The sequence below is a fragment of the Pristiophorus japonicus genome, chromosome 8 (assembly GCF_044704955.1).
Source record: "Pristiophorus japonicus isolate sPriJap1 chromosome 8, sPriJap1.hap1, whole genome shotgun sequence".
Taxonomy (NCBI): Eukaryota; Metazoa; Chordata; class Chondrichthyes; family Pristiophoridae; genus Pristiophorus; species Pristiophorus japonicus.
The window spans coordinates 5,826,029-5,898,117 of record NC_091984.1 but is presented as its reverse complement, the minus strand read 5'-3'; the positions used below and the strand labels follow the sequence as shown (position 1 = coordinate 5,898,117).

At 47.9% G+C, this 72,089-nt stretch overlaps 1 protein-coding gene across 1 annotated transcript; it reads right to left on the bottom strand.

Annotated features, from left to right (window-relative positions):
- Positions 1-33,253: 33,253 nt before the first annotated feature.
- LOC139268004 (netrin-G1-like) lies at positions 33,254-70,217 on the bottom strand. The gene is made up of 7 exons (XM_070885969.1): positions 69,975-70,217; positions 46,154-46,797; positions 41,911-42,087; positions 40,889-40,908; positions 37,511-37,678; positions 35,741-35,875; positions 33,254-34,402 (listed from the first exon to the last, which is right to left on the bottom strand). The coding sequence occupies exons 1-7, from the start codon at positions 70,215-70,217 to the stop codon at positions 34,173-34,175; spliced, it is 1,617 nt and encodes a 538-aa protein (XP_070742070.1). The 3' UTR covers positions 33,254-34,172.
- Positions 70,218-72,089: the final 1,872 nt, after the last annotated feature.

Here is a 72,089-nt window from a genome sequence, read left to right as displayed (position 1 = left end):
GCGCCTGTTCATGACGGTATTGGTCGGAGTGACCATCGCACAGTCCTTGTGGAGACGAAGTCACGTCTTCACACTGAGGACACCCTCCATCATGTTGTGTGGCACTCCCACCGTGCTAAATGGGATATATTCAGAACAGATCGAGCAGCTCAAACATGGGCACCCATGAGGCGCTGTGGGCCATCAGCAGCAGCAAAATGGTATTCCACCACAATCTGTAACCTCATGGCCTGGCATATCCCTCACACTACCATTAACATCATGTCAGGGGACCAATCCTGGTTCAATGAGGAGTGCAGAAGAACAGGCCAGGAGCAGCACCACGTGTATCTAATAATGAGGTGTCAACCTGGGGAAGATGCAACACAGGACTACATGCATGGTAAACAACGGAAGCAGCATGCTAACGACAGAGCTAAGCAACCCACAATCAGTGGATAGGATCAAAACTCTGCAGTCCTGCCACATCCAGTTGTGAATGGTGGTGGACAATTAAACAACTAACGGGAGGAGGAGGCTCAATGAATATCCTCATCCTCAATGATGGCGGAGCCCAGCATGTGAACACAAAAACCATCTTTAGCCTGAAAGGCCGAGGTCCCCACCATTGCACATGCCCCTCGAACGGTGCAACACTCCCTCAGTACTGGCCTTCCAAAAGTGCACTGCTCCCTCAGTACTGTCCCTCCAACAGTGCAGCACTCCTTCAGTACTGCCCCATCCAACAGTGCAGCGCTTCCTCAATACTGCCACTTCGACAGTGCAGCACTCCCTCAGTACTGGCCCTCCGACAGTGCGGCACTCCGTCAGTACTGCCCCTCTGACTGTGTAGGACTCCCTCGGTACTGCCCCTCCAACACTACATCACACCCTCAGTACTGCCCCTCCGACAGTGCAGCACTCCCTCAGTACTGCCCCTCTGACAGTGCAGCACTACATCAGTACTGCCCCTCCGACAGTGCAGCACTCCCTCAGTACTGCCCCTCCAACAGTGCAGCACTCCCTCAGTACTGCCCCTCCAACACTGCAGCACTCCCTCAGTACTGCCCCTCCGACAGTGCAGCACGCCCTCAGTACTGCCCCTCCGAGAGTGCAGCACGCCCTCAGTACTGCTCCTCTGACAGTGCAGCGCTGGGAGTGTCAGCCTGGAATTTGTGCTCAAGTCTTTGGAGTGGAACTTGAACCCTCAACCTTCTGACCCAAAGGTGAGAGTGTGACCCACTGAGCCACGGCTGACACTGAGGATTGAATCTTTCCCTGATGAAACATTATTATCTCAAACTTAGTGTGTCAGTGGGAACCAGCAGGAGTGAATCTAACCATGTGGATCATGGACAGACAAAATCCCAGTTTATATGTAATTGGGAATGAAGTTAATTGCAGCAACTTCCTCGCCTCCTGCTCCCAAAGCTTGTTGTATTTGCAGAATTTAATACTTGTATTAATCAGACTATTTTATGCTGGCTGCACCAATGAACTGATCAAATTAATGTCCCGCCGCTCACTGTAAAAAGAGCTGTTAACATTTGTACATTATTCTAATGCTGGGGTTCCCCGGGGGTTCGTGCGGGCAGTCTGTGGTTTCCAGGAGCCCGTTTGTCACCCCACCCCCCACCGAGAGCTCTTTCTCTGCCCCTCCCCGGGGTGTGACCTCCCTTCCCCCCCATGGGCTCTTTCTATGCCAGTGCCCTGATTGTGACCCCTGCAGGCTCTTTCTCTGCTGATAGAGAATTCAAACAGGCTGCATACAGCAGTCTGTGAGAAAGCACAGACCCCCAGTCAGAACTGCTACATGAGTGGGAGCATGTTGCATTAAGTCATCAATCAACTTGACATTTTAGGACGTTTGGTAGCGTGCCAATTAAAGGTTAACAGAATAGCAATTGAGCTAATAAGGTCAAAGAAGGCGAGTTCTTTTCTGTAAACTGATCAGGTATAAGAACAGCCATTTTGGCCATGTGTTCTCAGTAAGACAAAGGAACTGGCAATCAGCCAGAAGCTTGTTGCTGCTGCCAGAATAAAAGTTATGTTAAAACTACAACCGGAGTTCGCATTTCATTGAAAATTAAGAGATCTTACAATTTTGGCGTTGCGAACAGAATCGCTGAGGGAAGAAGCTGAATTTTGGACATCGGACCTACATACTGAGGTAAGGACTCCTCTTTATAAAAGTCCTCAGTCCAAAGTCTAAATTCGCCTCTCCTTCTACGCGATTCCGAAATTCTCCGGTTTGCAAACCCTCCGATTGGTAGTCGGCTTGAGTTCCCATAGATGCCTAACTTCGGCGGTGTGTTAGTTATTTAATCACCGACCCACTGATCGGCTGGAAAGCCTATGACTCGAGACCCCAGTAAAGAAATCAGTATTATGGCAGCAGGAGATAAGAGCAAAGAATTGCCTACAACTGTTAAAGGTGGGCAGGCACTACCTGATGTTTCGATAGATGAAATCCTCAAACAGTTGAAAGAATACATAGAGCAACAATTCAACTTATCTAAAACCTGTATTAAGATCGAACAAAAGTACGGAACCGCCAAAGGACAATGGTCCTTGGACGAGATCAAAAGGGTCTGGGGAAAAACGACCCGTATGAAAAATAAAGAATGAATCAAATGGTCCCTAGCCGTTATGGGACAGATCCGACAGCGGAATAAAATTATAACGTGTTTCCAATATGATAGGGACCCTGACCAGTACAAAGGACTATTGCAAGCTGTTTGTGCACAGCTGCGACAGAAAAAAACTTGAACTTGAAAGTGGAAGTGGAAGTTAAAGATCTTAAAGGTGAAATTAAAGAATGGAAAAAATCATTAGGTCAAAAGACAGTAACAGGAAAAGGAAAATGTATCGGTCAATTCCCAGGGTACCCATGTTTGGATAAATTAAAAGCGCAAAAACCCAAGGACACGACCGAGGAATAGATACAGATTCTGAGTCCTCTGACAATACAGGGTCGGAGGATGAAGAATTAGGGGTGCGCTTTGCCCCGTTTAAAAAAAGACGAGTTGCAGTCAAATCAGAAGAGACTGCAGATGAGGGCGGAACCAAAGAAACGAGGAAAAGGGTGTATGCAGAATACATAGTTCATGATCCGGCAGACCCAGAGAAAATTGATAAATGGTCCAAGGAGTTGCCCAATCCAAAGAAAGGGGGAGTGAAAACATGGGACCAATTGGACCACTTAACAAATATATATCAACTTCATCCCTGGGACGGAGTGCAAATTTTGACCATAATGGTGCCAAAAACACAAGGAAGAAAATTGTACAACAAGGTAGAAGAAGCTTTGGGGCAGGATGAGCAAGAATTAAACGCAGGATGGGAGGCGATTAAACACTGGCTGCAAGCCTTCAGTCCAACGAAGACAGACTGGGGAAAAATTGCAGCCTGCCAACAGAAAGGAACAGAGGAGGTCCAGGAGTATGACAAGCGGTTTAAATGCACGTGGCTAGAACATTCGGGTATGAATAATACGGATGAGGAAATGGATGAACAGTGTTTGGACCCCTGAAGGCAGCTTTCGTGGCAGGTCTAAAGCCAGAACTGTCCAAAATGCTTAAGGTAATGTTACCGGACTGGGAAGGTAGAGGAACTACCTTTGCAGCATTGGTGGTTCGATGTAACCAATTAGATCGGGATATGGGAGCTAAAGTCCAAGCCCTGCAGGCTGTGGGATGGAAATCCCAGGATTCCGATAAACAGTGATTCGGAAAATTACCCGGAAAATGTCATTATTGTGGGAAAGAAGGTCACTGGGCCAAGACGTGCAGGGCAAAACAGCAAGGTCGCGGCCGGGGAAGAGGACGCAGGCAGGGATACAATTCAGCCAACAAACCAGGCTTGTCACAAGATAATGACCTCATAGCAGCATTTAAGTGACTGACAATACAACAACAGAAGAAGTTACTTGGGATAGCAAAAAACGATTAGAGTCCAAACTGGCCCCCCTCCTCGCGCTATTACAAAAAAGGGGAGATGGGCTATATATAACTGTGAGGGTGGGCGATAAGGATGTGGACTGTCTTTTAGACACAGGGGCGGAATTAACATGCTTACCCCTTCATGCCGTTGGATGGTAGGGCACGGAGTTGAGGGCCATAAAATGGAAATTAAAAGGACAACACCGGTACTTATAGGGCTGGGTCCACATAAACTAACTACGCCGGTCTGGATAGGCCCAGTAGATCAACCCCTTTTGGGAATAGACGTTCTAATCCAAGTAGATTCATCGTTGCATTTTGAGGATGGTCGGGTGACATGGTCAATTTGAACTTTGAAGAAAGAAGAATTGAAGGAACACCCGATATGGGCTAAAGATAAGAACGATTGTGGCCTACTCCAGATGGAGCCTGCGTCATTTACCGGGACCAAGCCTCCATGCACTAAACAGTATCCCATCAGTCCAACTGCCATCGCGGGAATCTTACCGGTTATTCAGCAATTGGAGAAACAAGGGGTCCTTATTAAAACGCATAGCTCCTCCAATAGCCCCGTGTGGCCGGTACAGAAATCTAATGAGACTTGGTGTTTGACTGTCGATTGTAGGAAAGCTAACCAGTGTATTGATCAAAAAGCTCCTTTGGTCGCAGATCCCTCCACCCTTTTTCATGCCCTCAAACCGGAACATAAATATTTCTCGGTTATAGATATGGCCAACGGATTTTGTTTGGTGCCGGAGGTTTGACAGTGGTTTGCTTTCACGGTCCAAGGACAACAGTATACTTGGAACCGGTTACCGCAGGGTTTCCACAACAGCCCTACGGTATTCCACATGGCTTTACAAAGCCATTTGCGAGAATTATCTCCCCTGACATCCACAGTCATCCAATATGTAGACAATATCCTGCTAGCTTCAAATACGGAAGAACAGCATGAACAAGCTTTGCTGGACCACCTTTAGCTGAAAGGACATAAAGCCAGCATCGACAAAGCACAAGTATCCCAAGAAGAGGTTGTATACCTGCGATAAAAGATTTCACAAGGAAAGAGAGAACTTACCCAGGATAGAACTGCAGCCATTCGGGCTGCTAAAAAACCCACCACTATTCAGGAACTAAGGATTGTGTAACTTTAACGGAAATTGGATTGACTCCTTCACACAGCTTGCTCAGCCATTGAATGATATTTTAAAGGGGAAACGTGCCTCTAAAGAAGCCAACACCCTCACTAAGGAACAGCAAGAGGCCTTCCTGAGTTTGAAAAAGGCTTTGTGTTCGGCACCGGCTCTGGGAATCCCCAACAGTGGTAAGCCATTTACCCTGTTTGTCCATGAGAAAGAAGGATATATGACAGCTATACTGACACAAGAACATGGGGATCGGCAAAGACCTATTGGCTATTATTCGGCAAAACTGGATGCGGTAGCCCTCAGATGGGGAAGTTGCCTAAGGGCCATGGAAGCTACATGTCGAGCGGTAATGACCACTGTGGGTCTAGTCCCCCACCAAAAACTGATTGTCAAGTGTCCAAACACCGTACATGCTTTGCTGTCTATGAATAGAATGTCTCAGGTGACGGCAGCTAGATGGACCCGCTGGACAGCAGTTTTGGAAGCTCCTAATCTCCATATCGTCCGGGCCAGCCCGGTTAATCCTGCAACTATGCTCACGATGTCAGAATCGAGGGAGCAAGAGGGGGGAGAATGTGAAGAGCATGACTGCGTGGAGATTTTAAAAGCAACAGAAGAATCATCCTTAGCAGCAGAGGAGCCTCTACACAACCCAGACCTCATCCTGTTTCCTCCTTTGTTGACAATGGTACCAGAAAAGCAGGATGGGCAGTTACAACCTTATATGAGGTAGTGGCAAAAGGATGATTACCCTCAGGAACATCAGCACAACAGACTGAGTTACGGGCCCTGTTAGAAGCATGTCGAATAGCAGAAGGACAGACAGCTAATGTCTACACAGATTCGCGTTATGCTTTTGGAGTTGCTCACAACTTTGGTCTGTTATGGCGGAAAAGAGGATTCCTCACTGCTGCTGGTACACCTATCCGAAATGGAAAAGAAGTCCGAGACTTACTAGAGGCCATACAATTAACTCAGGAAGTGTCCATCCTGAAGTGTAAGGCTCATACCAAGGAAAATACCACGGAAGCACAGGGAAATGCCCTAGCCGACCAGGCAGCTAAAGATGCCGCCTTACAGGGCGCTCCCCCAGAAGAACGAACACAGATGTGCAGATTGAAAGCACTCAGGACTCTGACACGAGACCTTCAAACAATGCAAGGCGAGTGCTCCCGAGAGGAAAAATGGACATGGATTGAGGCAGGAATTAAGCTATGTGAAGATGGTGTCTGGAGACAAAGAGTTACCGACAAGCCAGTCGCGCCATAAGCGCTTATGCCTTTTTTAGCCCAACAGATCCACTCGTGGGGACACTTGGTCTCACAACAGATGACGGCACAGTTCCAGAAAAGCTGGTGGGGTCGGGGATTTAAAAAACATGCCCAGCTGGTAACAGACCGCTGTGTGGTCTGCCAGAAAAATAATTCTGGACCCATCACGGTAATGCCCCAACTGAGGCCCCCTGCCCCTGTCGGACCATTCCAGCATCTGCAGGTTGATTATATATCTCTTCCTTCATGCCAAGGATACACTAACATTCTTGTCATCGTCGACAGATTCTCTAGATGGGTAGAAGCTGTCCCAACTAAAAGAGCCAAAGCCAATCACACTGCAAAGGTCTTGTGTAAGGATTACATTCCCCGATGGGGAGTCCCGAGTAGCATTGACTCAGATCAGGGAACACACTTCACAGGTGCTGTCTGCCAAGAAGTCTGTAGGTTACTGAACATTACGTGGGATTTACACTGTCCTTATCATCCACAATCATCAGGACAAGTAGAGCGAACGAATCGAACTCTGAAACAACAGCTTGCCAAATATCACCAAGAAAGAACACCATGGCCCCAGGAACTGCCAATAGTGCTATGTAGTATTAGGGCAACCCTGAACAGAATTACAGGTCTGAGCCCATTTGAAATTATAACAGGAAGACCCATGTCGCTGCCAGGAACTATCGATTTACAGAAAGCTGATGTTCACTTAAAGAGTGACACTTTGTTATCATACTGTCAGAACCTAACCAATACTATTAGTTCTGTTTCCCGACAGGTATCGGCAGCTTGGGGTAATCCACCTGAAGGAGGACATGACATCATCCCGGGAGTCTGGGTGTATGTGAAAAAGTTGCATAAAGAACCTTTGGGTGCCAAGTGGGAGGGATCTTACCAAGTGTTATTGATCACCCAGGCAGCTGTTAAAGTCCAAGGAAAGAAAGCCTGGATCCACGCCTCACACGTTAAACAAGCACCCGTAACTGAAGCTGAAATCTAATAAGGACAATTACTTTTTGCCAAAATGTATAAATTTACTGTATTACTCACTGTAGGTATTCTAGGCATTTGCCTACTTCTTACTAGCTGACCCTTTGCACAAAAGGGAAATAGTAGGGTAGCCATGGAATTACATGTAAATACAATTTTATACATGTCATACATTTATGCCAAACAAGGTAACATTTCTAGTTGTTGGGTTTGTGCGCATATTCCTATTCACTCAAAGGGAGGGATTCCCTTGAGCCCAGTTCCCTTGAATATCTCGGAAATGGCTGAGTGGATAATTAATCAAAACAAAACAGGCAATGCGTTTCAGGATATGGAAAACTGGGCACGTAAATGGATGTCAGCAGATTACAATCTGACTACCTTTGAATGTGGGTATCAACCGTGCTACAATAATTCCAAACGGCCCCCATTTTTTGTTATCACTAATACAACGGGAATAGGAAGACCGGGGGAATCGGTCTGTCTGATTAGAAACATCAAAGGAGGCCAAAATATGGGGTATAGTAACTGCTCCCGGAATTATAATATAATCAAGCCACGGAACCGTCCAAACTGGGCCGATGTGGGAGTTTTTAACGCAGCAGGGATTCTGAATAAAACAGATGAAAAAGCCTGGACAGGCCCCGGAGTGTTGCTGACAAAGAAACAGCTAACCTTCATTGCCTATAATGGCACCTATTGGGTGTGTGGCCACAAGGCCTACCCTTGGCTGCGCCAGAATTGGACAGGATCCTGCTATTTAGCCTACATTGTGCCATATACGTATCATATAAAGTCACTGTCAGAACATTTACACCATCCTAAGAGAGCTATCACAGAAACAGAGAGGTTCTTTGCCATTCTGATCCCCAGGTATGGGACCGCCAGACTGCCAAGGGAATCTATTAACATGGCATCCGTTGTGGAACGGGTAGCCAATGATACCTCAGAGGCCCTAGTTAAAATTAATGCAGAAATGGTAGCAATCCGCACAGTAGTCCTACAGAATAGACTGGCCCTTGACTACATCCTGGCTGAAAAGTGAGGTACTTGCGCCCTACTCGGAACTGAGTGTTGCACATATATCCCAGATAGCTCCGAAGAAATTACCCACTTAACAGAGCATATCCAAAAGGAGGTAGAAAAACTTAAGCAACCCCCATCATTCACTTTGTAGAGCGGAGCCACTGAATGGCTAGGTTCAATGGGAACTTCATTGGTGGAAGGTTTAATTCTATTCGTTGTAATTATTTTACTTTTATATTGTTTGTTTATGTTGATTAAATGTTGTTGTGACCAGGCGGCTGTAGCTGCTGTCCCGCAGGTGAGACACCTTGCAGGTCCCAGCAGACTGTCTGTACATGGCACAGGGGTATGTTATGCATAAGGGAAGTTTGTTTACTTGTTGAATTAAGATATTGATTTGGATTAAATTGGAATAAGGTTAATCAACCTACTAAAATCAGACTTCAATTGTGGCCACGATGGAATTTGGGTTGGTGTAAATTTGTGTGGAAGCTACTAGTCCGGACATGTGGCGAAACACACCAGCAAATTTTAGAAGGAACCTCTATGAACATGTATGAAATTATTTTGTAGAATGTTTAACCAGTGATAGCTGATGTTTTATGATTCAGTTTGTGAAAGAATAAAAGGGGGGATTGATTGAGAATTCAAACAGGCTGCATATAGCAGTCTGTGAGAAAGCACAGACCCTCAGTCAGAGCTGCTACATGAGTGGGAGCATGTTGCATTAAGTCATCAATCAACTTGACATTTTAGGACCTTTGGTAGCGAGCCAATTAAAGGTTAACAGAATAGCAATTGAGCCAATAAGGTCAAAGAAGGCGCGTTCTTTTCTGTAAACTGATCAGGTATAAGAACAGCCATTTTTGCCATTTGTTCTCAGTAAGACAAAGGAACTGGTAATCAGCCAGAAGCTTGTTGCTGCTGCCAGAATAAAAGTTATGTTAAAACTACAACCGGAGTTCGCATTTCATTGAAAATTAAAAGATCTAACATCTGCCCCTCTCCGGGATGTGCCAGCCCCCCCCCCCCCCCCCACACACACCATCAGCTCTTTCTATGCCAGTGCCCAGGGTGTGACCACCTCCACTCATGGGCTCTTTTCTCTGCCCCTCCCCGTGGTGTGACCGCCCCCTTCCCGCGGGATCTTTCTCTGCCCCACCCCAGGGTGTGACACCCCCCATCCCATGAGCTCTTTCTCTGCCCGTCCCCGGAGTGTGAACCCCCCGCCGCAACGGGCTCTTTCTCTGCCCGTCCCTGGGGTGTGACCCCCCCGTGGGCTCTTTCTCTGCCTCTCCCTGAGGTGTGATTCCCCCATTCCCCCATTCCCCTGGGCACTTTCTCTGTCCCTCCCTGGAGTGTGATTTCCCCCCCCCCGCAGCCCCCGCGGGCACATTGCAAGCTCGGGCCGCACTGCTCTCTGGGAGATTGAGTCACCTGACCCTGTGACCCCGGACAGGAAGGGGAGGGGCCATCATTAGGGCGGCCATGTTGGTGCACTGCGGTCACTTGCCGTGAGGTCACTGATGTTCTAAATTGGTTGTTGCATTTACACAAATAACAATTTGAAAAATAATGCTGCTTCAAGAAATATTTCAACATTCAACAAATTTCTATCCCCTGAGCACCATTTATATCAATGCAAGTTCTGTCTTCCTTTAATGGATGTTGCAGTTTGTGCCTAAGGCCCTTCCCCAGATGATGCAGCAGCTGTGTCAGAGGCCTGGGACTGAGTTACAAGCCCATGCTCCCATCCAGTCAGTGTTGGCCAGTGAGAGGGAGGGAAAGGGAAGTGGGAATGGTTGGAACAATGAAGGAGGAAGAAGGGAGAAGTTTACAAATAAACATCGACAATGATAAAAAGGTCAGTGGAAAGTGAACACCCAGAAACCCAAATAATTCCCACAGACTCTCCCTGTCCCAGGGCTGAGATTTATATTCCAGCTGGCTTCCGTCAGAAATAAGGATGTAATCGTTGAATTATTGATCTTTCTGACCTGTTTATTTCAACTTGTTTTAACTCTCACTGGACATCCTGTCAGCAGAGGCAGTAAATATTTCGTTGGGGAGTGTGATGGTGTCATTGTTTGCTCAGGGTTCTGTCTGACAATCGATGAAAAACAGGTTCGCAGAAATCTCAAAGAGCTTTTTAAAGGAAATTTCAACTTTAGATGTGAGCCATGGCTCAGTGGGCAGCACTCTCGCCTCTGGGTCAGAAGGTCAAGTTCCAGTCCAGAGACTTGAGCACAAAAATCTCGGCTGACACTCCCAATGCATTACTGAGGGAGCGCTGCACTGTTGGAGGGGTAGTACTGAGGGAGTGATATCACTGTTGGAGGGGCAGTACTGAGAGAGTGCTGCACTGTCAGAGGGGCAGTACTGAGAGAGTGCTGCACTGTCAGAGGGACAGTACTGATGGGGTGCTGGACGGTTGGAGTGCCAGTACTGCGGGAGCGCTGCATTGCAGGGAGGCAGTACTGAGGGGGTGCTAGATGGACAGAGGGATAATACTGAGGGAGTGCTGCACTGTGGGAGGGGCAGTACTGAGGGAGTGCTGCACTGTCGGAGCGGCAGTACTGAGGGAGCGCTGCACTGTCGGAGCAGCAGTACTGAGGGAGTGCTGCACTGATGGAGGAGCAGTACTGAAGGAGCACTGCACTGTCAGATGGGCAGTACTGAGGGAACATCGCACTGTCGAAGGGGCAGTACTGAGGGTGTGCTGCACTGTCAGAGGGGCACTGCTGAGGAAATGCTGCACTGTCAGAGGGGCAGTACTGAGGTAGAGATGCACTGTCGGAGGGTCAGTACTGAGGGAACACTGCAATGTTGGGACGACAATAGTGAAGGAGCGCTGCACTTTCGGAGTGGCAGTACTGAGGGAGCGCTGCACTATCAGAGGGACAGTACTGAGGGAGTGCTGCACTGTCAGAGGGTCCGTGCTGCATTGTTGCAGGTTCTGTCTTTTGAATGAGACTTTAAACCGGGGCCCCGTCTGCCCTTCCAGCTTCACTTAAAAGATCCCACGGCCAGTATTATGAAGAAGAGCAGAGAAGTTCTTCCCGGTGTCCCAACCAATATTTATCCATCAACCCATAGCTAAACAAATGATACGGTCATTTTCACATTGCTCTTTGTGGGAGCTTGCTGTACACAAATTGACTGCTGTGTTTCCTACATTACAACAGTGACTGCACTTCATTGGCTGTGAAGCACTTTGGGATGTTCTGAGGTGGTGAAAGGCGCTATAGAAATGCAACGTCTTTCTATTGCAGCCAATTTGTGCCCTCGATACGGGCTGAATCGTTAAATGTCACAGTCTGGGTTTGGCCGGTCTGTTCTCCATCACTGTCTGGGTTTGGCCGGTCCGTGCTCCATCACTGTCTGGGTTTGGCCAGTCCGTTCTCCATCACTGTCTGGATTTGGCCGGTCCGTGCTCCATCACTGTCTGGGTTTGGCCGGTCCGTTCTCCATCACTCTCTGGGTTTGGCCGGTCCGTGCTCCATCACTGTCTGGATTTGGCCGGTCCGTGCTCCATCACTCTCTGGGTTTGGCCGGTCCGTTCTCCGTCACTGTCTGGATTTGGCCGGTCCGTTCTCCGTCACTGTCTGGATTTGGCCGGTCCGTGCTCCATCACTGTCTGGGTTTGGCCGGTCCGTGCTCCATCACTGTCTGGGTTTGGCCGGTCCGTGCTCCATCACTGTCTGGGTTTGGCCGGTCCGTTCTCCATCACTGTCTGGATTTGGCCGGTCCATTCTCCATCACTGTCTGGGTTTGGCTGGTCTGTGCTCCCTTGACAGAAAGGGCTGGTTCCATCACTAGAGGCTCCTTCACTAACCCACAAATCATCACTTGACGGATCACATTGACGCGCTGCCCGGAATTTAGTGGTTGAAATCTGACAGGTGAACAAAAGCTGGGTCATAGAGGGAGGTTTTAAGGAGCGCGTTAAAGGTGGAGGGAGGTCGAGAGACGGAGAGGTTTAGGGAAGGAGTTCCAGAGCGGGGGGCCCAGGCAGCTGAAGGCACGGCCACCAATGGTGGGGTGATTAAAATCAAGAGTTTGGCGGAGATTACAGAGACAGGGAAGGACGAGGCCATGGAGGGATTTGAAGACGATGCTTTACTCCGTATCTAACATTTACTCCACCTGGACTTACACTCCTCACTTTGATAAATAAACCTTTAAATGTGTTTAGTAAGCTTCATCTTTCCCTGAACCGCAGAGAGTGTATTTATTGTGTGTACGGAGCTTTGAAACGTTTCTGAGAGATGTGAGCAGGTTGTGTTTAAATACTCGTGGTTCTGAAACCTGGAAACCCATTGAGATAGAGGATAGCAATCCATCTTTCTGAGACTGAGCCCAGATTGATGGTGAAGGTGAGTTACTGATAACGCAGAAAACAAATTGATTGACAGATTCCTGAACTCAGATTGAGCTGGGCTGAAATGAACAGTCGCCGTCTCCAAATGATTCATTACCGGGTATTTTACCCTGTGTTTAAAGATCAGAACAATTTATCTTTTACGGTCAATGGGATTGTAACGAGTGTATAATAATTCAGCCCGTCTCCAAACCGCAGATTGCTAAACTGCGCCAGCAATGTGAGATCTCCTGATCTCTGAATCCCTTCAGTGAAACTGTTCGCTCATTTCCAGATATCCGCCCATCACTTCCAATCATTGCTCAACACACTGGAGACTCTGAACAAGTGATTCCAGAGATCTCTCCGCGGTATTTACTGAAATGACCATTGAGTGCTTAAATCTCAGTGCCAGGTCGATGAATCATTGAGAGATATGTTGAAAGGAGTTCCAGATCTTTCCCGAGGATTATCCTTTGTGCTGAACTGATCTGACTGTGAATCAGAGCCAGTGATGTGTGCGTGGGTCTCAGGGGCGATGGCGATGGGGAGATATTGATGCAGTACAGCAGGGGACATAGTTAATGTTACACCCCGTACCCCCGATTCCCCAGCCCACCCGCCCTGGGCTCGGGTCCCTAACCCTCCAGGATCAGCTGGAGTCTCCAACAATGAAAGATTCATCAGGACGTCCCATAGCACTTCACAGACAATGAAATATTCTGAAAGTGTAGTCATTGTTGTAATGTAGGAAACCCAGCAGGCAATTGGCGCACAGCAAGGACTAAAAAAAATGAGGTAAATGACCAAATAATCTGGTTTAATGATGGTGGTTGAGGAATAAATATTGGCACCAGGGCAAACGGGGAATTGGTTTAACGTCTCACCTAAAAGACGGCAACTCTGACAGTGCAGCACTCCCTCAGTATTGCCCCTCCGACAGTGCGGCGATCCCTCAGTACTGCCCCTCCGACACTGCAGCACTGGCACAGTACTGCACGGCGAGTGTCCTGCTTGGATCATTTGCTTAGGTTTCTGGAGTGAAACATAAAAATAAGAAATAGGACCAGCAGTTGATCATTCAACCTCTCAGGCCTCCTCGTCCATTCAGTAAGACCATGGCTGATCTTCTACCTCAACTCCACTTTCCTGCAGAACCGCATATCCCATGATCCCCTTAATATTCAAAAATCTATCGATCTCAGTCTTGAATGTACTCAACGACTCAGCCTCCACATCCCTCTGGAGTAGAAAATTCCAAAGATTCACCATCCTCTGAGTGAAGATATTTCTCTTCATCTCCGTTCTAAATGGCCAACCCCTTATTCTGAGACTGTGACCCCTGGTTCGAGACTCTAATACCAAAACCCAGCCCTTAATTCTGTAGTTAATCTCCAGAATATTCACCCCATCCTCCCCATGTACAAAGGCTCCAGCTTATTCATTGTTATTGCCCGAATATCACTGCCATCAATCAGTTGGGGTCAAACTGTAAAGTTGTGAGAAAAGTTTGTGAATAATGTGACCTGTGTTGGGGAGTTGGGTCTCTCACATTCAGCACCAGCGCCATAATCTCACCAAGCAACTCACCAAGACTTCTTCGGTAACACTTTCCAAACCCGCCACCTCCACCACCTAGAAGGATAAGGCCAGCAGGTGCCTGGGAACACCATCACCTCCAAGTTCCCATCCAAGTCATACACCACCCTGATTTGGAAATATATCATGGTTCCTTCAACATCGCTGGCTCAGAATCCAGGAACTCTCGAACAGCACTGTGGGAGCACCTTCACCACACGGACTGCAGCGGTTCAAGAAGGAGGCTCACCCTCACCTTCTCAGGGCAACTGGCGATAGACAATAAATGAATGAAATAAAAACTCGTCTCAAACCCCTTAATCCAGTTCCTAATTTCAGGAATTTTAAATTTTCAATTCTAACAATCCCGAGCGGGACTTGGTGAATGTGATGAAGTTTGTTACAGGTGTCAACTGTGAAAAATCTGTCATCTACATTCAGAGAAAGCGAAACAGGAGATTATTGTCAGACATAGAATCATAGAATGGTTACAGCACAGAAGACGGCCATTCAACCCATCGAACACGTGCTGAATCTCAGCTAGTCCCACTGTCTTGCCCTTTCCTGTAGCCCTGAAATTTTATTTCCTTCAGACACTTATCCAACCTCCTATTGAAAGATAAAATTGAGTCTTAACCACTTATTCCAGATCTTAACCAATCGCTGCGAAAACAAGTTTTTTCTTATGTCGCCTCTGGTTTTTCTGCCAATCACCTTAAATCTGTGTCCTCTGGTTCTTGACTCATCTGCCAATGGGAACAGTTTCTCTCTATCTAACCTGTCCAGACCCCTCATGATTTTGAACACCTCTATCAAATCTCCTCTCAATCTTCTCTGCTCCAAGGAGAACAACCCCAGCTTGTCCAGTCTATCAACATAACTGAAATCCCTCATTCTTGGAATCAATCTCGTAAATCTTTTCTGCACCCTCTCGAAGGCCTTCACATCCTTCCGATAGTGTGGTGCCTAGAATTGGAGACAATACTCCTGTTGGGGCCGAACCTGTGTTTTATACAGGTTCATCATCATTTCCACACTTTTGTACTCTTATACCTCTATTTATGAAGCCCAGGATCCCGTAAGACTTTTTACCGGCTTTCTCAACCTGCCCTGCTACCTTCAACGATTTATGCACACATATCTCCAGGTCTCACTGTTTGTGCACCCCATTTCATTGGATATATTCAAAAGGGATTTAGATATGGCCCTTACGGCTAAAGGGATCAAGGGGTATGGAGAGAAAGCAGGAAAAGGTTAATGAGGTGAATGATCAGCCATGATCTTATTGAACGGTGGTGCAGGCTCGAAGGTCCGAATGGTCTACTCCTGCACCTATTTTCTATGTTTCTATTTAGGATTGTACCATTTCATTCATATGTCCTCTCCTCAGTTTTTCGACCAAAATGTATCACTTCAAACTTTGCCACATTAAATTTCATCTGCCACGTATCCACCCATTTCACCAGCCTGTCTATGTCCTCTTGAAGTCTATCACTATCCTTCACACTGTTCAATATACTTCCAAGTTTTGTGCCAGCTGCAAATTTTGAAAAATGCAGAGATCTGTGCTGGAGGAAATTACAGAGATAGAGAGGGGCGAGGCCATGGAAGGATTTGAACAAAAGGATGAGAATTTTAAATTCAAGGCATTGCCGGACCAGGAGGCAATGTAGGTCAGCGAGCACAGGGGTGATGGGTGAACGGGACTGGACCAATGTAGGTCAGTGAGCACAGGGGTGATGGGTGAACGGGACTGGGCCAATGTAGGTCAGCGGGCAAAGAGATGATGGGTGAAGGGGACTTGCTGTGAGTTGTGACACAAAAGCTGTTGATGCAAAGCCACACAACAGAGCGAGCTCTTCAAATCCCACTCCAGGGACTTGACCACAAAAATCTAGGCTGACACTCCAGTGCAGTGCTGAGGGTGGGCTGCACTGTTGAAGATGCCATCTTTTGGATGACACGTTAAACCGAAGCCCCATCTGCCCTCACAGGTGGACGTAAAAGATCCCCTGGCAGTAATTCGAAGAAGAGCAGGGGAGTTCTCCATGGTTTCCTGGCCAATATTTATTCCTCCATCAGCATAGCACAAACAAATGTTCTTGTGATTATCACACTGCTGTTTGTGGGAGCTTGCTGTGTGCAAATTGGCTGCCGTGTTTCCCACATTCCAACAGTGACTACACTTCAAAAGCACTTCATTGGTTGCAAAGCACTTTGAGACATCTGGTGGTCGTGAAAGATGCAATATAAATATAAGTCTTACTTTAAGTCTTTCTTTCAAAACCATAAACAAAAGGGAAATAATTTTCCCAGACACTGGGTTCCAGTTCCAGTCCGTGTGGAATGGCTCAAATATAAAGAGAAAATGATTGTCTGTAATCAGCAACAAGCAAGTTTTAAATCTGCCGATAAATCTTCAAACAACCTGTTGAGCAAGTGCGGAGCATTAAATTGAGATAAAAGGGCCCAGCGGAGCCATTCTGAACCCGGCGAGTGACTTTTCACAATGTAATATCTGAAATGTAAGATAAAGAGGCTTTGACGGTAATTCCTTGAAACCAGGAAATATTCTGCAGGAGTTCCCGAGTGGTCAGGAAGAGATTCTCTGGAACAAGAAATAAATGATGACTAATGTCCCTGTCTAGAGCAGCATCGACTGAAATATTGTCAGGACATAATCTCTCTTCTATTTTATTGTAAAAGCTTTGACCCCTCTATGTAAAATAAACTCCGAGCAAAGTGAATCATTTCTCAACCGTGGTCATTCAAGGTCCAAGTTCAGAGTTCAACTGCACTTTCACCATATTTTATGCTTTTGGTTTTGGATGGTTTTCAAGACCAATATGTCGAGGAACCAACTAGGGGGGAGGCCATCTTAGACTGGGTGTTGTGTAATGAGAGAGGATTAATTAGCAATCTCATTGTGCGAGGCCCCTTGGGGAAGAGTGACCATAATATGGTGGAATTCTGCATTAGGATGGAGAATGAAACAGTTAATTCAGAGACCATGGTCCAGAACTTAAAGAAGGGTAACTTTGAAGGTATGAGGCATGAATTGGCTAAGATAGATTGGCTAATGATACTTAAGGGGTTGACTGTGGATGGGCAATGGCAGACATTTAGAGAACGCATGGATGAATTACAACAATTGTACATTCCTGTCTGGCGTAAAAATAAAAAAGGGAAGGTGGCTCAACCGTGGCTATCTAGGGAAATCAGGGATAGTATTAAAGCCAAGGAAGTGGCATACAAATTGGCCAGAAATAGCAGCGAACCTGGGGACTGGGAGAAATTTAGAACTCAGCAGAAGAGGACAAAGGGTTTGATTAGGGTAGGGAAAATGGAGTACGAGAAGAAGCTTGCAGGGAACATTAAGGCGGATTGCAAAAGTTTCTATAGGTATGTAAAGAGAAAGAGGTTAGTAAAGACAAACGTAGGTCCCCTGCAGTCAGAATCAGGGGAAGTCATAACGGGGAACAAAGAAATGGCAGACCAATTGAACAAGTACTTTGGTTCAGTATTCACTAAGGAGGACACAAACAACCTTCCGGATATAAAAGTGGTCAGAGGGTCTATTAAGGAGGAGGAACTGAGGGAAATCTTTATTAGTCGGGAAATTGTGTTGGGGAAATTGATGGGATTGAAGGCCGATAAATCCCCAGGGCCTGATGGACTGCATCCCAGAGTACTTAAGGAGGTGGCCTTGGAAATAGCGGATGCATTGACAGTCATTTTCCAACATTCCATTGACTCTGGATCAGTTCCTATCGAGTGGAGGGTAGCCAATGTAACCCCACTTTTTAAAAAAGGAGGGAGAGAGAAAGCAGGGAATTATAGACCGGTCAGCCTGACCTCAGTAGTGGGTAAAATGATGGAATCAATTATTAAGGATGTCATAGCAGCGCATTTGGAAAATGGTGACATGATAGGTCCAAGTCAGCATGGATTTGTAAAAGGGAGATCATGCTTGACAAATCTTCTGGAATTTTTTGAGGATGTTTCCAATAAAGTGGACAAAGGAGTACCAGTTGATGTGGTATATTTGGACTTTCAGAAGGCTTTCGACAAGGTCCCACACAGGAGATTAATGTGCAAAGTTAAAGCACATGGGATTGGGGGTAGTGTGCTGACGTGGATTGAGAACTGGTTGTCAGACAGGAAGCAAAGAGTAGGAGTAAATGGGTACTTTTCGGAATGGCAGGCAGTGACTAGTGGGGTACCGCAGGGTTCTGTGCTGGGGCCCCAGCTGTTTACATTATACATTAATGATTTAGACGAAGGGATTAAATGTAGTATCTCCAAATTTGCGGATGACACTAAGTTGGGTGGCAGTGTGAGCTGCGAGGAGGATGCTATGAGGCTACAGAGTGACTTGGATAGGTTAGGTGAGTGGGCAAATGCGTGGCAGATGAAGTATAATGTGGATAAATGTGAGGTTATCCACTTTGGTGGTAAAAACAGAGAGACAGACTATTATCTGAATGGTGACAGATTAGGAAAAGGGAAGGTGCAACGAGACCTGGGTGTCATGGTACATCAGTCATTGAAGGTTGGCATGCAGGTACAGCAGGCGGTTAAGAAAGCAAATGGCATGTTGGCCTTCATAGCGAGGGGATTTGAGTACAGGGGCAGGGAGGTGTTGCTACAGTTGTACAGGGCCTTGGTGAGGCCACACCTGGAGTATTGTGTACAGTTTTGGTCTCCTAACTTGAGGAAGGACATACTTGCTGTTGAGGGAGTGCAGCGAAGATTCACCAGACTGATTCCCGGGATGGTGGGACTGACCTATCAAGAAAGACTGAATCAACTGGGCTTGTATTCACTGGAGTTCAGAAGAGTGAGAGGGGACCTCATAGAAACGTTTAAAATTCTGACGGGTTTGGACAGGTTGGATGCAGGAAGAATGTTCCCAATGTTGGGGAAGTCCAGAACCAGGGGTCACAGTCTAAGGATAAGGGGTAAGCCATTTAGGACCGAGATAAGGAGAAACTTCTTCACCCAGAGAGTGGTGAACCTGTGGAATTCTCTACCACGGGAAGTAGTTGAGGCCAATTCACTAAATATATTCAAAAGGGAGTTAGATGAAGTCCTTACTACTCGGGGGATCAAGGGGTATGGCGTGAAAGCAGGAAGTGGGTACTGAAGTTTCATGTTCAGCCATGAACTCGTTGAATGGCGGTGCAGGCTAGAAGGGCTGAATGGCCTGCTCCTGCACCTATTTTCTATGTTTCTATGTTTCTATGCTTCACATACAATTAGAATGACTCCTTTTCTTGCTCCTATTGTCAGGTGTCAGCTGTGGCTCAGTGGGCAACAAACTCGCCTCTGGGTCAGAAGATCATAGGTTCAAGTCCCACTCCAGAGACTCGAGCACAGAATCTGGGCTCATACTCGGAGCACAATACTGAGGCAGTGCTGCACTGTTGGAGCGGCAGTACTGAGGGAGTGCTGCACTGTCAGAGGGACAGTGCTGAAGGCTTATGGGAGATGGAAAATGCATCTGTAACCTGTCTGAAGAAACTTCGGGGGATGGGACATGCCACACGACAAGCAGTTTGGAATTCAAATCGGAAGAGGCATGTTGAAGTACATCAGAGTTGGCCAATCAACGAAAGGGTCAAGTTATCTCTGGCCAAACACAACTGGACACGCGGCTATCATGCAGGCCCAGGTTGTTGTGAACTATAAAAATTGCAAGACAAAGGAATTGCCTTTCTCTAAGAATCGGATGTCATGAGCGAACATTTGGTAAGCCAGCAAGAAGAACCATTTGAGGGGTATGGTTAGGTCGAATTCATCATTCAATGGGCTATATATAAGCCAATAGGCATTAACCTTGTGAAGGGGTGTACATAGTTATTGCAAAAAGTTGGATTTGGTTTATTTGTATGTAAATTGTCTAACTAAGAGCATAAAAGTTTCTACAGGTACATAAAAAAGGAAAGGGTGGATAAAGTAAATGTTGGTCCCCTAGAAGATGAGACTGGGGAATTAATAATAGAGAACAGAGAAATGGCAGAGACGTTGAACAAATATTTTCTATCAGTCTTCAAGGTAGAAGACACTAAAAACATCCCAATAGTGGATAATCAAGGGGCTATAGGGAGGGAGGAACTTAATACAATCACTATCACGAATGAAGTAGTACTCGGTAAAATAATGGGACCAAAGGCGGACAGGTCCCCTGGACCTGATGGCTTACATCCTAGGGCCTTAAAAGAAGTGGCTGCAAAGATAGTGGGTGCAATGTTTTTAATCAACCAACATTCCCTGGATTCTGGGGCGGTCCCAGTGGATTGGAAAATCACAAATGTAACGCCCCGGTTTAAAAAAGGAGGCAGACAAAAAGCAAGAAACAATAAACCAGTTAGCCTAACATCTGTCATTGGGAAAATGTTCGAGTCCATTATTAAGGAAACAGTAGCGGCACATCTGGAAAAGCAGGAATCAATCAAGCAGAGTCAGCATGATTTTACGAAAGGGAAATCATGTTTGACAAATTTGCTGGAGTTCTTTGAGGAAGTAACAAGCAGGGTGGATAAGGGGGAACCAGTGTATGTGGTGTATTTGGATTTCCAGAAGGCATTCAATAAGGTTCCACATAAAAGGTTACTGCACAAGATGTACAGAATATAAGAGTAGGGAGGTTATGCTTAAATTGTACAATACTCTGATTAGACCACAGCTGGAGTACTGTGTGCAGTTCTGGTCGTCGTATTATAGGAAGGACGCGATTGCATGAGAGAGTGCAGAGGAGATTTACTAGGATGCTGCCTGGAATGGAGAATCTTAGCTATGAGGACAGATTGGATAGGCTGGGTTTGTTCTCATTGGAACAGAGGAGGCTGAGAGGAGACCTCATTGAGGTGTGCAAAATTTTGAGGGGCCTGGATATACTGGATAGCAAGGGCCTATTTCCCTTGGTTAGGGGTCAATTACGAAGGGGCATAGTTTTAAGGTGGTTGATGGAAGGTTCAGAGGGGAGTTGAGGGGAGGCTTCTTCAAACAGAGGGTTGTGGGGGTCTAGGACTCACTGCCTGGAAGGGTGGTAGAGGCAGAAACTTTCCGCACATTTAAAAGGTGCTTGGATGAGCAGTTGAAGTGCCGTAACCTGCAGGGTTATGGACCTAGAGCTGGTAAATGGTATTAGACTGGAGAACCTCTTGTTGGCTGGTGCAGATGTGATGGTAAGTACTGTAGGGAATCGAATACAGCCAGGGTAATCTCCTGGACTAGTTTCGATCGCCTGGATGGGTCGGAGAGGAATTCTCCCAGATTTTTTCCCCAATTGGCCTGGGTTTTTTATCTGGTGTATTGCCACTCACAGGAGATCACATGGCTGTGGTTGTGGGTGGGGGAAGTGTAGACTGTCGCGGTGTAAGGGGTGTTGAAGTTGTGTGGGGCGGACTGGTTGGGCCGGATGCCCTTTATCTTTCCACCATTTTCATTGTTCATAGCTTTATATGTAACCTTCAGGGCTGCTGACCGAGGGCCGTGTGGCTCTTTGTCGGCTGGCGCGGACATGATTTCTATGTTTCTAAGTTAAAAGTTCACAGAGTTGGGGTAATATATTAGCATGGATAGAGGATTGGCTAACTAACACAAAACAGAGCCGGGATAAATGGGTCATTTTCCGGTTGGCAAACAGTGACTAGTGGGGTGCCGCAGGGATCGGTGTTGCTTCCTCAACTATTTACAATCTATATCAATGACTTGGATGAGGGGACTGAGTGTAATGTAGGCAAGTTTGCTGATGATATAAATATGGGTGGGAAAGCAAATTGTGATGAGGAAACAACAAATGGCCCGCTGTACTGGAGTACTTTACAATTTTTCTCGATTTAAATTATTTTCTGCCAAAGTGGTTTACCTCACATTTGCAAAGGGATATAGACAGGCTAAGTGAGTGGCCAAAAATTTGGCAGATGGAGTATAATGTGGGAAAATGTGAGGTAAACCACTTTGGCAGAAAATAATTTAAATCGAGAAAAATTGTAAAGTACTCCAGTACAGCGGGCCATTGGGGTCCTTTTGCATGAAACACAAAAAGTTAGTGTGCAGATACAGCAGCTAATCAGGAAGGCAAATGGAATGTTGGCCTTTATTGCAAGGTGGATAGAGTATAAAAGCAGAGAAGTCCTGCTACAACTGTACAGGGTATTGGTGAGGCCACACCTAGAGTACGGAATACAGTTTTGGTCTCAATATATAACGAAGGGTATACTTGCATTGGAGGTTGTTCGGAGAAGATTCACTCGGTTGATTCCGGAGATAAGGAGGTTGACTTATGAAGGTAGGTTGAGTAGTTTGGGCCTATACACATCGGCGTTCAGAAGAATGAGAGGTGATCTTATCAAAACATATAAGATAATGAGGGCACTCGACAAGGTGAATGCAGAGAGGATATTTACACTCATTGGGGGAACTAAAACTAGGGGACACAGTCTCAGAATAAGGGGCTGCCCATGTAAAACTGAGATGAGGAGGAATTTCTTCTCTCAGAGGGTTGTAAATCTATGGAATTCTCTGCCCCAGAGAACTGTGGAGGCTGGGTCATTCAATATATTTATGCTGGCGATAGATAGATTTTTGAGCGTTAAGGGAATAAAAGGTTATGAGAAGGGGGCAGGGAAGTGGAGCTGAGTCCATGATCAGATCAGCCATGGTCTTCTTAAATGACAAAGCAGGTTCGAGGGGCCAAATGGCCTACTGTTGCTTCTATTTCTTAAGTTCTTATGTATAGAAGATTCAGAAACTAGGAAAATAACTGGCCATAAAAAGGGGAATTATTTGTTTAATAAACCCCGATATGGAACAAGAGGTGGAGGAAAGCGAGGAATCGGAAGACAGGACCCAGAACGGGAATGTAAGGCCTCCAGCTGAGGTGCCTGCGCATCCAGCGCCGAGGAACTCCATGTGGGAACAAAGGTTTGTGCCGCCTGAACAGGACGGCCAAACAGCGGCATTGCAAAAAGATTATGTGGCCCCCGATAACACGGCCCAGCTAAAAGATGTGGTTCAAGATTTACCGAAGCTGGAGATAAGGGGCGATCCTGAGCAGACGTTGGAGGATATTAAAATGGTGCAGAGAAAGGTTGAAAGGTTGTGAAACAGAATGGGCAGAAGGATCATGCAGAATCCAAAAAGAACTTCAAAGGGTTTGAGGATAATTTAGTGATACAATGAAGCATTGTGTTTGCTATATTTCATGATCCGAGAACGTGCAATGCCGATTGTTTAAAAGACGGGGAAAAAAGCAGATTTTTGGGGAGTGGAAGAATTTTTGTTTGTTTGAAAGTCTGTCTTTAAAAGAAAGTTTGTTATGTTTGTTTTAGCTCCACCCATTTTTATCCCTGTGGAAAAAGTAACGTATGGAATGTAGAGAAGTCCCTTTGTTCTACAAGAGATAAGGTTCGAAGTTAGTTGCTATGGTGATTGCTTAAAAAAAAAGCAGAATATAGTTTTAAAAAGTGAGATGTTGAGTGGAAACGCAGGCCATGGCAATTGTAAGCATATAGCAGAGAAAAGTTCTAAAAACTGCAGGGGGCAACAGATTTGGTTGCAGATACGGATTGCGATTTTCTGAATGTAAACAGAATGGGATTCAGTAGGAAGCATCAGAAATTGAAAATTGGTTTAAGGAAAAATGGATAAATAGTTATGACTAAACTCAAAGGAGGAAAGGGAAGATCTTATCTCTTTTCTACTGCTAGTGTTTTTCTTTGATGTTTCAATGTGAATATTAAAGTTTTAGAAAAGCATGCGCACTGTTTGTTTGTGTGGCCGTGGCTCCTCTCTTTTTGTCCAAGTGGCATTGGTTAGTTTAAGGTTGGAGTTATTGAGGTTAATTATCCTATTAAAAACAAGGCTTTTATTATGGCCATGGTGAAATTCTGGTTGCTGTAAATTATGTGAAAAGCTTTTAGTTCCGGACATGAGGCAATCACATCAATAACTGATAGTTTTTTTTAAATTCTGACCAATGTTTGACTAGGAAGGAAACGATCAATGTTACTGAATGTTTATAGGAACGGTCTTAGCAAATGTTAAAAGCACAGAGATGTGCAAAAGCAAATTACTGTTAACATTGTTTGACGAATACATTCAAGAATTAGTTTAATTTCAGGAGATTCATTGTTCTAATAAAAATTTGCATGCATCAGTAAAATATAAAATATAAAATGCAACTTACTCTTGCTGCAGCCCCCAAACGATTCCAGCGTTTACTGCACCGGTCAGCCCCCCTCGCCTCATGGGATACAGATGAAACCATGGCTGCAATCTTCACCCAAATTTTTCGGTAGACACGGGGTGGCGGTTTCCCATGCAGACCCTGTGTCAAATTGGCCCACCTTGCATGCACCTCATTGGCAAGGGCCTCGTTCGCCTCATCACTGAAGGGTTGAGCCCTTTTCCTCTCTGATTCAGTCTCCAAAGTAATTTTCAGAATGGATATACAAGTATACAATTATTTAGATAGAACTATTTAGATTTAACTTTGATTTTTCAAATGGAATCGCTGCAAATATATTGAGTCTAACTTTCCTGCTTCCTCCTCTCTCAATCACCTCTCTCTCTCTCTCTCTCTCTCTACCCCTCCCTCTGCCTTCTGAGCATGTGTGATGACCCGTGACCTTCCGAAATGCAGTAAAACCAGTCGGCAGGAAAAACAAAGTCTCCCACATGCGCTGAAGGCTGCTGCTCGGGAAGCTTTTGTCTTCCTCGTTCGGTGGGCGAAGGCAACATCGCCGAAAAATCCGATCGCCCATTCCACATCGCCGGCCTAAGGCCGAGTGGAAAATCGCCAAAAAAAATGGGGCATATACCGGCGATCAGTAAGGCTGGGAAGTCCTACATCGCTGGAACAAGGCCCATTTTTGGGGGCAATGGCCACCTAGTGGAAAGTCTAGCCCTTTTTTTAAAAACTTGATAAGCTGCAAGATGTGTGACTGAAGTTGACATTGATTGATTGAAGTCTGTTTTTGTCAGCTTTTGAAGAAGGAAGTTAACTCTTTTCACAAGCAGCTGTGAACTCTGTTTTAATTCAGTATGCGATTGAAATTTTAAAGATATTGGAAATTTTCTTAATTTCAGAGAATATTTGCCCCATTGAGTAGAAGGAATTTTATGATCATGGTACAAATTAAATCCTTCGGGCTAGATTTTACACTTTAGTGCAGATTGCCCAAAATGGGCATTATTTCCGGCATGGGTGGTAAAAATGGGTTTTCAGATCGCCGGCTTGTCGCCATTCTCAAAGCCCCTAGTCTCCTTTTTGAAATTGGGCGTTACCGTGAGCGATATGAAATGGGCGGTAGCATTAAATCTCTCTGACCTTCTGCCGTAAAGCATCACCATCCTTAACAATGGCATGGCAATGCTCGATTCCCGCGGTCAAAGGTCATCATGACATGCGCAGAAGAGGAGAGAGAGAGAGAGAGGGAGAGGGAGCTGAGAGGAACTGAAGGCGTGTGTGGGTGTGGTGTGACTACTTTGGGAGGAGGAAGGGAGAGTTTAGAGTTTTAGAGCAAATAGGGGAAGAAAAATTAGCTGTTACCAGCCAGATATTTGCTCGAATTTGCCCTATAATGGAGGGAGAGGAGGAGGCATCACAGCATGCTGTAGAGACTGATGCTGGTGAGAGCACTGAGGTGGGAGAGGAGCACATTGGAGGGTGCAAAAGAGCGAGGCGGTTCCCGGACGATACAAATGTCTTCCTCCTGCAGGATGTCGTGACACGCTGGAGTGATTTTACCCAGGGAGCACGTGGGAAGCCCACCCAAAAGGCCTACCAGAAGATATGGACCGAGATAGCCGAGGTGGTCTCGTCGGCGACCAACGGAGTGCGTGAGGGTAACCAATGCCGTAAACAATGGAACGACCTTGTGGGATCTGCAAGAGTAAGTATTACATTTATTTTCATGTACTTATGTATTTATATAATTTGATTTGTAACAGTCATGAGAGATTATCAACAGATGTGAGGTCTTTCACTTTTACCGGGAATGTTGTATTCAAAGTCTGCGGTCAAGGTGAATGTCTTTTGATAAAGAATGATCATTATCATAATAATCATGATTACTTCTGTTGGTTATGTGTTGTGACAGTACCTAGCAATGATATCACGCAATGATCTCATGCCATGTCATCCTGTCACCTTTTACAGAAGAAGCTATCGATGATGAGGTCCATGCAGAGTCGAACGGGTGGGGGGCCACCAGTCCCAAGTGACATCACAGAGATGGAGGAGCAGGTACTCACTCTTATGGGAAAGCACACCCAGACAACCACGGACGCATCTGCAGACCCTGAAGTGAAGTGATGTGAGTAAAGTTTACACCATTGCATGATGTAAAGCCAATAGATGCCACATCCACTCAAATCCAAACAATCATATAGGATAGATGATTTCTAAAATTATCCTAGAAATAATGCTGGCCAAATGAAAATCATTGCAATGCACCATGTGTTGATAGTCATGAAATGTGATGTCTGCGATGATTTTGAGGGCGGTGGTGCTTTTGTCATGCATATGATGTGTGTAGCGCTGGAATCACCTTGTGACTCTAGCACCCCTTCTCCTCTAATAATCTCATTTGTGTTTTGCAGCTCAGCCAGCAGCACTAGACCACCAAGCCTGGAAGGTGAGGGTGTGGGGCCGGACTCACCGGACGATCCTACATCTGGTGCTGAGGAGCTCAAATTCTCGCCCATCAGTCCGCTGTGTCTGTTCTCTATGGATGAGAGCGTGGACTTCGAGGAACCTGCATCGTCATGCTCCAGAAGCCATTCCACCCCAAGGCCATCTAGAGCTCCTCGGGTCATTCCTGCCTCCACTCTTGTGATACCAGTCCCAAGCACCTTGCCACAGGGCACCCCATTTGTCCCCAGGACAGCGCCGACCCCGCGGAGGTATCGTGGACGCAGCAGGTCTCATCCACGAGCATGGCATGAGAGCGGATTGATCATACAGTTGTCCAGGAGGACTGTAGACATTGGTGACCAGCTCCTCGATGCATTGGGGGGCATGTCCCGACAGCTGGCCACCATGACTGAGTACGTTCTGCAGATGGCGGAGGCCCTGGAGGTGATAGCCAGGAACACTGCTGGCATAGGCCTCCTAGTGGTCCCGGAGCGCGGCATTCCACCCCTAGATTCCGCACCATCACTGTGAATGACAGATGAGAGACAGGACCAGATCCTGTTTCTGGATCAGAGAATGTTCTCCCCGAGGCATCCCCCGCTCCCATACCCATGCAACCACCGCCTCTGCCTTTATCCCCAGCAATGAGGCACCACCTGAGGACCTCTTCGGCCAGGCGGCGTGCAGCGAGGAGGGGTAGAGGTGGGGAGAAGAAGGGGCGGGCGGAAGGAAAGTGAGGTGCATGTCCGCAGGTGATGGCTGTGTTATATCTCCATCTGGGTGTATGCAATTTCTTGTAATGTAAGGGGAGAGAGGACCACCCTCCTGCTTTACATTTGTATTCTGTGTTGCTCGACATGTTGACTATTTGATTGATGTCAATGGTGGAAAAAGTGAGGTGTGGGGTGTTTTTGCCCATGATACTTATGATTTTAGACCAATGTTGGTATAAAAAATGTTTTATTGAACATAACCTTGTTGCGCATTTTTTCAGATAACTGAACCGTTACACACTGGTGATTCCTTAATATGAAAGGGTTAAATAAAACTTAACTTCAATCAACATAAACTTAAACTGGCACCAAGGTGATGGCCACCTTTGATGGTGGTGAGCTGCACACACACAGCAATGTTCCTTCAGGACAATCGTTCAGATATCAGCTTCTCACGTCAGAGTCTTGCAGCTATGTAGCACCACGGGCCCTTTCCTGCAGTCTGCAGGGAGTTGTGGGCGTGGTTGCATAGACAGCCTGATTGTCTGGCCCTTGGTCAATGTCCAGGCACTCGTTGTCCTTTTCCTCTCTCTCCTGAGGTGGAGCATCAGTTCCTTCTGGCAATTCTTGTCCCCTCCTGATAGCCAGGTTGTGCAGCATGGAGCACATGACCACACATTTAGCTACTTGCTCAGTGTTGCATTGTAGCTCCCCTCCTGAGTGGTCCTGACATCTGAAGCGCTGCTTAAGCACAGTTATTGTTTTCTGGACCACAATGCATGTGTCTCTGTGGCTCTGGTTGTATCGCTTCTCGGCCTCGGTGTGGGTGTCACACAGCGGGGTCATCAGCCAGGTGGCTAATGTGAGCCTCATCGAAGCTGCCCGGGTATTTGACATTCACTGCCATTATGATCTGGCTGTGGTCGACAACCAGTTGGACCTTCAGGGAGTGAAATCCTTTTCTGTTATGAAAAAGGTCTGGGTCCTGAGAAGGTGGCCGCATGGCGATGTGAGTGCACTGTATTGCTCCCTGCACCCAGGGGAACTTAGCAATTCAGTAAAATGCTCCAGCCCTGTCAGTCTGAGCCTCTGTGGTCATGGAGAAGCTGATAAAGTCCATCCTTTGTGCATACAGAGCCTCCGTGACCTGCCTAATGCAGCGATGGGTGGCATGGTGAGACAGAGAGGAAATCTCGACGGCGGAGGCCCAAAAGGAACCAGACACCGAGAAAGACAGTGCCGCAGTAACCTTGACCTGACCGACACTGATGTCCTGATGGCAGGCTGCATATGTGGCCCGATGAGCTCACACATTTAATTTATCACCACCTTGTGGAAGCGCAGTCTCCGAAGGCAGGTGTGCTCGGACACGTCGAAGTAAGATCTCTTTTCCCTGTAAGCACGGGGTGTGTATGGTCTGGACCGCCTCCTCATTCTTGCACGTCTTAAATTGGGCAAATAATGAAGTGCATCACACATTGAGTCATTTGCCCTCTGCAGGATCTGTGTATTAATCGATGCAGGCTGAGCAATGGCTGGCCCCATTGCAATGAAAGTATGATAGCGATTGATCACAAGCAATAATTTCCTCACTAAAACACTGGGACACTGGCACACTGAGACACTGAGACACTGAAAGCCCCAATTGTTCAGTCTGAAAATATGTCTGTTGAGATGGTCACTTCACCCGAGAAGAACTCCAGAGTCAATCCAAATTTCCCCGAAGTTGAAGCCATCTTTTGAATGAAGCAACCTGCGATTTAAAAAATGGCGCCCACACCACTGTGATTCGTTCAGAAAAGTTCCACTTTTTTTTAAAGCAGTGTTTTGGCGAGCGATATTGTGGGCGAAATGTGTGCGAGGTGGTGAAAGTGACGCTAGGCGATCTCCTGGGTGTTAGTTTTGGCAAATGTGATCTTTACGACAAAAAAATGTAGGCGGTCGATATTATTGAATCTCGGTGTTAATTACGTGCAGAAAGTAATGCTGGGCGATATTATAGGCGTAGATTTCACACATTCTGATGATTCCGCCCAAAAAAAGTGGGCAGGCTGTATTATTTTTTTCCTGGCGTTACGCAGATGGGGAAAGTAACGCTTGCCGATAAATGTCCGAAAAATGTCCGTCAGTTTCCATTTTGTGGCTAAATGGGCAGTATCTGGGCGTTATACATCATTTCAGCAGTAAAATGGATGTTAAGTGCGCATTGTGCATGCCAAAAAAGTGAAAAATCCAGCCCCATGGCTCTTAAGCAGAGTCACAATGGATTCCCTGTTTCTTTGGTTTTAAGTAGGTGACCATCGGGGGGATAGGGTGGAATTGGCAATGTTGTTTAAAGGGGTTAGTGGATTGCGCCTGAGGGATATCGGGAGGGCACACCACCTTAACCGACTACACCCAGCCCCGAGTAAACCTCAGGAGTGGGAGGTGGGATTCCAGGAAATGGAACAAAATGATGCAGCGTGGGAATGTTTGAACCCCTGTACATGGGACTATATATTATCATTGATGAAGCTAGTCCCGTAGTATATGTAGTCCGGTTATCCAAGAGAATTAAATAGTTTTAAATCAGCCATTGTGTTGTAAAATCTCAGTTTTCTTAAGTGTTGGGGGCCACAATTGCCTCTTTCCTTAAGGCCTGTAATCCCCGAAAATCAGCGGCCATGCTGCGGAGTGAAGTGGCCGCTGACTTTTCATGGAACGGCCGCTGATAGCCCAATTGCCCTCCCGAGGTTTCCCGGTGGTGCTCCCATTCCCCCCCTTACCGCTCTGCTGCTGCCGATCGGTGTTAAGCACGTCATCACGGGTTTGGCTGGGCCACCAAAAGGCAAGCCTGGCCCGGCCCGGCCGGAGCCCTCCCTGGTGGCCCAGTGGGCCGAAGTTTTAAAAGCGCGGAGCCTTTCCCCTTTAAGTGAAGGGGAAAGTCGCGGTGATGCAGCGCGTGATGATGTCATTGCGGCAGCCACTCCCCCCACAACTTCCACCCCTCAGTTGCTGTCACTGCCATGTTTCTGTCCCTCAGGTGTTGTCACCGCCCCCATTATAACCGACTTCCAGATCAAAACAAAAAAATCCAAGGGGTCGAATGTCACGCAAGAGGCAACCTGACCGCAGCTGGAGTAAAAAAACATGGAAACGGGGTTTCGGGTGCGGGGAAATTCCTACCCCCTGGTGTTTGAAACCCGTACAGTACTGAGGGAATGCTGCACTGTCCTGTTTATCCTCTCAGGTAGATGCAAAATTCATTTACAGCCAATTAAATACATTTGAATTGTAGTCACTGTTGTAATGTAGGAAATGCGGCAGCCAATTACACGCACAGGAAGCTCCCACAGCCATGGTTGCCACCCTAGTGCTGTCCTTCCCCATTCCTGTCCGGGGTCAGATGGCTCAATTTCACAGAGTGCAGCAATCCCAAGCTGTCAATAGGGCCTTTTCTCTGCCGCACGGTATTATGGGAAGGCTGGGCTGCCATCGCCGCCTCCATTGAACGGGCTCCTGGACCCTTCAAACACGGCAGCCGAAACCCCCGAGGAAAACCTCCATCTCCTGCTGGCCGCTGTACCTCCTCTTCCAGCTGAACCCCTGTCCTCATCCCCTCGCCCCCTGAACTCCTTCCTCTCAGCTCGTCCCCTGCACACTCTCCTCTTCTCCTCCCTTTCCCCCTCCCTCCCTCCCCTTCTCCCCTCCCGTACCCCCTCTCCCTATTCCCCGCCTCCCACCCCCTCAATTCCCCCTCCATAGATCACCTCCCCCCTCCCTCCCCACCCAACCCCCCCTTCCCCCTTCACCCCTCACCCAACCCCTCCACCCCTGTCCCTCCAACACACAGCTCAGACCGGTGAGTCTGACCCACGACACTTGCTGCAGGAGCATTTATGCTTGTTCAGTGTAAAGGGATGAGTCCTTTGCTGGATCTTAGGACACTTGCCTCAGGTGAAAACTCCGATTCTTTGATGCAGCAAATTGCAGTTACAGAGAAATCTGTGCCCAGGAAAATCAGACCCAGAAAATGGTCTCATTGTTCCCATCTCTGGGAGTTCCACAGTGACAGATATATTCACCAACACAAACCGCGATTCATACACAAACTACATCGCAACTTGTGGGATTGCAAGAAAATAACTTCCATCTTATACAAAAGAATCAATAAACGCACTGACGATCCGATCGCTGCTCAGGATTATTTCCACATGGGACTGATGCAACCCCCGTGGATAGGCCAGGATCGGAGCCGGATTTCAGAAGGAGGAACTCGGGGGAAGCGATTACACAAAAACCCAGCGACCAGGATCACTGCAACGCTCACTGAAGCCCAGGCTGTAGGCCGCTCGAAGTCCCCTTCACATCACGATACACCGAGAGCGAGGCCTGGTCCCCACTCAATAACCCTCGCAGGGAGGGAGAGGGAGTGAAGTAGGGAGTGACGGTGAGATGGAGGGAGAGGGAGGGAGGGACAGTACGTGGGAGAGGGAGGGAGAGATGGAAGAGGGAGAGGGAGTGAGTGAGTAATGGAGGAAGGGAGGGAAGGGGAGAGGGAGGGAAGGGGAGAGGGAGGGAAGGGGAGAGGGAGGGAAGGGGAGAGGGAGGGAAGGGGAGAGGGAGGGAAGGGGAGAGGGAGGGAAGGGGAGAGGGAGGGAAGGGGAGAGGGAGGGAAGGGGAGAGGGAGGGAAGGGGAGAGGGAAGGAAGGGGAGAGGGAAGGAAGGGGAGAGGGAAGGAAGGGGAGAGGGAAGGAAGGGGAGAGGGAAGGAAGGGGAGAGGGAAGGAAGGGGAGAGGGAAGGAAGGGGAGAGGGAAGGAAGGGGAGAGGGAAGGAAGGGGAGAGGGAAGGAAGGGGAGAGGGAAGGAAGGGGAGAGGGAAGGAAGGGGAGAGGGAAGGAAGGGGAGAGGGAAGGAAGGGGAGAGGGAAGGAAGGGGAGAGGGAAGGAAGGGGAGAGGGAAGGAAGGGGAGAGGGAAGGAAGGGGAGAGGGAAGGAAGGGGAGAGGGAGGGAGTGAGTGAATGGCAAAGGGAGGGATGGAGGGAGGGAGAGGTTGGGAGTTGGAGGGAGTGAGTGAGGGAGGGAGGGATGGAGTGAGGGAGAGGGATGGAGGAACAGAATGAGTGAGTGAGAGGGAGGAATGTAGAGGAAGGGAGGGTGAAGGATTGAGTAAGACACGGAGAGAAGGAGGGAGGGAGAAGGGGATGAAGGAGGGAGGGAGAAGGGGATGAAGGAGGGAGAGAGGGAGGGAGAGCGAGAGTGACAAAGGGAGGGAGGGAGCGAGATAGAGAGAGACAGAGGGAGGGAGAAGTAGGAGTTGAAGGGAGTGAATGAGGAAGGGATGGAGTGAGGGAGAGGGAAGGAGGGACAGAATGAGTGAGCGAGAGGGAGATGGAGGGGGAGGGAGGCTGAAGGATGGAGTAAGCCACGGAGAGTGGGAGGGAGGAAGGGAGAGAGAGAGAGAGGGAGGGAGGGGGAGAGAAAGAGAGAGAGAGAGAGAGGAAGAGAGAGAGAGAGGAAGAGAGAGAGGAAGAGAGAGAGAGGGAGGGAGGAAGAGGGAGGGAGGAAGAGAGATGGAGGAAGAGAGAGGGAGGAAGGGAGGGAAGGGTTGAGTGGGATGGAGTGACGGAAAGAGGGAGAGAGAGATATAGAGAGGGGAGGGGGGGAGAGGGAGAGAGAGAGGGGTAGAGGGATGGTGGGAAGGGAGAGGAAGCGAGGGTATGAGGGAGGGTGTGAGGGAGGGAAGGAGTAAGGAAAGGTGGCAGGGAGTGAGAGAGAGGGACAGAGAGTGACAGGAAGGAAGTAAGAGAGGGAAGGAGGGAGGGAGAGCGGGAGAGATGAACACAGAGTGAGGGAGAGAGGGACGGAGAGAGAGAGGGATGGAGAGGGGGAGAGTGAGTGAGGGAGGGAGGGAGTGGATGGAATGAGAGTGATGGAGTGTAACATGCGAGTGAGGGAGGGAGTGAGGGAACACTGCACTGTCGAAGGTGCCGCCTTTTGGATGAGATGTTAATCCGAGGCCCCATCTGCTCTCTCAGGTGGATGTAAAAGATCCCATTTCACTATTCGAAGAAGAGCAGGGGAGTTCTCCCCGGTGTCCTGGCCAATATTTATCCCTCAACCAACATCACTAGAACAGATTGTCTGGCCATTATCACATCGCTGTTTGTTGAAAAAGTCCTCCATTGTCTGTGAGGCGCTTTGGGCCGTCCTGAGGTGGTGACAGGCGCTGTAGAAATGCAAGTCCTTTCTTTCTGTCTTTGTCCCAAAGCTGGACATGGGCCGAGCGGCTGGCGATTACAGAATGAATATTAGCAGCTGCCTCGGCCCCGCGGGGAGTGCGAGAGTCCAGTCCCCACTGACTGCCCATTCCTTCCGGGCTCTCAGATCCAGTCGGGCTGGGTGGGCTCCGGCCTCGGTTCCAGTTTGCCTTTCCCGGGGGGTGGGGGAGGGGAGCGTGTTTTACCGGCGATGCAGTAAACGTTGGATTCTCCTGCACTCTTCTCAGCTTCCCGTGAGAGACCATGGCGCTGGAGGCCGGTCAGAGCGGCGGGCGGCCGTTAGCGGCGGTTAGCAGCACAGTCAGCGACAGCAGCACCTGGTGTAAGGTGGGGTCCCGCGGGGATTGGGAGACACACCCTCCCACTCCCTCCCCACACTGGCCTTTCTCACACAGGAGCCCGGTGTAGGGAGCGGGGCACACACACCTCCCATTGTCCTCACACACTCCTCCGTTCTCACACCGCGTCAGCAAGTTATCGCACACGCCCGCTGCAAGAGGCCAGAGAAAAGAAAGGTCAGCTCATTGAAAATCTCCCCAGGTTACAGATTGTTCCAACCGTCGCCGCTCCCAGGATCACACTGTCACAGCAACATTTTATTAGAGAAACATCCAGAAACCGAGAATATAACAAAGAATAGTCAGCCCGGGTTCCAAAAGGGAAAACGGAGAGGTGAGAAAAGAAGTGAAGAAACAATTAGGAAAGAGGAAGTAGAGAATTCAATGATCACGGAATATCAAAAGCAACAGTAAAGTATTCAACAGACACATAAATAACAATGAGGGAATGAGGATCGGGAGAGGGCCACTGAGGGACACACACGATAAACTCACAGGTAATGACAGCAAAATGGCAGAAATATTCAATAATTACTTTGCCTCAGCATTTACCAGCGACACCAACATGGTGGACATGACATTAGAAGAAGAGATCAAAAAGTTATAAAGAGATTTAAGATAGAAAGGGTGGGATAATTGATAAACTGATCAAACTTAGAGACGGTAAAACCCCAGGTCCAGATGGATTGGATCTACGCATTTTAAAAAGGAGTTGTGGAAGAGATAGCAGAGGCACTGTTGCATATATATAAAGATTCATTAGAAAAGGGAATAGTGCCAGAGGACTGGTGGAGAGTTAATGTGATTCCTATATTTAAAAAGGAGATAGAACCTATAGAACAATTAGCTTAACGTCGGTGCTAGGAAAGATAATGGAATCTTTACTCAAAGATGTAACAGAAAATCATCGAGACACTGAAAATATAATAAAGAGTAGTCAGCACGGATTCTAAAAGGGAAGGTCATGCTTGAACAAACTTATTCAATTCTATGAAGAAGTACCATAAAAGGATCGATAAAGGTAATGTAGTAAATACAATATATTTGGAATTTTGTTTACGCAGCGTGTTGTTGTGGCCTGAAATTCGTTGCCTGAAAGGGCAGGGGGAGCAGATTCAATAGTAACTTTCAAAAGGGAATTGGATAAATACCCGAAAGGAAAAAATTATCAGAGCTATGGGGAAAGAGCGGGGAGTGGGACTAATCGGATAGATCTTTCACAAAGCCAGCACAGACACGATGGGCCGAATGGCCTCCTCCTGTGCTGTGTGATTCTATGAAATGCCCCTCACTGTACTCCAGACCTCCCTTTGCGAGGAACAGTGCCACTAATTGTGCGGCAGGTGATGGGAGAGTCCAGGAGGGTTCACTCACTAAAAGCCTCTGTGTTTCGCCCCACGGTATCTCTGCTATCGGATACTCTGCTGACCCTGACACACAGAAGCCGGGGCCGAGTGAGGGGAGGGGCTGGTGCTGGAATGGTTACTTACCTCGACAGCCTCTGTGCCAATAATATCCGGGCAGGCACTTGTCACACTTGGGCCCTGTCGCCCCCTCCTTACACTCACAATATCCCGTGTCATTACAGCGATGGTGGAGCGAGCCATCAGAGTGACACTCACAGTCTGCAGAAACAAGACAAGACACACACTGCACATGGCTGTTCCCAATAAAACACAGCGACACAACCTCAGCGACAGGAATGAGTGCGAGCCGGGACAAGGGAGGCTCGGACTGTGGGGGTGGAACAAGTCTCCAACACTTTACAAACAGCTTCAATCCTCCACATACTGACTGCACACGGCCTGTGTTCCACTCCCTGGGGCGATTGCAAAGAATTTACACAGGTTAACAAGGCCAGATAAAGCAAACCCAGCACTGGTTCATCACTACACGATAGAATTCACAAGCACAGAAGTGATGTTGAACTTGTATCGGACCTTGGTTAGACTGCACTTGGAGCACTGTGCACAGTTCTGGTCTCCATATTATAAGAAAGATATCGCGGCACTGGAGAAGGTGCAAAAAAAGATTTACAAGGATGATACCAGAACTGAGAGGTTATACCTGTCAGGAAAGGCTGAACAGGCTGGGGCTCTTTTCTCTGGGAAAGTGATATTGAGGGGTTACCAAATACAGGTCTTTAAGATCATGAAAGGTTTTGATTGGGTAGACATAGAGGAGATGTTTCCACTTGTGTGGGAGAGACCAGAACTAGGGACCATAAATATAAGATAGTCATTAATAAATCCAATAGGGAATTCAGGACAAACTTCTTTACCCAGAGAGTGGTGAGAATGTGGAACTCGCTACCACAGGGAGTGGTTGAGGCGAATAGCAGAGATACATTTAAGGGGAAGCTGGATAAACACATGAGGGAGAAAGGAACAGAAGGATATAGTGATCGGGTGAGATGAAGAGGGGTGGGAGGAGGCTCGAATGGAGCATAAACACCACATGGACCTGTTGGTCTGAATGGCCCGTTTCTGTGCTGTACATTCTGTGTAATTGTGTGTGTGCAGAATGGGAGGAGATGAGGAAATGGAGAGAGAGGATTGTTGGTGGACAGTGGGGGGGGGGGGGGGGCGGAGGGGCAACATTGAGCAGAGGCGAGCGACGCTGCTACGATGCAGGATGGTCGTTTACCGAGAGTACAAACAACATACACATTCCTGAAAAACACTGGAAACAGGGAGGCAATGATTAAATCGTCAAAACACAGCTCTTCGATTTACCTCAACAAAGAAAGGGCCAGGCCTCATCGCTAGTGAAATGCTGGACCAGGCCTCATCGCTGGGGGAAGCCTGGACTAGGCCTCATCGCTGGGGAAAGGTTGGACCATGCCTCATCGCTAAGGAAAGATTGGGTCGGGATCTAGTCACTGGGGAAAGGTTGGGTCAGGGTCTAGTCACTGGGGAAAGGTTGGGTCGGGGCCCAGTCACTGGGGAAAGGTTGGGTCAGGGTCTAGTCACTGGGGAAAGGTTGGGTCAGGGCCCAGTCACTGGGGAAAGGTTGGGTCGGGGCCCAGTCACTGGGGAAAGGTTGGGTCAGGGTCTAGTCACTGGGGAAAGGTTGGGTCAGGGTCTACACTGGGGAAAGGTTGGGTCGGGGCCTAGTCGCTGGGGAAAGGGGAGCTGATTTCTGACACCCCTTTGCTCAGCCCTATTGAAGGAATTTTCTTTGTTTGTTTATCTTGTCTTGGACTGAAAGCAGAAGGGGGAAGGAAGGAGGTGAGAGCAGAGATTGTACCAGGAACTGACCTAGACAAACGTTGTGGTGGTCCAGCTGTGCTGAAGGGTTTCGGTGGTAGCCCAACCGGCATAACTGGCAGTGCCGGCCTCGAGTGTTGTGCTGACAGCTCACGCAAATAGCGGTGGTGAGCAGCTCGAGGTAACTGCACCGGTTCGAGTGGCCGAAGCATTCGCAGGCTGGCAAGGGAAAGACAGAGAGTGTAGACGGGATGTAGTCGGGATACAGACGGGACACAGATTGCGAGAGGGTCACATGCTGCAACAATGAGAGGTTGGGAGAAAATGGTTGGAATGGGAGGGAGGGAGGGCACACTGAGGCGTTTAGCAGTGAGGGGAGAACAGCAGACTCCAAGCTAGTTGCGGTTTGCATTCAATCAGGCAAACGGCAATGGATGGTCCCAATCCTGGGTTTGTAGAGTCCTGTGCCAGGGTTTATACTGTACTGCCAAGTTAGGGGTCTTTCAATTGTGGCTCAGTGGGCAGCAGTCTCGCCTCGGAGCCAGAAGGTCGTGGGTTCAAATCCCAGTCCACAGACTCGAGCCCATAATCCAGACCGGCACTCACAGTGCAATACTGAGGGAGTGCTGCATTATCAGAGATACAGTAATGAGGGAGCGCTGCACTTTCAGAGGGGCAGTACTGAGGGGGTGCTGCACTGTCGGTGGGGCAGTACTGAGGGAGTGCTGCACTGTCGGAGGGGCAGTACTGAGGGGGTGCTGCACTGTCAGAGCGGCAGTACTGAGGGACCATTATATAAATGCAATCCTTGCTTTCTCTTCCTATGCTGAGCCAGTCGCTTTGTTTGAGAGCTCCTACCTTGCTCTGGGTTCACGACCTCTGGTGATGAGATTCATGGCCGTATGTGATCGAGCTTTGGGTGAGCTGCATGTGTCGGGGGAAATCAGCAATTATTGATCCCAGCTGGAGAACAACGCGCGGGTTGAACCGAACATCTGTAATGTGCACATACACATCGAGAGGAGACCGTCCGGGACTGCAAGATGGGCCGAGAGTCAAGCAAACAGACATTTCCATCTCCGCCTCACCACCATTCAGACAGAAACTGACACCGAAACACAGGAGGAGATAATGGGACAGGTGACCAAAAGCTTGGTCAATTAGGTAGGTTCTAAGGAGTGTCTTAAAGAAGGAAAGAGAGGTAGAGAGGATTTAGGGAGGGAATTCCAGAGCTTAGGGCTTGACAGCTGAAGGCACGGCCGGCAATGCTGCAGCGATGGGAGTGAGAGATGCTCAAGGGCCAGAATCGGAGGAACACAGAGATCTTGGAGGGTGTAGGGCAGGAGGAAATTACAAAGTTAGGGTGGATTGTAGGGCTTGAGGAGATACAGGGATAGGGAGGGGTGTAGGGCGGGAGGAGGTTACAGAGATAGGGAGGGGTGTAGGTTACAGAGATAGCGAGGGTTGTAGGGTTGTAGGGGGAGGTGGTTACAGAGATAGTGAGGGGTGTAGAGTGGGATGGGATTACAGCACCAGGGAAGGGTGTAGGGTGGGAGGGGGTTACAGAGATAGGGAGGGGTTCAGGTTGGGAGGGGATTGCAGATATAGGGAGGGCTGAGACCACAAAGGGATTTTAACGCGAGGATGGGAATTATAAATTGGAGACGTTGCTGGACCAGGAGCCAATGTCAGCTCAATCAATCGCTTCTCTGGTTCTGCTCACTGACCAGGCCATCGCTCAAAGTGGATCGGTCGCTAATTAGCGGGAATCTGGTCCGCGGAGCGAGGGTTTAATGGGGTGAGGATGGTGACAGGTTATTGTGGAATTTTGGTACATTCGAGTAGGTTGAGGGTGTGAAAGGCAAACTGTGTAATGCAGGATGTGACTGAACCGCCCTGTTATTATTCAGCATGACTGAATCCAGCAACAAGACGCTCAATAATTCAGTGCAACATGAAAATTCATCGCCAGGCATTAGAACTTGTTTATCTTCAGTTCAGTTTGTGTCGGTGGGAAAGGTTTTGAGTGTCTGTTTCTTCCTGTAGGTTCTGGCTGTACCTGGGCAGGAAAGGGGTAGGATTGGGGTCAAAGTGTAACGTTTCATAGAAGCCCAGGGTGCCCCAGACCCCCAATCACAGTCACTTTGGGGAGTTATGGTTACTCCCGGTCAGTATGGGAAGTTATGGTCACTCCCGGTCAGTGTGAGGAGTTATGGTCACTCCTGGTCAGTGTGGGGAGTTATGGTCACTCCTGGTCAGTGTGGGGAGTTATGGTCGCTCCTGGTCAGTATGGGGAGTTATGGTCAGCCCCAGTCAGTATGGAGAGTTATGGTCACTCCCAGTCAGTATGGGTAGTTATAGTCACTCCCAGTCAGTATGGGGAGTTTTGGTCACTCTGGGTGTTGGTTTGGGAGTTCAAGGTGGCGGATGGTCTGGAATGACACGGACAGCATGCGAAGGATTAAATAAACGGGAACAAGTTAATGCAAAATCCAGGAACAAAGGGGAACAGATTGATGCCGAGACACTTAACCAGCTCCCATTCCTGTATCTGGAATAATGGGATTACAACAGGTCCCCATTGATCTCGGCCTCAGCAACCAATCGGCTTTCTACAAATCTTCCCTCCACTTCGCACTGAACGTTCTCACTGAGACAGAGTTAAGAAGCATTTTCCTCTCAGCTAAGATGTGCGTCGTATATATTACATCTTCCCTGCTTCATATCTGCTGTCCCGCTCGAGGAGATTATACTTTACTCCATAGATACATGGACACACAGCCTCCTGATCCCAGCCCTGCTCACACCCACACCTGTTCACACTCAGCCCCCGAACACACTCAGCCCCCATTCACACTCAGCCCCCATTCACACTCACTCCCTGTTCACACCTACACTTGTCCCTCGGTCAGTGGGCGATGAGGGAGGTTTGAGGGGAGCGGTTTGTCCCCGATACAGAAAAGGGGTCTTGGTCAGCAGGTCACAGGTCAGAGAGCGCAGAACTACTTACGGCCACTCGTGACGGTGTCAGGGAGGCCTGGAGAAGGAAACGGAAACAATGAGAGTTAGAGAGACGTCTGATTAACAATATTTATCGATAAACACACTACTACAACCCGTTACATGGAGTGTTCATGAGATCGATGTCACTCAAACTCACGAACAAAGAACACATTGGGGATTGTGTGCTGCATTCTCTGAGCGCTCACACCAGCCCTATGTGAGACCAGGTAGAGTTGCTGAAGTGCTCCCATAAGGTGAGCGTGAGGTTAATGCGTGGGTGCACTCCAACTATGGTGTGTAAGTAAGCAGGGTTAATACATAAGGACGTCATCACAGAGACCCCTCTCCCACTGCCCAGTCATGTCACTATCTGGATATTGATCTCGGGATATTCCACACACAGCAATGGCCACAGATGTCCCTCACAACCTTCACTTCCTGATCTGCTTCAGATATTGATTACACAGAGGCTTATTCTCCTCTCACCCTCCCCAGCTGTTCCCCAGATGTTCATCCAGCCATTAACATTCCATTCTCACATCAGTCTACACCTCAGTACTGGCTCTGTATCTGTAGGTGTGTCCAGAGTGAGCTTCCATCAAATTGAACCCCTGCGGCTATTCTAACCTCACCCTCTACATAATGCCAGTGATTCCCCCTCGCTCACTGACCCCGACATTACATTGATAGAGGGCTTCAAAATCAGGAAGGGTTTCGATAGAGTAAATAATGAGAACCTGTTTCCAGTGGCACTCTTTCTCACTTTCCTTATTTCTCTTTTTGTCTCCCACTTTCTTTTTCATTTCCTTTGTTAGCTCTCTTTTTCCCTCTCTTCTCTCCCCCCCACCAGAGGTCACAGATTGAAGGTGATTGGCAAAAGGACCAGAGGGGAGGTGAGGAGAGTTTATTTACGCAGCGAGTTGTTGTGATCTGGAATGCACTGCCTGAAAGGGCGGTGGGAGCAGATTCAATAGTAACTTTCAAAAGGCTGTGTGGAAAGAGCAGGAAGTGGGACTAATTGCATAATTCTTTGTTCTTTCTTTCCTTCTCTATATCTCTTCCATTCTCTCATTCTTAATTTCTTTCTCTCTTCTCTTACACTCTTTCTCACTTTCTTTATTTCTGTTTTTGTCTCCCACTTTCTTTTTCATTTCCTTTGTTAGCTCTCTTTTTCCCTCTCCCCCACCTCTCTCCCACTCTCTCCCTCCCTCCCTCTCTCACTCCCTCTCCTTCACTCCCACTCAGTGTGGAGCTGTGGCACACACTTTATTTCTGTCCCTGGCTCTGTCCAATCTCCAACTGTGAGCCCCTGTTCCCACATTAACACAGTCACAGACACCCATGGGGCTGTATTTTGGAGTCGATGTGTTGTCGGGAGTTGGGTTGAGAATGAAATGTGAAGGGAATCTAGCGCCGGCACTGGGCCGGGCCGGAGCAGCTCTGGTTACTCACAGACATTGGCCGTCCCTTTGGGGATTGGGAGGTACGAGCCCGCTCTCCACACTCGGCCTTGAAAGCCTTTCTTGCATCTCCCGCAGTCCGGCCCCGTCGTGTTGTGCTCGCACTCGCAACTCAGCTTCCCCTTCTCCCAGATACAGTTGTTGGCGTGAAGATTGCACTTACACCTGGCAAAAAACAAGGGCAAGCTGGTTTCAAATAAGCTGAGCAGCTGGGTTAGACTGGGGACTGCCCGCTCCGGGAGTCCGCTCTCCCTTTCCCAGCTTCGCTCTGCAAACACCAACATTTTTCTCCCAATTATTGCATTTCAAACCAGGCGGCAGGACAGTTTCTGGGTGTGTTTCCGCTGATTGATGATCAGATTCTGGGCAGCAACAAGAACAAGTTAGGAGAGAGTTTCTGATCAGCTCTAGCGTTCCAGGCCCCTCAAAGAAAGGGTTTGCATTTATGTAGCGCCTCTCAAAACCCTCAGCATCTCCCAGCAAAATAGATCATTGGCTGTAAAGTACCTTGTGACGTCCTGAGGGCGTGAAAGGTGCTATAGAAATGGAAGTACATTCTTAACAACAAAAACAACCAATTATAACAACAACCTGCATTTATATAGCACCTTTAACATAGTAAAATGTCCCAAGGTGCTTCACAGGAACATAAATCAGACAAAAAGTGACACCCGGACACATAAGGAGTTATTAGGGCAGGTGACCAAAAGCTTGGTCAACAAGGTAGGTTTTGAGGCATGTCTTAAAGGAGGAGAGAGAGGCGGAGAGGTTTAGGGAGGGAATTCTGGAGTTTGGGACTCAGGCAGCTGAAGGCACGGCCGCCAAAGGTGGGGCGATGGAAATCAGGGACGTGCAAGAGGCCAGAATTGGATGAGTGCGGCGATCTTGGAGTGGTGTAGGGCTGGAGAAAGTTACAGAGATAGGGAGGGGGAGGCCATGGAGAGATTTGAAGATAAGGACGAGAATTTTAAAATCCGCGTTTGCGGACCAGGAGCCAATGTTGGTCAGCAACAACAACAAATGACAACTACAACAACTTGCCTTTAGAGGGCACCTTTGACACAGTAAAACGTCCCAAGGTGCTTCACAGCAGTGTAAATCAGGCAGAATTTGAGCCCAAGACAAATGAGGAGGAGACACTCAGAGCACAGACTGAAGATGAAGACTGAAAGACTGATAATCTCCACCTTCCTTCTACTCCTGGCTCAGTCCCCACTTTCCCCATTTTCACCCAAACACCAAAGCGGCCAGATTGTCCCCAGCGTTTGCTCAGAAAGGGTTAAACCTGGGAATCTCTTCCAAGGTTTAAAGTGAAACCATTCGATCCCCGCTGGGCAAGGAGCAGCCGGGATTCCAGGTGTAAATGACTCGTCATTGATGATTGAGGAATCATTCAATATTAACTCTCTTACACTAAACACTGAACCAATACGGGCCACCTCTTTTGCTGGCTGTTTATAAATTCTCATTCATTCATTCATTTGAAGATTGAAATCCCTGTCGTGGTTCCAGTGTTAGTTCACCGTGAGCTACAGGTTCAGATCAGGTGAAGGAGCAACATTCAGTGAGAGAATGAGTGGCTTACACAACAAATTACTCTCCTTTTCCACACAAATCCCCAGGAAACGGGACAGGGAAACTGACAGAGAAGTGGATCTCAGTGATTCAGGATATAAAGAGGAAGCACAGTGTGAGATTTGGGATCAGTGGATAGATTCGCTGATCTACTTTACTCCGGACAATCCCACATTCCAAAAGATGAAAGGGTGGTGTTTACCCCCACCCCACACAGCGGGAACTCTGTCCCAGCTCCTCCCCTCCCCCAATCGCCAGCTCCTCACCCTCTGACCCTGGGAGTGAATCCCACAGCCTCACCACGCTCTGTGTGAAAACCTTTCTCCTGCCCCCTCCTCAATCTCTCACATTTCATCTTTCTCTGGCCCTTCATTCTAAAACAGAATGAACTGGTATTTCTACAGAGCATTCCACCTCCTCAGGACGTCCCAAAGCGTTTCACAGCCAATGAAGCACTTTTGGAGTGTAGTCTCTGTTGTAATGTTGGAAACTCAGCAGCCAATGTGCACACAGCAAGCTCCCACAAACAGCAATGTTTCCCTCCCGAAACCTCTCCGCGTCTCCCTCCTCTAAGACGCTCCTTAAACCAACATCCTTGACCAAACTTTTGGTCTCCAGTCCTAATATCTCCTTCTGTGGCTCGGTGTTAATTGTGTCTGATTTATGCTCCTGTGAAGCTCCTTGGGACATTTCACTACGTTAAAGGCGCTTTGTAAATGGCAGTTGTTTTTCAGCGATTTGGAAAGGCCCAACGTGCTGTGACGGTCTCTCTGCCATGAAACGTGAGAACGCTGGTGTCGGTGACTCTGTGCTAACAGCATCGAGCCGCTGTTTAACTCACTGCGAAGGTGAAGCTTCACAATCCGCACACTGAACGTTGAACATTCAGCAAATTGGCAGTTCTGGGCTCTGCTGAGCGAAGCAGAAACCCAGGCAGTTCCTTGGAGTCACATTAACGGCAGTGTAAACATTTTACTGCTCCTGGTCTCCAATTAGTGTCTGAAGATTCTCCGGGACTAAAAGCTGGAGCGAGCCTCCCAGAAGCTGAATGTAGAATAATGAGGGAATGGCTCGGAGCCCAGGAGATTGTGTGATGGGCCAATGGGAACTCACTGAGCCAGACTGAATATAGATTGAACACGAAGGGAGCGTTCAGTCACAATCATTCATCAAACCAGGAAGGGCTTTGATAGAGTAAATAGGGGGACACTGTTTCCCGTGGCAGGAGGGTCGGGAACCAGAGGGCACAGATTGAAAGTAATTGTTAAAAGGACCAGAGGGAGAGATGAGAAGAGTTTATTTCTGCAGCGAGTTGTTGTGATCTGGAATGTGCTGCCTGAAAGGGCGGTGGAAGAAGATTCAATAGTATCTTTCAAAAGGGAATTGGATAAATACCCGAAAGGGAAAGATTAACAAGGCTTTGGGGAAAGAGCGGGGAGTGGGACTAATTGGAGAGCTCTTTCACAGAGCCAGCACAGGCCCGATGGGCTGAATGGCTTCCTCCTGTGCGGTCTGATTCTCGGACTCTCTGAATCCTGATGAGACTGGAGCTCGGCAGTGTTGAGAGTAAAGGGACAGATTCTGCTCGCTCCGTGCTGCTCGATTGGCTGAACACGGAGCAGGAACTCGCTGACTCATCGCCAGCCAGCTAGCAGGACTGTGAAAGCTCGCTACCAAGCCCATCACCAGGGGCAGGGGGAGCTGGCACAGTGCTGGTCTGTGCACACTGTTACACAGCCATTCAGGGAAGCTCAAACACCCGACATAGGGGCAGCTGACCATGCCGAGTGGGCCGGGGCAGGGATCCCCATCTATCGCTGTAAAACCTCCCAGTTACCCAGCGCTCACATAGGAACAGGAGGAGGCCATTCAGCCCCTCGAGTCTGCTCCGCCATTCAATGTGATCATGGCTGATCTGTGACTTAACTCCATATACCCGCCTTTGCCCCATATCCCTTAATACCTCTGGTTATCTAAAATCTATAAATCTCAGATTTAAAATTAACAATTGATCTAGCATCAACTGCCGTTTGCAGTAGAGAATTCCAAACTTCTACCACACTTTGTGTAAAACTGTTTCCCAACATCACTCCTGAAAGGAGTGACTCTAATTTTCAGATTTCCCCCCACCACCCCCCCCCCCCCCGAGTCCTAGAATAACCAACCAGTGGAATTCGTGGAAATGGTTTCTCTCTATCTACCCTTTCAGTTCCCTTTAATAAATTGAAACCTTCGATCAAATAACCTTCTAAATTCTAGGGAATACAATCCTTGTTTGTGTGATCTCTCCTCGTAATTAGATGTTGGCCCTGATAACTGCCCTCCTTATGTTAATTAAGATTGATATGCCAGCTGTTATCCCTGATAGTGCACCCCAGATGTTGGCCCGGTGAATGCCCCCAGATGTTGGCCCCGTGAGTGCCCCCAGATGTTGGCCCAGTGAGTGCCCCCAGATGTTGGCCCAGTGAGTGCCCCCAGATGTTGGCCGGTAAGTTCCCCCAGATGTTGCCCGGTGAGTGCCCCCCAGATGTTGCCCGGTGAGTGCCACCCAGATGTTGCCCGGTGAGTGCCACCCAGATGTTGGCCTGACACAGCTCCCCCTGCGTGTGAAGTGTGGGATCAGCGACTCTGATCAGAAGGGGCGAGGAGCTCTCACCGGCCGCGAATGTCCAGGTTGGAGATGGCGTAGAAGTATTTGGAGAGGTTGTGCTTGTCAACACTGGTGGCCCCAGTGGCCGGCCGGAGCAGCCTGACCCGCAGGTCGGTCAGGGTGAAGAAGTCCCTCAGGTCCTTGGTGGTGTCCAGCTGGCCGTACAGTGAGGCCATATCGTTGAGACGGGGCCCCCCGAACAGGGCGAAACGCTCCTGGATCTCCAAGCGCACCATCTTGTCCACCTTCCACACGTAGCCCCTGGAGTACTCCTCTGTGCAGATGATGTCCAGCACTGAAGCCGGGCTCAGATCCCGGGCCCTTCTCGGCTCCATCCCGAAGGAGGTGAGGCAGTCAGCCGCGTAGAACTGGTAGGGCTGCCACGTCCGGCCGTGGTCCAGAGACTTCTCCAGGACCATCTGCTCCGGCCGGCCCGACTCGAAGGTGATGACCATGTCCTCGGTCAGCTCGATGGTCTTGCCCCAGGACAGAGTGATGTTGATCAGGAGGGGCTCGGGGAAACTCCTCCAAGAGACGCTTTGCCAAAAGGTGTTGGGAATCCGCCCCTCGGCATCCAGCATCAGCTCGGGCGGGTGTGCGAGCTCGGGCGTGTGAGCATCACACTCATTGTTGCACATGTACGGGTTGTCCTGGAAACCGAGACAGAAACAACATGGATTAGATACAGAGTAAAGCTCCCTATACACAGTCCCATCATACACTCCCAGGGCAGGTACAGCACGGGTTAGATACAGAGTAAAGTGCGCTCGACATTGTCTTGGAATCCAGGAATATCCACGCATTCTACGTTTCTCAGGGATGATAATAAAGCTGTACACGCTCCAGCGCACTGCACTGTGTGCAGACAGTTAGACAGCTGGGTAATTATATTGCTGGAGTGTCGAAGAACGATGTTAGCTGTCAAACTAAAAATAGCTTCACGCCACAGAAATATTTAGAGACATCAATTATTAAACTGCAAAGGTTTGGAAACAACTGCAAGAATCTCACCTCATCCTCCCTGGGAGAGATTCCCCGTCACTGGGAGAGATGCTCCGTCACTGGGAAGAGATTCACATCAATCGGAGAGATTCCCATTACTGGGAGAGATTCCCCTTAACTGGGAGAGATTCCCTTCACTGGGAGAGATAGAAACATAGAAAATAGATGCAGGAGTAGGCCATTCGGCCCTTCGAGCCTGCACCACCATTCAATGAGTTCATGGCTGAACATGCAACTTCAGTACCCCATTCCTGCTTTCTCGCCATACCCCTTGATCCCCCTAGTAGTTAGGACCTCATCTAACTCCTTTTTGAATATATTTAGTGAATTGGCCTCAACAACTTTCTGTGGTAGAGAATTCCACAGCTTCACCACTCTCTGGGTGAAGAAGTTTCTCCTCATCTTGGTCCTAAATGGCTTATCCCTTATCCTTAGACTGTGACCACTGGTTCTGGACTTCCCTAACAGTGGGAACATTCTTCCTGCATCTAACTTGTCTAAACCCGTCAGAATTTTAAACGTTTCTATGAGATCCCCTCTCATTCTTCTGAACTCCAGTGAATACAAGCCCAGTTGATCCAGTCTTTCTTGATATGTCAGTCCCGCCATCCCGGGAATCAGTCTGGCGAACCTTCGCTGCACTCCCTCAATAGCAAGAATGTCCTTCCTCAGGTTAGGAGACCAAAACTGTACACAATACTCCAGGTGTGGCCTCACCAAGGCCCTGTACAACTGTAGCAACACCTCCCTGCCCCTGTACTCAAATCCCCTCGCTATGAAGGCCAACATGCCATTTGCTTTCTAAACCGCCTACTGTACCTGCATGCCAACCTTCAATGACTGATGTACCATGACACCCAGGTCTTGTTGCACCTCCCCTTTTCCTAATCTGTCACCATTCAGATAATAGTCTGTCTCTCTGTTTTTACCACCAAAGTGAATAACCTAACATTTATCCACATTATACTTCATGGGCCATGCATTTGCCCACTCACCTAACCTATCCAAGTCACTCTGCAGCCTCATAGCATCCTCCTCGCAGCTCACACTGCCACCCAACATAGTGTCATCCGCAAATTTAGAGATACTACATTTAACCCCTCGTCTAAATCATTAATGTACAATGTAAACAGCTGGGGCCCCAGTACAGAACCTTGCGATACCCGACTAGTCATTGCCTGCCATTCTGAAAAATACCCATTTACTCCTACTCTTTGCTTCCTGTCTGACAACCAGTTCTCAATCCATGTCAGCACACTACCCCCAATCCCATGTGCTTTAACTTTGCACATTAATCTCTTGTGTGAGACCTTGTCGAAAGCCTTCTGAAAGTCCAAATATACCACATCAACTGGTTCTCCCTTGTCCACTCTACTGGAAACATCCTCAAAAAATTCCAGAAGATTTGTCAAGCATGATTTTCCTTTCACAAATCCATGCTGACTTGGACCTATCATGTCACCTCTTTCCAAATGCGCTGCTATGACATCCTTAATAATTGATTCCATCATTTTACCCACTACTGATGTCAGGCTGACCGGTCTATAATTCCCTGTTTTCTCTCTCCCTCCTTTTTTAAAAAGTGGGGTTACATTGGCTACCCTCCACTCCATAGGAACTGATCCAGAATCCATGGAATGTTGGAAAATGACTGTCAATGCATCCGCTATTTCCAAGGCCACCACCTCCTTAATACTCTGGGATGCAGTCCATCGGGCCCTGGGGATTTATCGGCCTTCAATCCCATCAATTTCCCCAACACAATTTCCCGACTAATAAGGATTTCCCTCAGTTCCTCCTTCTTACTAGACCCTCTGACCCCTTTTATATCCGGAAGGTTGTTTGTGTCCTCCTTAGTGAATACCGAACCAAAGTACTTGTTCAATTGGTCTGTCATTTCTTTGTTTCCCGTTATGACTTCCCCTGATTCTGACTGCAGGGGACCTATGTTTGTCTTTACTAACCTTTTTCTCTTTACATATCTATAGAAACTTTTGCAGTCCGTCTTAATGTTCCCTGCAAGCTTCCTCTCGTACTCTATTTTCCCTGCCCTAATCAAACCCTTTGTCCTCCTCTGCTGAGTTCTAAATTTCTCCCAGTCCCCAGGTTCACTGCTATTTCTGGTCAATTTGTCTGCCACTTCCTTGGCTTTAATACTATCCCTGATTTCCCTTGATAGCCACGGTTGAGCCACCTTCCCTTTTTTATTTTTACGCCAGACAGGGATGTACAATTGTTGTAGTTCATCCATGCGGTCTCTAAATGTCTGCCATTACCCATCCACAGTCAACCCCCTAAGTATCATTCGCCAATCTATCCTAGCCAATTCACGCCTCATACCTTCAAAGTTAGCCTTCTTTAAGTTCTGGACCATGGTCTCTGAATTCACTGTTTATTTCTCCATCCATTGTAGAATTCCACCATATTATGGTCACTCTTCACCAAGGGGCCTCGCACAACGAGATTGCAAATTAATCCTCTCTCATTACACAACACCCAGTCTAAGATGGCCTCCCCCCTAGTTGGTTCCTTGACATATTGGTCTAGAAAACCATCCCTTATGCACTCCAGGAAATCCTCCTCCACCGTATTGCTTCCAGTTTGGTTAGCCCAATCTATATGCATATTAAAGTCACCCATGATAACTGCTGCACCTTTATTGCATGCACCCCTAATTTCCTGTTTGATGCGCTCCCCAACATCACTACTACTGTTTGGAGGTCTGTACACAAATCCCACTAACGTTTTTTGCCCTTTGGTGTTCTGCAGCTCGACCCATATAGATTCCACATCATCCAAGCTAATGTCCTTCCTAACTATTGCATTAATCTCCTCTTTAACCAGCAATGCTACCCCACCTCCTTTTCCTTTTATTCTATCCTTCCTGAATGTTGAATACCTATGGATGTTGAGTTCCCAGCCCTGATCATCCTGGAGCCACGTCTCCGTAATCCCAATCACATCATATCCGTTAACATCTATTTGCACAGTTAATTCATCCACCTTATTACGGATACTCCTTGCATTAAGACACAAAGCCTTCAGACTTATTTTTTTAACACCCTTTGTCCTTTTAGAATTATGATGTAGTGTGGCCCTTTTAGTTTCTTGCCTTTGTTTACTCGGCCTTCCACTATTGCTTTTTACCTTTTTACCATCTATTTCTGACTCCGTATTACTTCTCCCTATCTCGCTGCATAGGTTCCCATCCCCCTGTCACTGCACAGGTTCCCATCCCATCACTGGGAGAGATCCCTGTCACCTGGAGAGATTCCTGTCACTGGGAGAGATTCCCCATCACTGGCAGAGATTCACCGTCACTGGGAGAGATTCCCCGTCACTGGGAATGTTTTCCCAATTACCCTCAATCTGTGCCCTCTGGTTACCGACCCTCCTGCCACTGGGCACAGTTTCTCCTTATTGTCTCTATCACTACCCGCCATGATTTTGAACAACTCTATTAAATCTCCCCTGAACCTTCTCTGCTCTGAGGGGAACAATCCCAGCTTCTCCAGTCTCTCCCTGTAACTGAAGCCCCCCATCTCTGGGACCAGGAACGAGCCCCAGACTGTTCAGCCTTTCCCCAGAGTTAGAACCTCTCAGTTCTGGAATCTTCCTCGTCAATCTGTTTGAGCAAAATATAATGGGCTGTAAAGAGACAAGGGAGCTGATATTGGGACAGACTTCTGACATGTCGACATTTTGGACCTTTTCCTTGTTTCGATTTCCCAAAGTTCATGTTCAGTGTGAGAATCTCCGACCTGTGACCTCTAGAGATGGGACAATGAGCCTCACTTCAGCTCTGTGTTTGAGTTAGAGAGAGAGAAAGGACGGGAGTTTTGTGGGCGCAATGATTGAGGGGAATTTGTCTTTTTATCGTCTGTGGGTAAAACAATCCCTTATTTGTGCTCAGGCCATAACCCTGGGCTCTGTGTGTCAGACCCTCGCCCAGCCTCGGGGCCTAATGATGCTTCACCTCAGGCTGGTTTGTGAGGGAGCAGTCGGAGGAGGCAGGGCTCCCTCGGGGTCACTTCAGGTCATCCACCTTCCGCGGTGAAGCAGCGATGGACACAGCAGCAGCTCCACATGTTGTGATCTGGAACGCACTGCCTGAAAGGGTGGTGGCAGCAGATTCAATAGGGAATTGGAGAAATACTGGGAGGGGAAAGATTTACAGGGCTGTGGGACTAATCGGATAGCTCTTTCACAGAGCCAGCACAGGCACGATGGACCTCATGGCCTCTTTCTGTGCTATATCATTCTATGATTCTAAGTCGGGACAGTTTGTGACTCGGCGGGGATCTTGGAGGTGATGGTGTTCCCAGGCACCTGCTGCCCTTGGCCTTCTAGGTGGAGGAGGTGTCGGGTTTGGGAAGTGCTGCCGAAGAAGCCTTGGTGAGTTGCTGCAGTGCATCCTGTGGATCGGACACACTGCGACTCTATCTGACATCGGCAACACAGAATCAGACCAACATCCTTTTCCCAATGATCAGACAGCTCGCTTGTTAGACCTCAATCTCCAGCAAATGGCTGTTGCAGCAATCAATAAAACTAATGCGTGTGATAAAGATGGACAACGCGGCAATGTACAGAGATCATCGAGATTAATGAATCAACAAGTGGCACAGCATCGACTAAAGGCTTTGACTAAAGCCGTATATTGGAATAGGTTATTTTTAATTCTCTATGTGGAAGGAATCGAGTGACCATTAGTAACAGAATGCTAAAGCTATGTAAAGTAAGAATGAATAATGGAACGGTGCAGATGTTAAGTGCTCCTGAATTGCCGTGTCCTCGGTACATAATTAACAATTATCGACTTCAAGAGGACATAGACAGGCTGGTGGAATGGGTGGACACGTGGCTGATGAAATTTAACACAGAAAAGTGCAGAGTGATACATTTTGGTAGAAAGAACGAGGAGAGGCGATAGAAACTAAAGGGTACAATCATAAAGGGGGTACATGAACAGAAAGACCTGGGGGTATATGTGCACAAATCGTTGAAGGTGGCAGAGCAGGTTGAGAAAGCGGTTAAAAAAGCTTATGGGATCCTGGTTTTCATAAATAGAGGCATAGAGTACAAAAGTATAGAAATTATGATGAACCTGTATAAAACACTGGTTCGACCTCAACTGGAGTATTGTGTCCTATTCTGGGCACTGCACTTTAGGAAGGATGTGAAGGCCTTGGAGAGGGTGCAGAACAGATTCACGAGAATGATTGCAGTGATGAGGAATTTCAGTTATGGGATAAGAACCAAAGGCAACATAAGAAAAAACTTATTTACACAGCGAGTGTTTAGGTTCTGGATTGCACGGCCTGAACGGGTGGTGGAGGCAGACTCAATCACAGCTTTCAAAAGGGAATTGGACAAATACCTGAACGGAAAACGTTTTCAGGGCTTCGGGGAAAGGGCGTGGGAGTGGGACCAGCCGAAGTGCTCGATGGGCCGAATGGCCTTCTGTGCTGTAACCGTTCGATGATTCGATGATTCTGGCCTCTTGCGCATCTCCAATTTTAACCACTGCACCATTCAGCTCCCGAGGTCCTAAGCTCTGGAATTCCCTCCCTAAACTCTCCACTTCTCTTTCCTCTTTTAAGATGCTCCCTAAAACTTATCTCTTTGATCAAGCTTTTGATCAGCTGTCCTAATATCTCCTTATGTGGCTCGCTGTGTCTGATTTACGCTCCTGTGAAGCGCCTTGGGAGGATTTACTTTGTTAAAGGTGCTATATAAATGCCAGTTATTGTTGTTGAAGCAGTAATGAAACATCACCATACAGCCCAGGGAGAGAGAGACACAACAGGCTCCTGCTGTGTGTGGCTGCATCAACACGGGAAGGGAAGATATTTCAATATAAGGATCATATATTACAGAAAACTGCTCCTATGACACTGGAGTGTAAACAGAGTATCTTATGAATCATTGTTACTTCAACAAATCCACTCAGCCCTTGACATTTATTTCCAGGCTTTAAGTGTTGCTATCGGGGATTAACTCTGTGTGGTGTGACTAAGGGCCTGTTATCACGAGCTAAAGCCCTCGCTATCAGCATGGTTCAGTCCCTGGTTAATGATGTGAATCAGTGTATTATTGAGTACAGAAATTAGTGGCTTCATAAAGTACACCCCGCAGGCTGCTATCACTTCCCATTACCCAGTAATCAGGCCCATTGTTGGGGTTAATTGTCGAGCAGAGTTGCTCAGTTAGGAGGTGAATAATTGGGCCAAGAATACAATGAGCAGCATTCACTAAATATATTCAAAAGGGAGTTAGATGAAGTCCTTCCTACTCAGGGGATCAAGGGGTATGGCGAGAAAGCAGGAATGGGGTACTGAAGTTGCATGTTCAGCCATGAACTCATTGCAGGCTAGAAGGGCTGAATGGCCTACTCCTGCACCTATTTTCTATGTTTCTATGTTTCTATTTAGTGGGCCAGTGCTGAGCTGAAAGGTTCTCCAGGAATGGCGACAGGACAGAGGCAGCGAGATAATAAAAGGGGTCAGAGATTCACCCCGATACTTGATACTGTCTGAGGGTTAAAGAGACAATAAATCAGCTCCAAACCCCGAGACTTTTACACCAACTCATTGACAAACCCCAACAACACAAGAACATCCTGCTCATTATCGTGACGGATCACTGACTTTTATCATAAACTCCACTATTTTGAGTGTTGGCTTGTTTACCGAAGAAATAGGAGCTGGAGTAGGCAATTCGGTCCCTCGAGCCTGCTCCGGCATTCAATAAGATCATAGCTGATCATCTACCTCAACACTATCCTCATATCCCTCAATTCCCTTAGTCTCCAAAAATCTATCGATCTCTGTCTTTAATAAACTCAATGACTGAGCCTCCACAGCTCTCTGGAGTACAGAATTTCAAATATTCACAACCCTTTGAGTGAAGACATTTCTCCTCATCTCAGTCCTAAATGGCTGACCCCTTATTCTGAGACTGTGACACCTGGTTCTAAATCTTGAAAAATGTTCCCGATGTTGGGGAAGTTCAGAACCAGGGGACATAGTCTTAGGATAAGGGGTAGACCATTTAGGACTGAGATGAGGAGAAACTTCTTCACTCAGAGAGTTGTTAACATGTGGAATTCCCTGCCGCAGAGAGTTGTTGATGCAGTTCATTGGATATATTCAAGAGGGAGTTAGATATGGCCCTTACGACTAAGGGGATCAAGGGGTGTGGAGAGAAAGCGGGAAAGGGGTACTGAGGGAATGATCAGCCATGATCTTATTGAATGGTGGTGCAGGCTCGAAGGGCCAAATGGCCTACTCCTGCACCTATTTTCTATGTTTCTATTCTGCAGCCAGGGGAAACATATTTCCTGCATCTGTTCTGTAAAGCCATGTACGAATTTAGCTTGTTTGAATGAGATCAGCTCTCATTCTTCTAAATCCTATGGAATAGGCCTAGTCTCCTCAATCTTTCCTCATCGGACAATCCCCTCATCCCAGAAATCAGTCATCAATTATGTGGGTCAGGGAGAAGGTCCATCTCCACATGGCCCATAGCTGAGGGAGAAGGTCCATCTCCCCACGGCCCACAGTGGGTCAGTGAGAAGGTCCATCTCCCCATGGACCAGTGGGTCAGGGAGAAGGTCCATCTCCCCATGGCCCACAGTGGGTCAAGGAGAAGGTCCACAGTGGGTCAAGGAGAAGGTTTGCTAGTGCTGTTGGGGAGGATTTAAACTAATATGGCAGGGGGATGGGAACCAATGCAGGGAGACAGAGGGAAACAAAAAGGAGCCAAAAGCAAAAGACAGAAAGGAGATGAGGAAAAGTGTAGGGCAGAGAAACCCAAGGCAAAGAACAAAAAGGGCCACTGTACAGCAAAATTCTAAAAGGACAAAGGGTGTTAATAAAACAAGCCTGAAGGCTTTGTGTCTTAATGCAAGGAGTATCCGCAATAAGGTGGATGAATTAATTGTGCAAATAGATGTTAACAAATATGATGTGATTGGGATTACGGAGACGTGGCTCCAGGATGATCAGGGCTGGGAACTCAACATTCAGGGGTATTCAACATTCAGGAAGGATAGAATAAAAGGAAAAGGAGGTGGGGTAGCATTGCTGGTTAAAGAGGAGATTAATGCAATAGTTAGGAAAGACATTAGCTTGGATGATGTGGAATCTATATGGGTAGAGCTGCAGAACACCAAAGGGCAAAAAACGTTAGTAGGAGTTGTGTACAGACCTCCAAACAGTAATAGGGATGTTGGGGAGGGCATCAAACAGGAAATTAGGGGTGCATGCAATAAAGGTGTAGCAATTATAATGGGTGACTTTAATATGCACATAGATTGGGCTAGCCAAACTGGAAGCAATACGGTGGAGGAGGATTTCCTGGAGTGCATAAGGGATGGTTTTCTAGACCAATATGTTGAGGAACCAACTAGGGGGGAGGCCATCTTAGACTGGGTGTTGTGTAATGAGAGAGGATTAATTAGCAATCTCATTGTGCGAGGCCCCTTGGGGAAGAGTGACCATAATATGGTGGAATTCTGCATTAGGATGGAGAATGAAACAGTAATTTCAGAGACCATGGTCCAGAACTTAAAGAAGGGTAACTTTGAAGGTATGAGGCGTGAATTGGCTAGGATAGATTGGCGAATGATACTTAGGGGGTTGACTGTGGATGGGCAATGGCAGACATTTAGAGACCGCATGGATGAAGTACAACAATTGTACATTCCTGTCTGGCATAAAAATAAAAAGGGGAAGGTGGCTCAACCGTGGCTATCTAGGGAAATCAGGGATAGTATTAAAGCCAAGGAAGTGGCATACAAATTGGCCAGAAATAGCAGCGAACCTGGGGACTGGGAGAAATTTAGAACTCAGCAGAGGAGGACAAAGGGTTTGATTAGGACAGGGAAAATGGAGTACGAGAAGAAGCTTGCAGGGAACATTAAGGCGGATTGCAAAAGTTTCTATAGGTATGTAAAGAGAAAAAGGTTGGTGAAGACAAACGTAGGTCCCCTGCAGTCAGAATCAGGGGAAGTCATAACGGGGAACAAAGAAATGGCGGATCAATTGAACAAGTACTTTGGTTCGGTATTCACTAAGGAGGATACAAACAACCTTCCGGATATAAAAGGGGTCAGAGGGTCTAGTAAGGAAGAGGAACTGAGGGAAATCTTTATTAGTCGGGAAATTGTGTTGGGGAAATTGATGGGATTGAAGGCCGATAAATCCCCAGGGCCTGATGGACTGCATCCTAGAGTACTTAAGGAGGTGGCCTTGGAAATAGCGGATGCATTGACAGTCATTTTCCAACATTCCATTGACTCTGGATCAGTTCCTATGGAGTGGAGGGTAGCCAATGTAACCCCACTTTTTAAAAAAGGAGGGAGAGAGAAAACAGGGAATTATAGACTGGTCAGCCTGACCTCAGTAGTGGGTAAAATGATGGAATCAATTATTAAGGATGTCATAGCAGTGCATCTGGAAAATGGTGACATGATAGGTCCAAGTCAGCATGGATTTGTGAAAGGGAAATCATGCTTGACAAATCTTCTGGAATTTTTTGAGGATGTTTCCAGTAAAGTGGACAAAGGAGAACCAGTTGATGTGGTATATTTGGACTTTCAGAAGGCTTTCGACAAGGTCCCACACAAGAGATTAATGTGCAAAGTTAAAGCACATGGGATTGGGGGTAGTGTGCTGACGTGGATTGAGAACTGGTTGTCAGACAGGAAGCAAAGAGTAGGAGTAAACGGGTACTTTTCAGAATGGCAGGCAGTGACTAGTGGAGTGCCACAAGGTTCTGTGCTGGGGCCCCAGCTGTTTACATTGTACATTAATGATTTAGACGAGGGGATTAAATGCAGTATCTCCAAATTTGCGGATGATACTAAGTTGGGTGGCAGTGTGAGCTGCGAGGAGGATGCTATTAGGCTGCAGAGTGACTTGGATAGGTTAGGTGAGTGGGCAAATGCATGGCAGATGAAGTATAATGTGGATAAATGTGAGGTTATCCACTTTGGTGGTAAAAACAGAGAGACAGACTATTATCTGAATGGTGACAGATTAGGAAAAGGGAAGGTGCAACGAGACCTGGGTGTCATGGTACATCAGTCATTGAAGGTTGGCATGCAGGTACAGCAGGCGGTTAAGAAAGCAAATGGCATGTTGGCCTTCATAGCGAGGGGATTTGAATACAGGGGCAGGGAGGTGTTGCTACAGTTGTACAGGGCCTTGGTGAGGCCACACCTGGAGTATTGTGTACAGTTTTGGTCTCCTAACTTGAGGAAGGACATTCTTGCTATTGAGGGAGTGCAGCGAAGGTTCACCAGACTGATTCCCGGGATGGCGGGACTGACCTATCAAGAAAGATTGGATCAATTGGGTTTGTATTCACTGGAGTTCAGAAGAATGAGAGGGGACCTCATAGAAACGTTTAAAATTCTGACGGGTTTAGACAGGTTAGATGCAGAAAGAATGTTCCCAATGTTGGGGAAGTCCAGAACCAGGGGTCACAGTCTGAGGATAAGGGGTAAGCCATTTAGGACCGAGATGAGGAGAAACTTCTTCACCCAGAGAGTGGTGAACCTGTGGAATTCTCTACCACAGAAAGTAGTTGAGGCCAATTCACTAAATATATTCAAAAGGGAGTTAGATGAAGTCCTTACTACTCGGGGGATCAAGGGTTATGGCGAGAAAGCAGGAAGGGGGTACTGAAGTTTCATGTTCAGCCATGAACTCATTGAATGGCGGTGCAGGCTAGAAGGGCTGAATGGCCTGCTCCTGCACCTATTTTCTATGTTTCTATGTTTCTATCTCCCCATGGCCACAGTGGGTCAGAGAGAAGGTCCATCTCCCCATGGCCCACAGTGGGTCAGGGAGAATGGGCCGTGGGGAGTTGGACATTCTCCCTGACTTACTGCGGGACGTGGATAGATGGACACAGTGGGTCAGGGAGAATGTCAGAGCCAATTGCCTGCCCAAAACTGCCAGCGCGTACTGCAACATTAGCAGGTGGATCTGACACGTCAACAGCATGTGTCCCCAGCGTCAGTCTCCCGCGTCAGTCTCCCTATCACCAAATGCTGACCCTACACTCTCACCTCCCAGTCAGAAGGTCGAAGGTTTAAGTCCCACTCCAGAGACTTGAGCACGTAATCCAGGCTGACACTCCTAGTTCAAGAAGAAGGCCGACCCCCACCTTCTCTGGGCAACTGGGGACCAGTAATAAATGCCGGCCGTGCCAACGATGCCCATATCCCCAGAATGAATTTAATAAAGGAACGGCGGTTTTTAGTCAACATCTTCCCAGGGAGCTCGCTGGGATTCGAAGCTTTTGAATTTAATTATAAAGAATGTGAGCCGGCAGAAATGAATGTTTGCTCAAGTTAATGAAACCCAGAGCACTGCACCTGGTGTTTGTGTCTAAACATCTCAGCAATGAGAACCCCAGAGGGAGGTTTCAGAGAACGGAAACCAGACTGGGGAAAGAATGAGAATCTCCAGCAAACCTTCAACAGGCTGTGGTGTAATCCCACATTACTGATAGGCCTGTGTCGATCGGTCCTTATAGACCACAGGCATCGTTCTGTCTGCCTCTATCTGTGTTTATAATGAAATTTGCATGTGGGCAATACAGAGAACGGGAAACAGAGAATAACAGGAGATGGAACCGAGACTCCTCATCATTTAAACTGCTCGATAGAAAAATCCATCCGCTGGTGACAGGGTCAGGGGTCAGTCAATCATCGCCACAACAACAGTAAATCATTCTTCAAACATTCTCCTGTCTGAGCTGCTAAAGTGAGCAGAACATTGTCAGAGACAGCAGCGCAGTGAGGGTGCTCTGATTCAGGAATAGAGAGACTGGGAAAGTTTAATGTGCAGCCGGTTTACTGGGGACAGTGGGCAGTGAGTGAGATATTGGTCAGGGACAGGATTCATGGGGATAAGGTCTATGGCCTCAGGTTTAATCCACTTACTGTCGCCTCTCCCGGGCCCTCGATTTCCTGTCTGAGTATTAAAGGTTTAGTTCCAGACCCAATAGAACGGATTGCGATATTACAGAGCGAATGTTTGGCTGATTCAGACTGACATACTGTCTGCTGTTCCAACCTGCTTAAAATAAACAGAGGAAATATCACAGAATTCACAGCACAGAAGGAGGCCATTCGGCCCATCGTGCCTGTACCGGCTCTTTGAAGAGCTATTTGAATCTTCTTAAACTGAATTCCCTTAAAACAGGGAACAATATATTGAAAAGGATAAATGTGCAGGGCTGAGGGGAAAGAGCAGGGAGTGGGACTAATTGGATCGCTCTTTCACAGAGCCGGCACAGGCATGATGGACGGAATGGCCTCCTGCTGTGCTGTGAGATTGTGAGAACAGCTGGCGGGGGAACGGATACAGATGTTAACCATCCCGAGAGGATCAGGCACAATCCCCAGGCACCAATTTAGAATCAGTTCACACTCACAACTTTTGTGAGGAGACCCAAGTATATCCTGGAGTCAGGTACCTGGGAAACGCCTCACATTTTACACTGTGAATGGCTTTCTGAACAGCACCAGCAACACGTTGTGAAATGGTCAATTTGTGAATGAAAATGTTTGTAACATGACGGAGAACATTCTGCAATGGCTGCTGGAAATCCCGGGTGTTGGAGGAACGGGTGAAACTTGGAAGTATAGTGAACAGTGAGGAGGAGAATGATCGACTTCAAGAGGACACAGAAAATGGTAAAATGGGTGAACACGTGGCAGATAAAATTTAACGCAGAAAAGAATGAAGTGATACATTTTGGTAGAAAGAATGAAGATCGGAAATATAAACTAAAGGGTACAATCCTAAAGGGGTGCATGAACAGAGAGACATAGGGGTATGTGTTCATAAATCCTTGAAGGTGGTGGGGCAGGTTGAGAAAGCAGTTAAAAAGATTTACGGGAACCTAGGCTTCATAAATAGAGGTGTAGAGTACAAAAACATGGAAATTATGATGAACCTGTATAAAACATTGTTTCGGCCCCAACTGGAGTATTGTGTCCAATTCTGGGCAGCACATTTTAGGAAGGTTCTGAAGGCCTTAGAGAGGCTGCAGAGAAGATTTACGAGAATGATTCCAGGGATGAGGGACTTCAGTTAAGTCCCTCATCCCTGGAAGTTGGAGAAGCTGGGGTTGTTCTTCTTACAGCAGAGACGATTGAGAGGAGATTTGATGGAGATGTTCAAAATCATGAGGGGTCTGGACAGAGTGGATCGAGAGAAACTGTTCCCATTGGCAGAAGGTCAAGAACCAGAGGACACAGATTTCAGGTGCTGGCAAAAGAACCAAAGGCGACATGAGGAGAAACTTTTTTACGCAGTGAGTGGTTAGGATCTGGGATGCACTGCCTGAAAGGGTGGTGGAGGCAGACTCAATCACAGCTTTCAAACGGAGTTGGATAAGTACTTGAAAGAAAATTTTTTGCGGGGCGACGGGGAAAGGGCGGGGGAGTGGGACTGGCTGAGGTGCTCGACGGGCCGAATGGCCTTCTTCGTGCTCGACCCATTCTATGATTCTCTGATTCTATGAACGTGGTGTTCATCTCAATCCAACACTGCGGCATAATCTCAGCTGCATCTCCCACTGTCCCTCTAGTGGAGAACCTGTGACCTCACATCCTTCACCCGCTCTCCATGTTGGATGGGGCAGCTCATGGATTTATCCAAGGTCACCATTGATGCAAGTCTAGCAGCTCTCAGCAAACAACAATACATCGCCACTGTCCCATCAAACACTCCCAGGGCAGGTACAGCATTGGTTGGATACAGAGTAAAGCTCCCTCTACACTGTCCCATCAAACACTCCCAGGGCAGGTACAGCATGGGTTATATACAGAGTAAAGCTCCCTCTACACTGTCCCATCAAACACTCCCAGGGCAGGTACAGCATGGGTTATATACAGAGTAAAGCTCCCTCTGCACTGTCCCATCAAACACTCCCAGGGCAGGTACAGCATGGGTTATATATAGAGTAAAGCTCCCTCCGCACTGTCCCATCAAACACTCCCAGGGCAGGTACAGCATGGGTTATATACAGAGTAAAGCTCCCTCTGCACTGTCCCATCAAACACTCCCAGGGCAGGTACAGCATGGGTTAGATACAGAGTAAAGCTCCCCCTACACTAAGTCTAAGGATAAGGGATAAGCCAATTGGGACCGAGATGAGGAGAAACATCTTCACCCAGAGAGTGGTGAACCTGTGGAATTCTCTACCACAGAAAGTTGTTGAGGCCAATTCACTAAATATAGTCAAAAAGGAGTTATATGTAGTCCTTACTACTAGGGGGATCAAGGGGTGTGGCGAGAAAGCAGGAATGGGGGACTGAAGTTGCATGTTCAGCCATGAACTCATTGAATGGCGGTGCAGGCTCGAAGGGCCGAATGGCCTGCTCCTGCACTATTTTCTATGTGTCTATGTTTCTACACTGTCCCATGAAACACTCCCATGGTAAGTACAGCACAGGTTAGATACAGAGTGAAGTTCCCCCTACACTGTCCCATCAAACACTCCCAAGGGCAGGAACAACACGGGGTTAGATACAGAGTAAACCTCCCTCGACACTGTCCCATCAATCACACAATGGGACATTGTGAGGCCATGAAAGGTGATACAGAAATGCAAGTCTTTATTTTAAAGTTGAGAAGCAGAAACTCCATATTTACATTCACCTGCTGTCACGACTCGCTGGGATTTCCATAATTGATGCTCGGATTCAGAAATAATTGGCTGTCAGCCTTTTAGCCGAGCAAGGCCCAGACTGTGTTTCTACAGAAGTAGTGATGATCCTCCCTTTAATTCGACAGTTCGAGCAAACCTCACAACACATGTAGTGAATTCGATGAGATGAGGATTTCTAGTTAACCACATCATCCTTCAAATTCATCGAGAGTGACTGAATTTAAAGGGAGCGAAATAGTGAGGTGAATCTGTCACTTTATAAATTCATTCTCCCCCGGTCAGTCTGTGTCACGGTGCCCTGTGTCCCATCTCTCTCTCCCCTCAGCCCCTCACCCCTGGTCACACTGTATCACTGTGCCCTGTGTCTCATCTGCCTCTCCTCTCACCCACTCACCCCAGTCACATTGTGTCATTGTGCCCCGTGTCCCATCTCTCCCTCCCCTCACCCCTGGTCACATTGTGTCACTGTGCCCTGTGTCCCATCTCTCTCTCCCCTCACCCCCTCACCCCTGGTCACACTGTATCACTGTGCCCTGTGTCTCATCTGCCTCTCCTCTCACCCCAGTCACATTGTGTCACTGTGCCCCATGTCCCATCTCTCCCTCCCCTCAACCCCTCACCCCTGGGCACACTGTGTCACTGTGCCCTGTGTCCCATCTTTCTCTCCCCACACCCCCGGTCACACTGTGTCACTGTGCCCTGTGTCCTATCTCTCTCTCCCCTCCCCCCGGGCACACTGTGTCATGGTGCCCTGTGTCCCATCTCTCTCTCCCCTCACCCCCTCACCCCTGGTCACACTGTGTCACTGTGCCCTGTGTCCCATCTCTCTCTCCCCTCACCCCCTCACCCATGGTCACACTGTGTCACGGTGCCCTGTGTCCCATCTCTCTCTCCCCTCCTCCCGTCACACTGTGTCACTGTGCCCCTCCTCGAATGAGGAGCCCACTCTGCCTGCAGTATTCCAGATGTGCCTCTCCCTCGGTTTGTGCAGAGTCACTGTGAGTTTAGCTTTGCAGCACGAGAAACACTCAAATGAATGAACAAATCGGCACTGAAGTGGAATAGGAGGCAAATCCTTTGAGCTGGTGCCAGAGATGAACAAATTGAGGATTACAGAGCCAGCGGGAGATTCTATTTCCCACAATGAGATCGATGAGGATTAACTGACACCTTTGGTCTGGAAAAACTAAAAAAACAATCATATCCTCTCCATCACCAAGATCACCCACTTCCACCTCCGTAACATCGTCCGTCTCCGCCCCTCCCTCGGCTCATCTGCTGCTGAAACCCTCATCCAAACCTTTGTTACCTCCAGACTTGACTATTCCAGTATTCCCCTGGCCGGCATCCCACCTTCCACCTTCCGTAATCTTCAGCTTGTTCAAAACTCACCTTCCCATATCCTAACTCACACCACGTCCCATTCCCCCATCACCCCTGTGCTCACTGACCTGCTCCCCGTATCCTAACACACATCAAGTCCCATTCCCCCATCACCCCTGTGCTCACTGACTAACATTGATTCCCGGTCTGGCAACACCTAAGTGGAAGTTCAAACCACCTCTCCATGACATTCAACAGCAATACCATCAGCGAATCTGCCACTATCAACATCCTGGGCGTAACCATTGACCAGAAACTTAAATGAACCAGCCATGAAAATATTAGGGCTACAAGAGCAGTTCAGAGGCTGGGTATTCTGCAGCGACTGTCTCACCTCCTGACTCCCCAAAGCCTTTCCACAATCTACAAGGCACAATTCAGCTTGGAGAAGTGCAGCTCCAATAACACTCAATAAGCTTGACAAAGCAACCCATCCACCACCTTAAACACCCACTCCCTCCACCCCCGGCACACCGTGGCTGTAGTGTGCACCATCTACAAGTTGCACTGCAGCAACTCACCAAGACTTCTTCCACAGCACCTCCCAAACACACGACCTCTACCACCTAGAAGGACAAGGGCAGCAGGCACATGGGAACACCATCACCTGCAAGTTTCCCTCCAAGTTACACCCCATCCTGACTTGGAAATATATCATCGTTCCTTCTTCGTCACTGGATCAAAATCGTGGAACCCCCTCCATAACAGCACAATGGGAGCACCTTCACCTCAGGGACTGCAGCGGTTCAAGGCGGCGGCTCACCACCATCTTCTCAAGGACAATTGGGGATGGGAAATAAATGCCGGCCTTGCCAGTGACGTCCACATTCCGGGAACGAATAAAAAACAGCATTTCTCCTTAAAACCCAACCACAAACCATCGCTCCTTTAAACCAACCACAAACCATTGCCCCTTTAAAACATCCACAAACCATCGCCCCTTTAAACAATCACTCCTTTAAACCATCGACAAACAACCGCCCCGTTAAACTGTCCAAAAACCATCGCCCCTTTAAACCATTTACAAACCATCGCCCCTTTAAACCATCGCCCCTTTAAACCATCGTTCCTTTAAACAGTCCACAAAACATCGCTCCTTTAAACCATCCAGAAACCATCGCCCCTTTAAACCATCCAGAAACCACTGCCCCTTTAAACCATCCACAAATCATGGCCCCTTTAAATCGTCCACAAACCATCGCCCCTTTAAAACATCGTCCCTTTAAACCATCCACAAACCATCACTCCTTTAAACCATCGCCCCTTTAAACCGTCGTCCCTGTAAACTGTCCACAACCATCGCCCCTTTAAAGCGTCCACAAACCATCGCCCCTTTAAACCATCAGCCCTTTAAACCATCCACAAACCATCGCCCCTTCAAACCGTCCACACACCGTCGCCCCTTTAAAGCGTCCACAAACCATCGCCCCTTTAAACCATCGCCCATTTAAACCATCGCTCATAGAAACATAGAAACATAGAAAAATAGGTGTAGGCATAGGCCATTCGGCCCTTCGAGCCTGCACCACCATTCAATGAGATCATGGCTGATCATTCTCTCAGTACCCCTTTCCTGCTTTCTCTCCATACCCCGTGATCCTCTGAGCCATCAGGGCCATATCTAACTCCCTCTTGAATATATCCAATGAACTGGCATCTCAACAACTGTCTGTGGCAGGGAATTCCACAGGTTAACAACTCTCCGAGTGAAGAAGTTTCTCCTCATCTCAGTCCTAAATGGCCTAACCCTTATCCTAAGACTGTGTCCCCTGGTTCTGGACTTCCCCAACATCGGGAACATTCTTCCCGCATCTAATCTGTCCCGTCCCGTCAGAATCTTATATGTTTCGATGAGATCCCCCCTCATCCTTCTAAACTCCAGTGTATAAAGGCCCAGTTGATCCAGTCTCTCCTCATATGTCAGTCCAGCCATCCCAGGAATCAGTCTGGTGAACCTTTGCTGCACTCCCTCAATAAAATGAATGTCCTTCCTCAAATTAGGAGAGAAAAAACTGAACACAATATTCCAGGTGTGGCCTCACCAATGCCCTGTACAACTGCAGTAAGACCTCCCTGCCCCGATACTCAAATCCCCTAGCTATGAAGGCCAACATATCATTTGCCTTCTTCACCGCCTGCTGTACCTGTATGCCAACTTTCAATGACTGAGGAACCATGACACCCAGGTCTCGTTGCACCTCCCCTTTTCCTAATCTGCCACCATTCAGATAATATTCTGTCTTCGAATTTTTGCCCCAACGTGGATAACCTCACATTTATCCACATTACACTGCATCTGCCATGCATTTGCCCACTCACCTAACCTCTCCAAGTCACTCTGCAGCCTCTTAGCGTTCCCCTCACAGCTCACACCGCCACCCAGTTTAGTGTCATCTGCAAACTTGGAGATATTACACTCAATTCCTTCATCTAAATCATTGATGTAAAGAGCTGTGATCCCAGCACTGAGCCCTGCGGCACTCCACTAGTCACTGCCTGCCATTCTGAAAAAGACCCGTTTATCCCGACTCTCGGCTTCCTCTCTGCCAACCAATTCTCTATCCATGTCGCTATATTACCCCCAATACCATGTGCTTTGACTTTGCACACCAATCTCTTGTGTGGGACCTTGTCAAAAGTCTTTTGAAAGTCCAAATATACCACATCCACTGGTTCTCCTTGTCTACTCTACTAATTACATCCTCAAAAAATTCCAGAAGATTTGTCAAACATGATTTCCCCTTCATAAATCCATGCTGATTTGGACCGATCCTGTCACTGCTTTCCAAATGTGCTGCTATTTCATCCTTAATAATTGATTCCAACATTTTCCCCATGACTGATGTCAGGCTAACCGGTCTATAATTATCCGTTTTCTCTCTCCCTCCTTTTTCAAAAAGTTGTGTTACATTAGCTACCCTCCAGTCCATAGGAACTGATCCAGAGTCGATAGACTGTTGGAAAATGATCACCAATGCATCCACTATTTCTAGGGCCACTCCTTTAAACCATCCACAAACCATCGCACCTTTAAACCATCCGCAAACCATTGCTCCTTTAAACCATCTGCAAACCATCGGCAAACCATTGCCCCTTTAAACCATCCGCAAACCAACGCCTCTTTAAACCATCGCTCCTTTAAACCATCCGCAAACCATTGCTCCTTTAAACCATCCACAAACCATAGCTCCTTTAAACCATCCATAAAACATCGTCCCTTTAAACCATCCACAAAATATTGCTCCTTTAAAGTGGAAGCCCAGCACTTTTTACAAAGAGGAAGCTCATCTAATTTACATTTCATACAAAACCCATTGAAATTTAGTCAATTAAATTCATCCTTTTTCATGTTGATTCAAACATTCAATTTATGAAATAATCTGATTGAATTTCTGTTTATTTTCTGAAGTGCTGGGAGACGAAATCACTGCCTCTAATCTCCAATCTCCTTTGATAAACAGTGTCAATCATTCTGCTTGTCTGATCTCCTTACTCTGTGTGAGTGTGTGAGCATGAGTGAGTGTGTGAGTGTTTGTGAGAGTGTGAGTGAGTGCGCGTCTGTGTGAGTGTGAGCGTGTAGAATCATAGAAATGAATCATCGAAATTTACAGCACAGGAAGCCATTCAGCCCATTGTGTTCGTGCCGGCCGACAAAGAACTATCCAGCCTAATCCCATTTTCCAGCTCTTGCTTCATATTCTTGTAGGTTACGGCACTTCAAGTGCATATCCAAGTACTTTTGTGAGAGTGTGTGTGTGTTTCTGAGTGTGAGTGTGTCAGTAAGTGAGTGAGTGGGTGAGTGAATGTTTATTTCTGAGTGTAAGTGTGTGTGAGTGAGTGAATGAGTGAGTGTGTATGAGTATGAGTGTGTGTGAGTGTCTGAGTTTGTATGTTTAAGTATGAGTGTGTGTGTTTGAGTGCGAGTGAGTGTTTCTGAGTGCGTGAGTTTCTGACAGTGAGTGAGTAAATGTGTGTGTGTATCTGAGTGTGAGTGTGAATGTGCTGTATGTGTTTTGAAAGGGAGGAGAGATAGGGACAGGGTTACAGGTAGATAACCTGACTTCCCAGCTCCTGCCAGTACTGTCGACAGAACAGTCAGGGTTTGTGTTGAAAAGTGCTGTGTGATCAGAGAAGTTTGTAAGAGGGAAATGAAGAATGTGAGTGGGACTGAGTCTCCCAGCAGGACCGGAAGTATCTCCCTCTGCCTGGTCTCAAAGCCCATGGTGGGATTGGAAGTCCTGTTCTCTGGAATACTGGTCCAGTTACAGACCCCTGTCCCACCGTACCCCGGTACATTCGATCCCAGCAGCTTCTGAGCAGGAGTTAGTGTCTTTGCACCAAGGTTACAGCCACAGTCTGAATCCATTCTCACCCTGGAGTCTTTCCATCTCACTCACCCACTCACAGTGAATACAGAATCAGGGAACAGAAGTTCCGGAGACGGAACAGATTGGGAAAGAATGAGTGAGTACACGTGTCAAAAACTGCTCCATATTAAACTATGCAAACTACGGGATAAAGGCCCATAAATTCAGCGCATTTTTATCGGTGAAAGAAAAATGATTGCCACTTCACACAGTCCCTCATTGGCTGTGAAGCTTTGGGACATCCTGAGGTGTGAGATTGACACAGTAACACCAAGTCTGGTCTCACTGGGTCCGGGCAGTGTTTCACACTCAGCTCCCACAGTGCAATATGCAACAGCTGGAAGGTTTACCTCAAAGATTTGGATTGTTTTTATAACAGATCACTAATTGAGCTGGAGAATAATTCCCTCCGATAAACTGCATGTTCTGCAATAACTTATACATTTCAATTATTGCTGAAACATACAGCTGATTATTAAACAAGGAGTTTTCCCTCTAACAATGTCAGAACCCATTATCCCGAGGAGACGATTAACTCACCGAGAGGATCATTAATATTTAGAAACAGGCCTAAATTTACATCTCAATGACATATTCCCCACTGGGATATGGGACAGGGCTCAGACACAATGGGACATATTACCCACTGGGGATATGGGACAGGGCTCAGACACAGGGTCAGGAGCTCCAGGGGGTGTTTATAAACATTCGACCACCCTCCTCACATCTATTACCGTGTCTAATTTTACAAACACTGCCCCCCCTTACGGTGCGACACTGAGAACCAGTGAATTTTGGGGTTTAACTGTCCTGACCTTTCCTGTTCAGTCCAGCAGTGTTACATCTCCTCATTGTTCCACTAACTGCAACTTATCAGACTGTTACTCCATCTCCATATCTCCTCCTTCACCAAGACCACCTACTTACACCTCAGTCACATCGCCCATCCCTGCCCCTGGCTCAACTGCTGCTTAAACCCTCATCCTTGCCTTTGTTACCTCTCGACTCGACTATTCCAACACTCTCTCAGCTGGAGTCCCAGCTTGCTCCCTCCGTAAGTTCATCCAAAACTCTGCTGCCCATAACCTGACACGCACCAAGTCCCGTTCACCCATCACCCCTGTGCTCGCTGACCGACATTGGCTCCCAGTCCAGCAACGCTTCAATTCTAAAATTCTCATCCTCAATTTCAAATCAATGCATAGCCTCACCCCTCCCAATCTCTGTAACCCCCTCCAGCCCTATACCCCTCCCTATCTCCGCAACCTCCTCCAGCCCTGCACACATCCTTATCCCTGTAACCTTCTCCAGCCCTACACCCCTCCCTATCCCTGTAACCCCCTCCCACCCTACACCACTCCCTATCCCTGTAACCCCTCCCACCCTACACCCCTCCCTATCTCTGTAACCCCCTCCCACTCTACACCCCTCCCTATCCCTGTAACCATCTCCCATCCTACACCCCTCCCTATCCCTGTAACCCTTCCCACCATACACCCCTCCCTATACCTGTAACCATCTCCCATTCTACACCCCTACCTATACCTATAACCATCTCCCAACCTACATCCCTCACTATCCCTGTAACCCCCTCCCACCGGATACCCCTCCCTATCCCTGTAACCCCCTCCCACCCTACACCCCTCACTATCCCTGTAACCCCCTCCCACCCTACACCCATCCCAATCTCTGTATCCTCCTCCCACTAATATTGTCTCTCTCTGCCACTAGCTCAGAGCTATCCAATTAGTCCCACTCTCCTGTTCTTACCCCACAGCTCTCCAAACATCTCCTTTTCCAGTATTTATCCAATTTCCTTTTGAATCTGCTTACAATTCCCTTTCAGCACATTCCAGATCATAAAAACTCGCTGCTTGAAAAAATTCTCATCTCCCCCCCGTGGCCTTTTTGCCAATTACCTTTAATCTGTGTCCTCTGGTTACCGACCCTCCTGCCACTGGAAACAGTTTCTCCTTATTTACTCGATCAAATCACTTCACGATTTTAAACACCTCTATTAAATCTCCCCCTAACCTTCTCTGCTCTAAGGAGAAAAATCCCAGCTTCTCCAGTCTCTCCACATAACCGACGTCCCATATCCCAGGTACCATTCTGGTAACTCCCCTCTGCACCCTCTCCAAGGCCTTGACATCCTACCTAAAGTGCACTGCCCAGAATTGGACACAATACTCCAGCTGGGGCCTAACCAGTGATTTGTAAAGGTTCACCATAACTCCCTTGCTTTTGTACTCAATGCCTGTGTTAATGAAGCAAATGTAGGAGTTTGGATGGAATTGACTTTGATAAAGACCGTTCAGCGAGCGTTCATTCACAGCACCACAGGCAACAGAGGCTGTCTCAGAAAGGCTTCTACTCACCAATGAGCAGTACATCTCGGGGGTCTCTCCACACGTACTATCGGAGGGATCCAAGCTGACCTTCAGGAACCTGGTGAGCAGGGTGGCCTCGGGCTGGCAGGCCATGTAATCCCAACTCATCCCCTGGTCCCAGTGAAGCTGAGCCTTACACAGGTCGTAGTGACCCCAGGACGGGAAGTGCTGCGCGGCGAGAGACAGGGCCGCCCAAAGGGCCTGAAGGGGCAACAAACCAGACAGATGCATCGCTCCGACTGGACCCCGCTCAGAGAGAGGGATCTCGGTCCGTCTGGGGGTGATTCAGGGGAGTCTCCACTCCGACTGGACCCCGCTCAGAGAGGGGCCATCTCGGTGCTTGCAGATGTTACAGGTGTTGGAATTCCAGCTGTTTTCCCAGTGTTGGTGCAGATGTTCCAGGTCTTGGGATTCCAGCTGTTTTCCCAGAGTTGGTGCAGATGCTACGGGTGTTGGGATTCCAGTTGTTTCCCAGTGTTGGTGCAGCTGTGTCAGGAGTTAGGACTCCAGCTGTTTCCCCCAGCTGTTCACTGTGTCAGACAGATGCTCTGATTGGCTGATCAGTCAGTACTGGGACCCAATGAGATGACTGTCTCCTGACCAGAGTCTGTTTCCCATCGATCATCTCTTCCTTCTGGCATCAGTTCCCTGTTAGGGGAGACATGAAATCAATGCATTTCGGAACAGGTGCTGCTCCTGACCTTCGACCTTCGATCCCCAATCTCAGACTATGTTTCCCATTGGCTGCAGGAATAATCACCCGTTGAGAATCACAGCAGCCAATAGGAAGCAGCTAATTGACTCTCGTTAAGATCCCAAAAGAGACAAATGTTCAATTATCCTATATTTCGTGACTTTGGTTGAGGGATAAATATTGGCCAACTCCGTGGAGAAATCCCTGGCTCTTCTTCAAAATATGGCCATGAGATCTTTTACGTCCACCTGAGAAGGCAGACGGAGCCTAGGTTTAATGTCTCATGCAAAAGTTGGCACCTCAGACAGTGTAGAGCTCCCTCAGTACTGCCCATCCGACAGTGCAGCATTCGCTCAGTACTGTCCCTCTGACAGTGCAGAACTCCCTCAGTACTGCCCCTCTGACAGTGCAGCACTCCCTTAGTACTGCCCCTCCAACAGTGCAGCACTCTCTCAGTACTGCCCTTCTGACAGTGCAGCACTCCCTCAGTACTGTCCCTTTGACAGTGCCGCACTCTCTCAGTACTGCCCTTCTGACAGTGCAGCACTCCCTCAGTAATGCCCCTCCAACAGTGCAGCACTCTCTCAGTACTGCCCCTCTGACAGTGCAGCATTCCCTCAGTACTGTCCCTTTGACAGTGCCGCACTCTCTCAGTACTGCCCTTCTGACAATGCTGCACTCCCTCAGTACTGCCCCTCCAACAGTGCAGCACTCTCTCAGTACTGCCCCTCCAACAGTGCAGCACTCTCTCAGTACTGCCCCTCTGACAGTGCAGCACTCCCTCAGTACTACTCCGGGAGCGTCAGCCTGGATTCTGGATTCAAGTCTCTAAAGTGGGATTGAGTCAGCTCCTGCAGGGGAGGGGGGGGAACTGCAAAAGCAAAATCTATTTTCCTTCCTCCATCATCTCACCTCAATCTCAGCTGCAGCTCACACTGGAGAAGCAAAATTATTCTAATTCTTGATTTGAAAAATTCCCCTTTAAACACTGACACACTCTGGGTTTGGTGACTCTTCCATAGCCGGTTTTATGACACAAGGTGTTACTCTGGGCTGTGATTGATATACAGACTAGTAATGGGGATATTTATAACCCAGTTTCTATAACAAATACTACGGGGTTTTATAAACTGCTACACTGCAAGCAGGAATGGTCTCTGAATATATCTGTTCCTCTCCTGTAATGCTGTTCCCCATCAGCTCGAGCATCACAATCCACAGTCACCTTCTGGGCCCGACGTCACTCCTCCTGCTCAAACCCTCAACACACACTCAGCCTCTCCAGTCACATCAAGACACACTCACCATCTCCAGTCACACCCCCAACACACACTCACCATCTCATCACACCCCCAACACATGCTCACCATCTCCAGTCACACCCCCAACACACATTCACCATCTCCAGT

Coding starts and splice junctions, on each gene's coding strand:
- LOC139268004 (XM_070885969.1), bottom strand. CDS start 70,217: ATGCATCTGTCTGGTTTGTTGCCCCTTCAGGCCCTTTGGGCGGCCCTG. Junction 42,088..46,153: donor AACCTGGACATTCGCGGCCG/GTGAGAGCTCCT, acceptor GTTTTTTGCCAG/GTGTAAGTGCAATCTTCACG. Junction 35,876..37,510: donor CCACCACAACGTTTGTCTAG/GTCAGTTCCTGG, acceptor TTGTTTCTGCAG/ACTGTGAGTGTCACTCTGAT.